Source organism: Cenococcum geophilum (assembly GCF_001692895.1).
Source record: "Cenococcum geophilum 1.58 unplaced genomic scaffold K441scaffold_50, whole genome shotgun sequence".
Classification (NCBI taxonomy): domain Eukaryota; kingdom Fungi; phylum Ascomycota; class Dothideomycetes; order Gloniales; family Gloniaceae; genus Cenococcum; species Cenococcum geophilum.
The window spans coordinates 804990-873919 of NW_027137608.1; the positions used below are offsets into that span (position 1 = coordinate 804990).

The window sequence follows — 68930 nt, forward strand, 5'->3', positions numbered from 1 at the left end:
ACGCCCGATTGCTTTACGCGGTAGAGGAGGAGTTCCCTATATAGACGGCTAATCGACGAAAGGCAGCCAGGAGAGTTATAAGGGAGGAAGACCTTATTACAATAGAGGAACTGGTAAGCGACCTTATAGACGAGAGTCATACTCAACCAGATACCTCCATCGCGATATCCTTAGTCAGCAAGAAGCTAGACGATTAACTAAAACCCAATACAGAAGAATCAGCATCAAAGGAGTTCGAGCACTGCTCACATTGCAATGGCAAGCACCCTAGTGATAAAGAGAGGTGTTTCTACCTTTACCCGGAGCTTTGATATCCGGCGTGGAGGCCTTACAAAAAGCATATTTTATACATAGATCCACCCCAGGATGGGGTAGAGACTATATTAAATTTAAATTATTAAGTTGGAATAATAGGCAGAGGCTCGGCAGAAGGCCTATTTATTAGCAGTATGGCCATAGTTAACGGCTTAGGCAACAGCAATCAGGACAACTAGTTCCTTAATTCCTATTCTAATATTATAATAAGTAATGAATAAAGCCAGTTCATTAAATACACGACTCTATTACCACCTTACGAAATAGGAACGTTAGGGGGGACTATCCACTATGCGATTGGCAAAGGGACGGTATATATACCCCTACTGATGGACGACGGCAACACCTGCATGGTAGCTACTGAGGCCTACTATGCACCCAAATCACCCTACAAGCTCCTATCGGAGTCGTCCCTTGAGAAGCGCAAGAAGCTCTACATTGGGCCTGACAAGGAAACAGGTGGCCGTACGGTTCGACGGTACTCCGACGATTTGGTGGTGGGCAGAGCGACTTGCAAGAACGGCTTATATGTCGTTTGACAGGCTTTAAAGCCTCAATATATTGCGCACGCCTTGACGGCAAAGCGCCAAATCTCTCGACCTACTGCGAAGGAGACAGCACGGCAAACAACTGCCAATTCCCTCCTCGCAGGCAGGGAGAGCATGATACCGACGATCGCCAAGGGCGACGGAGGTCATAACGATCAAGACGACGTCGATTCTGATGACAGCGGCGTCTACCGAATTAACCAACAGCTTGAGGGGGGTGTGGAGACAGAGGCTGCTCAACCAAAGAAGGTCTCTTATACGGCAGTCGCATGCTCGTCTTACGCACATATACAGCCGACCCCTCCGGAGCCTCATCCAAGAGCTCCATACAAGATCAAGATACCGCGAATGTCGAAGGAAGCCCTGCAGTCACCAGAGGCTCCTCACTGGCGGCAGACACTGACTGTTGAGATGACTCAACACAAGAAGGCCAAGACGCATCGATTCGTCAAAAGGCCAAAGAAGCGTTATGCGGATATCAAGCTCCGCAAGCGCAAGGATATTGAACGGGGTAGGATTAAATTACACCATATACCGAGCATGGATCAACCAGCAGACGGCTTGACGAAAGCTCACCAAAGGACGTCTATAAGGCGATCAAAGAAGGTGCCACCAAAGTCACCTGGGCCATCTAGGCCACCTAGGCCACCTAGGCCTGATTAGGAAATCATACTACGACCGGCGGAACCTCGGAATTAACGTCAATCGACTCAGTTCCAATTTTCAAAAAGCTTACTAATACTACTTTTCAGCATGGCAGACGGGCGATCGAGCGTCGTCGATTTTTTGTCTTTGAACCTTTCTTTCTTAATTGTATTTCTTACTACTTGTACTACCCCTACCTATTAACCACAACCTTACGGAGTATGGTATAGTCATCCCGGAGGAGTTTCCTATTCGCTAGAGCTCATAGAGCCTGGGGGGGTGTGTTGGTAGGGGGGGTACTTGGGCAGTCTCTTTGAGCTCAGCGACGTGTCACGTGACAGCGCGCGGGCCATCGTGTAGATATCTTCTCGGGGCCTTCGAGCCCCTGAGCTTCCTCATAGAGCATCATATGTATCATTCCATCAGCCTGCTCAGTGCCCTGACAATTACTAAGGGCCTATATATAAGGACTACTATATATAGGCTAAGCATCTACTAGACCTATAGTAGGACTAGCCGTATAGCTAGCTACTAAATTGGCGGTAGGCTGTACAGCTAGTATTATAGGAGTTACTAATTATACTAGGGCACTATAGGCCGTTCTTATATTGCTTATAGTCTGGATTAGAGGGTTTCTAGCTTTATACTATTTAGCACGTGCTTTAATTTAATAGAGGCCTTAGTTAATAGCTAAGCACTAATCTATAAGTTCCTTTAGCGTCTATATAGTAGTAAAAACTAATAGCATAGCCCGCTGTAGGTCTAGGGTAAGCTTATTAAACAGGTCTAGCCCTAAATCTTCCTAGGGAATTTAGGCCTAGCCTACTAAGCATAAAAAGCGGGTTTAAAAGGCCAAAAAGGTCTCCGTTGTTTTTATATTTAGGCCTTTATAATTAAGGCCAGCATTCTATACCTTAAAGGGGTCCTTATAAATAGAAGATAAGTAGTTAATTATCTTTCTTTAGAGGTAAAAGGGTCTACTAAGTCCTTAGTATATTGTAGGCGTAGGTATATTTAGGCGTCCCTACCAGTACGGCTAAAGACATAGGCTATTTAGGCCTAAGGGGTAGGAAAGTAGTCGGCATTAACTTTAAGCTTATTCTGTAGTTAGAGCTTCTAGTTATTAAATATAAAGTCTATTCTATCTATAAATAATAAGGGGTCCGCAACCTTTATAGACCGCAATAGTACTATATAGGGCTTAGTAGGTCCGCTAAGGCGCTATAATAAAGCCTTAAGGACCGTAGTAAGTCTCTAGGTATTTAATAATTTATTACTAAATATAGAAGTAGGGGTGTCTCTAGCTTTAAGTAGCTCTCGTAATTATTTAATTTTATTATTAGCTACTACTAGCTCTGCCTAAGGGTTTAAAATATTAACTATTTTATTATCTAAGGTATTTAAAGGTCCTACAGCTACTTTACTAGCTACTATGTTTCTTAGTATAGTGGTAAGGGTATTAAATAATTTCGGGTAAATTCTTTAGGGGTTCTAGTCTATACTTGCCCTATTTTTAGAGTTTGTATTTTTATTTTTATTTTTTAGTTTTTGTTCTAGTTCTTGTTCTAGTTCTTATTCTAGTTCTTATTCTTTAAATATATTTAAGTTCTTTCTTAGAAAAAAAGGGTAGATAAGCTTTAGATAATATTAGCGACTTAGTTAATTAAGGCATAAGTACGGTAAGAAGGACGCGTAAGCCTATGTAATTGGATTGTCTATAAACAAAAATCTAAAGCTAAGGAAAAGGAAAGGGGAGGTTAGGTAGTACCGCTTAAAGTTTTATATAACCCTTACGTCACATAACCGCAATCTACGGCAATCTATGGCAATTTGCCTGGCGACTTACCAGTACTATAACATTAGGTAATTTCGGAAGTTTATAGTAGATTTTAAGTAATATATTATTATTATATAATGTTTACAGTATATAAGCCTTATTTTCTTATAGTATATATTATTATCTTTATCTGGAGCCTAAGTATATATCTATAGATTAGAACATCGGGAAAATATTCGCAGGCTGGAATTCATTTGACAGGTAGTTTGAAATCAAACACTGCCAACTAGGCCAATTGCCTGCCAATTGCCTGCAGTTGACGTCGTTGACGTATTTGACGCGCAATCTACGTGCAATTGGCGCACTTGACACCCAACTTGACACCCACTTGACAGATTTTTTTATTTTCCTATTTTCGCTTATTTTCGCTTAGGCTCTAGTAAGCCCCCTAGCAACGCTATAAAAAATCTAATTACGTAATAATTATTTTTTAAAAAAGGGTACTTAAGAAGAGTCTTAATACGTGTATTATACGTGTATATATAATACTATAATACTACTACTTAAAAGACTTTAATATTTTTAAGTAAAATTAGTCGAATTGCAAGTTGCGCAGATTGCGCAGGTTACACGCAGGCTGCGCGCAGGTTGCGTGTCAAATGAACTCGACATAGGCTGGTTCGTCAAGTTGGTCAATGGCCTGTCAACGACGTCAACTGCGCGCCAATTACGCCGACTACTAGCAATTCGGGCCATTGATAGGTGACAATATTTTGCCGATGAAGTCTTTTCTTACTAGCGGTTTAACGACTCTATATTAAGAGAGTCTAATATAAGTATAAAAAGTAATAAGTCTACTTTAGAAGCTATAATATTAAAGTTAAATTTTTTTAAGGGGCGCTAAGAGGATCTGCAAATATTATAAATATAGCCAATACTCGCCAATATTGATTAGTGCCAATATTGATTAATCTGATTGGCCAATATTGAAAATGAAAACCACGCTGCCCTAAGAGCGGAGTACTTCTCGTGCTTTCGATGCAGCTTGGGAGAAATTCAACCGACCGCAAATTAGATTCCGGTAAAAGGAAGTAAAGAATTTCTCTACAGCATTCTCGCTTACTGCGAAAGACATCGCGAGGATATTCTTTACACCTTCTTGGGCAAAGGCTTTGGCGATATTGGCATCGTCGCCGCAATTTGCTCTTGCCGACTCGCAGGCGTTAAGCACGACGATGGGCACTTCATGTCGTTTGAGGATTCTTCCAACTTCGCGCGCTGTTGCAGGGGCTGTGCCATCTGCTATGGTACCATCTAGATTCTGTCTGCTGAGATAGAGGAAGGCGAACTTCGAGTTCTTAAGAGCTCCCTTCGGTGTACCTACTCTCCTATGCATGTCGGAATAGACGATATGAAAATAGTTCTGACCATGTAACACCTCCGCCATCTCTAGACGATCCCCAAGCGATTTCAGGGTCCCCGGTCTGACAACCTCTATGTTGACCTTCACGGCGCTGCCTGACACGGCGAAATTCCGTCGAACTTTGACGAGAATGGAAGATGCGACATAAGGCCGTATGTCACCGTCCTTGGCTGCATTTTTGGCTGTTTTTCGTGCGACGACCAACAAAACATTGATAGATGACACTAACCGGACAGTGCGTGGCCATGACCTGACCCTCCCAAGACCTTTAGGAGAGCTAATTTAGCTCTTCTAAAAAAGACTATTAGAGCCCTAACTTTAGGCTACTATAGACGATCCTATACTCGTAGGGGTAGCTTGTTCTCCTAGAAACGCAGACTATTACAAAAGGGCTGTGCGGTAGTCAAGCAGACACCCACACTATAGGATTACACGTCTAGCGAATTATCACTAGCTGGAGTAGTTCTAGAATGCATCTTAGAGGTTACTCCAAACTTGATTCATGCGAGAGCTTTCATTACAAGCGGGAATATCGCGTATATATGCAAGATGTCTAAAGTGCTTAACACTAACGTAGTTCACGAGCAAGCGGGCCACCCGAGCATGTGGGCCACCTCAAAAATTAAAAAATTCATACTTTAACATCTTAACAACCACTCAATAATATATTCTAATAATTTAGACTTGGACTTTTATACACACTTTACAGCTTCTATTAAAGTTGTATAGTAATTAGTTTAGTAGTTTTTAAGATATTATAATTTAGGGGCCAAAATAAAGCTAAATTACTATATCTTAAAAACCACTAAATTAATTACTATATAATTTTAATAGAGGCTATAGAGTGTATATGAAAGTCCAAATCTAAATTATTAGGGTTTATTATTAGGTGGTTGTTAAGATATTAAAGTATGAATTTTTTAATTTTTGGTGAGTTTTAAAGTGGCCCGCATGCTCGTGAACTACGTTAACGTATTCCACTAGTGAGTTGCGCACCCTAGTAAGCTGCGCAGCAAAAAACACACTAAAATCTAGAAAATTCGAACCTTTATATATTAACAATAATTTAATAATAAATTCTATAAGTTTAATCCTAGCCTTTTATATCTACTTTAAGACTCTAGTTAAAGTTCTAAAGTAATATATTTAGCTATTATTAAGATATTAAGTTATCCCTTAGCACGTTGATTTGGGTCCGTAGGTTATCGATAAGATCTAACTAATAGAATCAGTAAGATCAAGGCTCTGTGACCATACGCGTACTTTTGATTCTAGCGTTTGTACACGGGCCACTTCGTCTACGGACCCTAACGTGCTAAGGGAGCCTCTAATTTTTAACTAAATTACTATTTCTCTAGAATTAGCTAATAGAACTTCTAAACTTTAACTAGAGTCTTAAAGTAGATATAAAAGGCTAGAATTAAATTTATAAAATTTATTATTAGATTATTATTAAGATATAAAGGTTTACATTTTCTAGATTTTGGTGTGTTTTTCGCTGCGCAGCTTACTGGGGTGCGTAGGTCACTAGTGGAACACGTTAGCTATTGTGGCTTTGTCATCTTAGCAGTGATCTAAATTAAGATTATAGATATGCTGATAAGATAAACCTACTAGCGGTGTGGAAAACAGGCTTGCTCCAAACCTCGCACGACACCTTGTACGACACCTCACTCCCCAAGCTTTCATTCATTTTACAGCCCTTTAAACTTTAAATGCTTCCTATCATTTCCAACAAAAAATGGCTTTTCGCATTATGCCGAAGAATTTTCTAGTGCTGGTATGACATGATTCATTTTTGGCGCAGTCATTGTGGTGGCGTCGACGCTTGTGCTGGGATCTGCAGTAGTCAAGATAACCTTGTGCAGACTACACACCAGGGCTATCAAGAAGAACCTGAGCTTATTTAGAGGTGTATTGGCTCCAATACCAAGATCTGACATGCTAAAATGCTCTCGTCCAATCATCTTGGCCCTCCGCATCTCACCAACCTCGCTAAAGTCCTGCAGCTGCGTGGTTTTTGGGCAAATCGCTCATAGACACATGAAAATACCGCGTATGCAGACTGAACACTATCAAGCTAGGATCTTCCCTCGGCCATGATACTGTCTATGGTGTTCTTCATCGTGGTACCATGACTTCGCCATCCTCCTGACCGCTCTTATTTCGGGTCGATTAAGTTTTCCTGCGGTCGGCCTTCACGTACTGAGTTGGATATATATATGCCTTCTTGAAATTCTATGAATCCTTGCTCTTTCCTTTATTACTATCACAACCAATTCTCACTTGCCAATTTGCTTTACTCACTTTCCAGGTCAACAACTGCCTACTAGTGTATCATCCAATAATATCTACTCTTCGCTTGCCATTTCACTGAATTAAAATGCCTTGCCTTCCGTTTACGAGTACCCCCTCCCCTCCTTCTAATGCTCCCAAATCACACCCATCTATCATGCTCCATGCCCCTCCAGGTAATATCCATATCGCCAAGAAACTCCTGTCCATTTTAATCTTGAAATAGAAGACTCGTCATCTTCATCTTCCCTCCTTTCCCAGTCTACAAGCCAAACATCATCAGCCTACCGCAACCGCTACGCGGCATACCTCGCAGCTACCTTCAATATCAGCCTCGAAGCAGCCATGTCTGACATGGATCATCAACTAGCTCCTCGTCGCGCCTCAGAAATTTCCGAAGCAGACGTTTATCGAAGCTGACCCGCAAAGAATGGCTGAGGCGCTGTTTAAATTAGGTGTCTTGGTTGCTGGCCTAGCAGACATTGATTTGTTTTCGGAGGAATAGAGAGTGAAGGAGAGCGCTGGAGTGGCATGGGAGGGAATCTAGACGATGGAAATTTTGATGTCCCTTTTAGATAAGATTTGAACCTTTTGAAGCAATTCATTAACTAATTCGTTTTTTCTGACCTGCTCCCTTGCTTTGGATATTAGTTTGCAACCCAAATTCCTTCTATACAGAGGCCATATTTGTGAAAATATTTCGATTCCCTGGAATGAGCTGGTATTATTTCTCACGATCGACTCTCCAGGATGGTGCCATGATTTACAGAGCATTCTGAATGGCTATGAAAGCAGTGCTTTCATCAAACCGGACCCTTATCGACGGTTGTTTGGTTTGATTGATTTGGTCCAATCGAGGTTTGTTTAATATAGATCAAACCAATTAAACAAACTAATTGGACCAAATCAATCGTCTATTGGTTTAATAAATTGCTAGAACAGCCTTCCTGCCCTTATTATAAGCTAGTTACCTTAGGAACTAATCTCTTAGTGGAAATAAAGCTCTGGCAGGATGGTAGAGAGCCAATAGCCATAGATATCAGAGGTGTTAAAATCCTTCAAGCCTCGTGCCAGTGCTAGGTAGAAGGCGCCCGTTGCTAGGTGGGAGGCGCCCATTGCTAGGTGGGAGGCGCCCGTTGCTAGGTGGGAGGCGCCCGTTGCTAGGTGGGAGGCGCCCGTTGCTAGGTGGGAGGCGCCCGTTGCTAGGTGGGAGGCGCCCGTTGCTAGGTAGAAGGCGCCTATTACTTGGTGCAGAGGTGCCTGCGCTATATAGCGTGGATATTATTATAATCAAACCAATTAATAATAATTAATAATAATAATTATATTATTAATAAAACTTTATTGGATTAATAGGAGCACTACACGAAGGTTTATAGCTATAGGCTTGCAGCTAGAGTAATATAAACAATTAATTGTCAAACTAGATTAATCGAGTTTGGTTTGATTGATAGTTATTAAACCAAATAAACTCAGTTTAATATCAATCAAACGTCTGATAAGATGGTTTGAACCGTTTGGGTTTGGTTTGATGAAAGCACTGTATGAAAGGTGGTTTAGGATATGAAGAAGTTGGGAAGTAATATTGACTCTATGAACGTGAATTGGTGTAAATACATGCCGGATTTCTTCCTACATTTCGTAGCTGAGAACCCCCGTGGGTTTGTGAAAGCTTCTTCAAGCCAACAGAGCAAAAATAAAAGGGCGGTGCTATTTAGACGCCCCCTTTTTAATAGGTAGACACCCCCGCAATTCAGGTTTGGCGCCTGCCTCAATAGGTTAAAGTATCACGTGCGTTTGACTTATCAAAAAGAGGGTGTCCGAAGAGCACCGTCCAAAATAAAATTCTAACCGTCCAAGAACACCGGGCTAACCAATTTGGGTAGCATATACCTAAATAGATAAGCGGTTGAGCACCCCGTAAGCGCAGCCGAGGTTCCACTGTACCAGTTTTGTTATTGCTGCTACGGTGGGTTTAAAATTTTCTTCGTACTTTCATTCTTGATCCAAATTTCTCCCAAATTTCAAGTACGCCCATGTTTTGACGGAATCAGGGGTAGTTACATTATCTTCGAAGGTAACACCTACAGAGACAGAACATGGCAATGGCCTTTCGAAGCCCACCTAGGCCTGTTCCAATGCCAGTGTCGGGTGCTGACCTGATATCTATCTACGAGATTCAGTACAAGGACGCCCTCGAAGCGGGCAAGATAACGCCTCTAACAATTCCCTACCACTTCCTAAACTTCTTTATCCTGGTTGTGTATATCGTCCTGTCACCCTACGAAACAACGCAGAGATTACAGTTCCCTGTTCTTGGATTCATTGTCTGGCATTCAACTTCAATGTTGCTAAGTACTCGGACGCTAAACCACCCGTACGGCTCCATCATCGGCCTCTATTCCATCTGGTGTATCTACTGGTCCGCAACACTCATAATCTTCAACGACACTAAGAGAGATTTAAAAGGTTAGTGTATGGCCCAAATCAGACTTTGGTATGGCAGCATATGCCGACCTCCTTTAAAGACCGTATAGGCTGGGCCGTTGACCTGGCCACCACGCTGCGGGGCATCAACTGGTCCTTCCACTTCAGAGACAAATCGAAAATCCCCAAGCCACTCTCCAATCTCCGGCAAACACGTTCGACAAGCTTCTGCGGATGTCTGCTGCGCTTTCTACTTTCCTGCGCCTGTATTGACGTCCTTAAGCTCATAATGATGACGGATCCGTACTTCTGGGGCTACGCCCGAGCAGCAGCACCTTCCCACCTCCCGCCCTTCTTTCACCACCCGGCGATTCTTTCCGCATACCGCTCCGTTATAACAACGGCTGACATCAAAGTAGCACTGCACTATCAATGCGACCTCAACACCCTGATATCTACACAGCTGCTCGGTCCGGAAATTCTAGGCCCGGTCGGCGAGGCCTGGATGCATCCCCCGATTTGCGGACCCTTTTCTGCGGTTCTGGAAGACGGGCTGAACGGCTTCTGGGGGCAGTACTGGCACCAGATTTTCCGGATCGCATTTACATCTGCCGGACGCTGGGTAGTGCTGCAACTTGGTCTCGAGCCCGGAGCCCGAGGGGCAAGAACTGTGGTGACGCTGGTAGCGTTTTTAATGAGCAGTGTGTTGCATGCGTCGTCGACTTTGACGCTATGGGGCGAGACTAGGCCGTGGTTGGACGTTCGGTTCTTTCCGCCGCAGCCTGTGGGGATTTGGCTGCAGGGTCTGGTCCAAGGTGCCTTAGGGCAGAGGTACAGAGAGAAGTGGGAAGCAAAATGGACGGTGAACGCTGTGACTTCATTGCTGTGGTTCTGGGCTATGATGCCTTTGTTGGCGGAAGACCTTGCGGCTGGTGGCGTTTGGCTCTCCGAGCCGATACCTGTGAGTCCCTTAAGAGGGCTAGGTTTTGGCACGGGTTTTGGAATGCCAAAGAAGTGGTGGTGCTGGAGAGGTCAATGGTTTAGTTGGAATGAGCATGACTAGTGGAAGCGGGGAATTGCGATGTGAGCGGAAACCCGAACACTCTTAGTCGAAAGCTGAGACTATCGTGAAACATCGCTATTAGTTGGATTAGAACTACAGGTATAAATACAGTATCACTACATGCCTATTAGAGCTGAGTTTCGTCCAAGTGGTTGTGGTAGTGCCATATCAGGTATATAACCACAAGCACGTGAGAAGCACGTGCGCCCAGATTTGCCTGAGGATCGTACTCGCGCTTGACGCTGAGTCGACAATGCCTGGAATTCCATGATAGGATGTTAGGATGAAAAGGTTCAGTTGGTGAAGCCACCCGCGAGGTAACTTAGTATATTTCATTATGTTGTGTATGTCAAGATTGACTTTAAGTAGTTATACATTATATGCTTGCGTGACCAGTTCCTTCTACAATTATAGCCCACGTGATCAGGACTTCCCGAAGCATATAACAGCTTTGGCAGGCCACCCTCCCATATAAACCTCCAATGAATTAAGGCTCCAATTTACAGTGAACTTAGAACGTGGCAAATAAGAAGAAACCCCATGGAAAAGAACGAAATGCGTATGCAAGGAAGGAGAAATCTGGAGTGATCTAACTCATCCACCATCACGCGGGCGAGCTGCACCTAATTTGCTCGAAGATAGATCTCCATATGTTGCATGAGTATCAGATAATTCTGCGCTTTGATGTGCCGTCAAAAAATGAACGAGGCGGCCGGGATGGATCTTCGCAGCAGCCTCAATTGCCTGCCATGGTCCGTCTGCAGCTGTCTCGCTCAGCCATCTCTGCATGGGTAGAAAATTCTGTAGGATCGTACTGCGTTGATATCCCTGTGGGAGAACGGGTAGGATGTGTGGCCGTGTTGAAGGCTCTGTGATAGTGGACGAGTTTCTTTTTTGGCGGTTCAAGGTTGCATGCTGTTCAGGTAGGGTTGCCGCATGTCTTAATCGAGATTCATCCGTAGCCAGGCGAATTATAGACGCGGAGAAAGTCTCCGCTGAAACCGAAAAGGGGGATAGACGTAGGCTGTCACACCATGCTCCCATGTGTGAGAGGCATACGGGTGAGTCTTGCAAGGCCGACGGCGTTCGCGATCTTGATGACATTTTCCAAGTAAGAACGTGTGACCAGGGAGTTCGAATTTACGGTAGAATACAAGCGAGAGGAGGCAATAAAGTGATCGGTTGTATCATAAGCGTTAGGAAGGCAACCGAGCAACCCATCCCGAGGTACCTTTATATAAAAGCAAGAAAGTCTGCGTGAGCCAAAATGAACTTCCAAACACCGTTTTGGGAATAGAGCGCGTTGGATTTCGTAGAAGTAAATCCTAGGTAGTACTCCAGGTAGTAGCAACCCATGACTGTGGCGGGTGTGAAATTCCAAACACTGTTTCAGGGTGCGGTCTCTCCTCCCCATCCACGCAGGGCGGACTCACAATCAGAATTTCCAATTGCCCGATTTGGGGTATGGGATTTCGAGCGCCCATGCCGGAGCGGCGATGGAAATCCGAGAGGCGAGCTCACCGTTGGACTAGACAATCAACGGCGCCCTTCCAAGGTCTCGTCAGGCTGAAATGGTTTGTGAGCCCTTAATAATGATGCTTCGACGACAAAGAAAGGCTGACACGGACAAACATTGTTAGGGTTAGGCGAATTTCCAATTTCTACATTGCGTATAGCTCGTGGCACAAGAGGCAGGATTTCAGGCAGGGAGTACGTATCAGGTGTTCTAGACAGTCAGTTCTAGCTGAAAAGCACATCTTGCTGACATACGTTGTTGCGATCGGTTGCCAGATGTACTTGCCCAAGGCTATGGGCTATACCGAATTTGGTGTCTAGTTAGCGTGGTGTGGAGTCTTGGCTTGTCCTTCGTCAGCCTCACTACCTCCAAGCTCCGCCTTGGCGCCACTACCCCTTGGTTATGTGCGGTCTCTTTCCCCAATCTGGTAATTGTAAATCTGCCTTACTGCATTCCAACGTGCCTAGATGCCTGAAAGCTCACAAGCCCGGTTGACGGACTCATAAGGGAGCCTTGTCCAGCATGCTCGTCAAGACATTCATCCTACGACCGGACATCATTAAAGCTCTTTGCACGAAGTAGCTACAGATCCCTTCGAACTAACGGATCCCTTCGAACTACTGAATTCCTTGAAATATGTCATCACTGCAACAGTTTCGATTTAAGGGACAGGCGGCCCCACGTGCTAAGCCACTTCCTCCAGAGAAGTGGGAAGAGCATGAGGCAGAGCTCCGTGACCTATACCGAAAGATGACGCTCGATGACCTCATGGCCATGATGAAAGTCAGGCACAACTTTACACCGTCGTATGTTCCCTGTATGCGCTCTTTTTAACGTCCGTCTCTCGTTGTTGTCGCTTCTTGGGGGACAACGTTGCTGATTGGTTCAGTCGCCGTCAGTACATCTCTCAATTCGAGAAATGGGGTGTCCACAAGTACAATACTCCGAGCAAGGTTCTCGCCCGCCATGCAACCCCAGCGCAGCCTGCATCAGGTGCTAGAGCGAGTCAACTAGCCGAGGCCAATGAAAATACCCATTTGCTAGTGGACGACATCATGGATGACATACGGCTGGCTGGCGATCCTTTCCAAGATCCCGTTATTCCAACAAGCCCTCCAAAGCGGCCAAAAAGCCTACAGAGCCTGCAGAGTGTGGACGGAAGGCCGAAGGTCCCACTTAAGAAACGCCAGAGATTATTCGAATATAATCCATATGCGGATCTTGGGTTAGCGTTTGATGCTCGGGAGTGGTCCTCGTTAAGTTCTCAGAATGTGACTGCAACTCATCCTGACAGGATATCTCTGGGCGTCGTGGATAACGAACCTAACACGGACATTCATACACCCCGGTTTCGGGCAGCTGACAGCAATCGCCCAAACTCTGGTGATACAAGTGATTTAGACATAGCTATGTCAGCGACGAGCAGCATGAAAAGCTTAGAACTAAATGATAACAAGGACAAGGGCAAGGGCAAGGGTAAGTGGGAGCCCGTTCCCAGCCTATCCAGAGCCCTGTTGGCGGATGAGACCGTCAATCTTGAGCAACTACAATTCACTGGCCAGACATCGCAACAAGAGAGGCGATTTGACTGTAGTCGTACTATCGACACGTTCTCTGAAGCAGAAATTCATGACATGAAGCTGGCTGCAGACTTTCTCTACACGATAGGATTTGACGGAGACGCATTCGCGTTATACGTATTACTGTTAAAGCGATACAACCCGTCTTCGTACCCATCATCACGGATGACGATATCAGCCATGATCAAGTGTGCACGCTCTGCTTACTGGCCTTCTCAGGTTGAAATTGCACAGAGTCACTTGGAACAAAAATTCGAACAGCGAGACGAATCTACCGATGTGGAGCATTTCTTATTTCGAATGCTACTTGCAGATACATACGCTCGTCTTGGAGACCAAGAGTTTGCAAACCTCAATGTTGAACACGTCATGGGATGCGAATTCGCCAACGAACGCCTTCTTCTCCAGTTGCCGAACGAAGACCGATCTCTAGATCTTCTCACTTATCAATACCTCACCTATGGTCTTTCCTACAAAGATAATCTTGTAAGAGACGCTATTGCCCGCGATTGTATACCTCACGACTATCCAGTCTTTGAGGTGAGTCAGTTGGCCTTGCGTTTCTTGCAACAAACACCCGGTCCTTTTGCACTCCAGGGCGGTATTATGGGGAATCCTTGCATTCGCTCTTGCCTGCAGTGGTGCGTTGCCATGTTAGAATCCACAGCCATGATGACGGAATCGTGGGAGAGTGTCCGAGTCAATGACCAGAATTCTCCTTGGACAGAGCATTTCCGATTGTTTTGCTGCCTGTGGGAGTGTTGGCAAAGTCGACGAACGTATCAGGAGAGTTCAGAAGCCTTAATGTGGGCAAGTCAAGCTGAGAAGCTTATGGGGATTTCCGCCGCTGAGCTGCTCGGCACGTTATGTTGGATTATCGTGAGAGCTTCTCCCAAAACGGAGAACTCAGACTCCAATCTCATTCTTCTTCAAGCGCATACTAGGGCAGCATCATTGATGATGCGCTCGGATGAAGAACTTGGGTGCCATTTCCTTGACGAGTTTACCTACTTCGACACCTCTACTCGCATGTCACCGGAACAGAAAGCATTTCGAACCACAGCACGTGAATACGCCCGAAAATTCATTGAAAAGAGCCTAGACATCACCCTTCCAGAAGCGCAAGGCTCCTACGCTGAGCCCAACGAACTGACTGACCTATCGGAGATCCCAAGAATGAACATGTCCGCATCAAGGCAAGATCTCGGCATACTCGCTCCTACGCTCGCTCCTTCGCTCGGCTCTTCCACAGGGCTTTCATCCTTCGAACGGTCATTTCGGACAATGCCGCGCCGTATTCGGCAAAACTGTACACTTATGAGGCATAATCCAGCAATGGCATTACCATCAAGCGCATTCGCTAGAAACTCAAACAGCTATCTCACCTCGATGAGTGAATTGTCTCAGGCAATGGCGAGCTCTTTGAGCTTGGAATCACTCCGGACGGCAGGCACATCGGCGATGGAAAGAGCTTCCACCGTGTCAGGTAGGGTGAGGGAGAGAGTTGCGGAGTTTGAAGGAGGTCCGTTGAGTAATGCACACCATGCAATGCAGAGGATCATTAATGTGTGACCACAATTACTCTTTATCAAAAGTTGAGGCCGTTTATAACAACCTTAGTGATAAAAGAAGGTACGCATACAATTATCGGGGATCTATATGCCTCTAAGAGCTGAGTCTCTTACAGTACTTATTAATTAGAAGCACGTGGGAATCATGTCGGCCTAAATTCATTTAAGGGCATCCTTGGCTTAAACTTGACACTCTAGGGCCAAGTTACGATATTTCCGCATTATACTTGATAAAAACCTAATAAGTGTTAAATGGAGGAATATGGAATACTTTCCCGTGAGGCTGTGTATTTGAACCACCCCCGCTTACACATGATGTGTCAAAACTTGCTTTTCTTAGCCTTCTCTTAGACTCTACCATTGGCTTAAGCTCTAGGATTACATAGTTGTTGTCCTGATAGTGGAGATTCTTTTGGTATTAATACGTACACCCGCCTCACCAAACTGGTCTCGAGCCAGTCCGACCTGCTTTGCTACGACGGGTACGGAGGACGACGGAGGCCGGAATTAAAGACATCAAACAGAGAATTTCCCTCGTGTGTGAGGAACAAGACCAAGCTGCTCACAAGCTCATAGTTAGAAAAAGCGTACACAATGGCGCCTCGAAACACTCTCAGGATTCTAATAGTGTCGACGAGCCGCCACTAGATCCGGCACGCGCTCTCGCGGCTCTCCTGCTTTGCTTTCCGCTCGCCGCCTCTGCCGCCTCTGCCGCCTCTCTCTAGCAGGTCACGGGCTTTGGGACCAACCCCACATCTATCTCCTCGACAAACGCGTACACGGGAACCAGTACGCGACGCTAGCGAACACATACAGTTACATAGCCATCTACCCGGACTCGCCCAACACGTCGGACAAGTGCTGGGACGCCAGCTCGGCCCAGTCCGCTGCCGCACAACGGCGGCGGCGACGCCCAGGGCATCGTGTCGGTGGTGAAGTACGCGCCGCCGAAGTACAACGGGGACGCAGGCCGCGTCTTCGTCACTGGCACCTCCTCCAGCGCCATGATGACGACCGTGCTGTACGGGTCGTACCCGGACGTCTTCGCGGCTAGTGCAGGCTTTGCGGGCTTTGCGGGTGTCGCGTTCGGCTGCTTCGCCGGCAATAGGTACGGCGTGTGGAGCGACGCGTGCGCGAAGGAGAACGCTGTCAAGACGGGTGCTGAGTGGGCGGCGCTGGTGACGGCCGCGTACCCGGGCTACTCGGGCTTTGGGCCCAAGATGCAGGTGCTCCACGGCACCGCGGACACGACGCTGTATCCGCAGAACCTGCAGGAGAAGATCAAGCAGTGGACGGCCGTGCTGGAGCTCAGCGCGACGGCGAGCAACACGACGAGCAATACGCCGGTAGGTGGACGCGGTATCGGTATGGGTTTACTTTTGAGGTGCACTCGGCACAGAGCGTCACGCATAGTATCCCGATTCAAGAGAGCACGGGATGGCGTGATTTGGCCTGACGTGCACGAGCGAAAGCTGCTATTCGAGGTCAAATAGCGGGAGTAGTGGGAGTACGGGAGCTCAAGGGGTTCGGCAACGACGGCACTGACGACGGTTGTTATGGCAGCGGCGGGATCGACGGCGACAGCAGGGTCAGGGGGCACAACCGGCGCAGCACTTTATGGGCAGTGGCGAGTTGAATTTGATATCCTGAGCTAAGAAGTGTGCTGGTATTTTGTAGCGGCGGTATTGGATGGACTGGAGCGACGACTTGTGTGGAGGGCACCTGTAAGGTCCTCAGTGACTACTATTCGCAGATAAGCAACCAGGGCTTTCTAGCCTTTTTCATGGGAGCACGAGCTAACTAAGAATCATTTTCAAACAATGCACTTAAGAGACATTAGGAGTAATTCTAAAATAACGTCCAATCTCATGCCTCCCCCCAATACCATATCATTTCTCATATCACAATAAAAGTACATGTACAAGCCAACAGCGCCCTTTCCGAACTCCCAACCCCAACCCAACCCGCTCAAAAGAACACCTACGAAAGCACTCCATGGAAAAACCTCCTCTCACCCTTACCTCCATATATGCAAACAGGTCACAATCGCCGCCAGCGTCCCCGGCAACCCAATCCCAATCCCACACCCCAACGCAATCTTCTGATCCAGTGTGAGCCCCCCTCCCGTCCCCGTCCCCGTCCCCGTCGGGATAGGCGCCGCACTAGTCCGCGTCGCCCCATCCACTGTCGAACTACTCGGCGCCTCCACCGTACTCGTGACGAACCCGCTCGACGTCGGCGCTAACGTCGACGATGCCACCGCACCATTGCCAGCAGCGACGAACTGGGCTTTGGACATGGCGAACGAGGCCTCGGAGGCAGCGCAGTCGGCGAGGAAGACGTCGGCGGAGGCGGCGAGGCCCGCGGCGTTGCAGCTGAGCCCGATGCAGTGCGCGATGGTGTTCAGGTAGGGGATGTTGGCGCAGATGCAGCTGTCGTCGGTCTGGAGGCAGCTGGTGGGGTAGACGTCGTAGGCGCAGGTCTGGGCGCAGACGGGGAAGTGGTAGACGTTTAGGTTTTGGGCGAGGGCGAGGGGGAGGAGGAGGAGGAGGTGGAGGTGGTAATAGTGGTGGTGGAGGAGAGGGAGAAGGAGGGTGGAGGGGAGGAAGGTGGAGGAGTTGCGGCGGGGAGGCATCGCGGGAGCGGTGGAGCGGCGGAGAGGACTGCGGGGGTTCGTGGTATCGTGGTTCTTGTTGTGATAGTCCTTGTCGCTGTGGCCCTCGTCGAGGACGGCACTCTCTTGATGAGCATAGTACTGGGGCCTGCGACGTGACGCTCCTATAAAGACCGCCTGGAGCCTCCGGGGCTGATTGCGGACGTTTCTACAGCTCAGCCCGGTTGCGTTTTTGGGGCTCAGCCATGCCATGGTGGCCGCTTACCGACAAACTCAAGAAATAGAGTTGCTTTGAGCGCCACGGCGTTTCTCGGTACTGCTTTCACTGGCCCGAACCTCGTTACGTTGTGCATGGTGGAGTTTTGAAGCCAGGCTGTGAGTTTCTTGGCACCCCTTTTCTAATCAAGACGTCAGCCACTTTTGGCTTGACGAGGCAGCAGTTCAGGAAGCGCAGAGATTGGTTAGTATCTATGATTCGGTACTGGCAATTGGGCAGTGTCTGAAGTGGAGAGCCTAGGGGTGGAAGGCGTTGACGGTAATAGCCCCTGACTAACAGCAAATAGCGGTAAAGTTATTTAAGAAACTGGGAATTTAAGGGAAGTGACGATCCGGCTGCCTCTCCGAAATCCAAACTAATCGCAACAAGCATAACACAATTTTGAAAATTAAGTCACCTTGAGTTTATCGACCCCAGTACGAAGCACTTCTTCCATTTCGGGTTCAGATATACATGCACCTCCCTCGCGAGGCTGAGCCGAGTGTGTCCCGAACGGTGAGTAGACCTTATTCCTTTTTCCAGTTACCAATCCTAGCCACGCCTTCCAACCCAGCCCTCATCTCCGCGTCTTGCCGGGTCAGGACACGGATTTTGCCACTTGCAATACCAAAGCGACGTTTCAAAGCCTTCCAGGACTCCACTAGCGCTACATATATGAGCACGCAGCTAACAACGATGCCCCATTCCCATGTAATGCTCGAGTGTTTGAAGACCTGTCGGTTTACCACTGGGATATAAACGACAGGAAAGGTGATAGCGAAGCCAGCCACTACCGCCCAGAATAGGAAGCGATTGCGCCACACAGTGGGGAAGATTGAGGAAGGTCCAGAATGCTTTGATGTAGGATCGAGATTAAAGAGCGACCGAGAGAAATGCTTCACTTCCCAGGCTGTCGCGAGGAGAAGGAAGGACAGAGTTGAATACGTGGTCGACCGGGCCCGGAAAACTATGTCGCAGCTTGGATTCCAACCCTCGTTGCAGCCAGATCCAAGATCTCCGTTGCCCAAGCCGTATGCGATGGAGGCGAATGCGACGAGACATAGAGAACCCATGAAGATTCCATAAATGAATTTGTCGGTGATGAGTTCGCGGGTAAACACGCCAACGCGGAGGTCGTGCGGTGGGCGGAACATGATGTCCGCCTGAGGTTCTTCCAGTCCGAGGCCGAGCGCTAGAAATGATGAGGTTATCAGGTTGACCCAGAGAATCTCGAGTGGAGAGAGAGGGAAGACGGAATGGTTGTCATCGTCTTTGAAAGCCAGAGCAATCAAGAGAAGGATGACTTGAGCGATATTGGAAATAAGAAGATGCATTAAGAACTATGTTACTGTTAGCAGGTCTAGTAGCACATTAGTGACTAGCTTTGGTGAGGAAAGTCACAGGACAATAAATGGTAGTACAATATTACGTATGGAAGATATTGGCTTACCTTCTGGATATTGTCAAACAATCGTCTTCCTTCCTCGACAGCTTTCACGATAGACGCGAAATTGTCGTCCGTAAGGACCATATCGGCGGCTTCTTTGGCCACATCACTTCCATTCAAACCCATTGCAATACCGACATCAGCGTGCTTTAACGCAGGTGAATCGTTCACACCATCGCCTGTCATGACGCAAAATGCTTTCTTTCTATGCATGGCTTCGACAACCCTAACTTTCGTTGTGGGGCTACACCGGGCTAGCACCAAGGGGAGGGTATCAATGGCGTCAACATCCGCATCTGATAATTTATCGAATTCTTCAGCGGACATAATTGCCATCCCTCGACTGGCATTTGCTGCAGTTGTATTGAGGATGCCGACTTGGCGCGCTATGGTAGTTGCAGTTCGGATATGATCTCCAGTAAGCATATGCACTGTGATCCCGGCAAGCTGACAACGACGGACAGCCTCAGTTGTTTCAAGGCGAGGTGGATCGTACAAGCCTACAAGTCCAGCGAATTGAAGGTTTCGCTCAACAAGATGGCGTTCTGATAAGTCCTCTTCAGCAGAAATGGCTTTATGGGCCACGCAAAGCACTCGGAGTCCTTCACCGGCCATATTTTCTGCGATGGAGCAAATCTGGTCTCTCTCTTGATCGGAGTTCGACAATAATGGAAGGACAACCTCTGTAGCTCCTTTCATGAACACTTCAACAATACCAGTCCTGGCATTCCGGTAAATAACTGTCATCCTCTTCTTAGCCGAATTGAATGGAAATTCAGCCTCCTGTTGCATATCTCCACTTTCGAGCAACATGGACTTTCCCATATTAAATCGCAGTGCCAGCACATGAAGAGCAATTTCCGTAGGTTCTCCAACAGCTGTCCATTCTTCTGGGGAGTTCGTAGAAGATGACACAGACTTGTCATGGGTTCTATACACTGAGGAGAGATTACAGAAAGCAATCGCCCTCATGAATGTGGCTACCGCTAGCGGATGGTCATCCCTGCCACTCTCGATATAGTCGTCATTGAGTTTGAGGTGACCACTGGCCGGATCAAATGGGTTTGTCGTTTCATGAACTGTAAGGTTACCGATTCCAGGGATCCACGCTTTGTGGGCAATCATTTTCCCTTGGGTAAGGGTTCCAGTTTTATCAGAGCAGATGTTGGTAACTCCGCCTACTGCCTCTAGAGCTTGCATCTTTCTTACAATAACATTTCCTTTGCTCATTTCTTTGGTTCCCATCGCAACAGTGATAGTCAGGACGGCAATGAGGGATTCGGGGATCACCGCCACGGCCACACATATACCGTAAATAAGGACTTCACCGCTTACATTCCATTTGTTGGTAGAGAAAACGATGATGGCCAGTAGGATCGCCAGGCTGAAAAGGAGAAGAGCGAATTTGCTTAGCTTGACTTGGAGAGGTGTACCCACTAGACCGAGGATGTTTTTGATACTATTTTGGAATGATTTCAAAGCTCGAAGGAGCTTGTTCGAGCTCTCAGATTCAGTGGAATTTTGGCGAAGTAGCCCGGCAATCTTTCCTACTTCCGTTCGCATTCCGGTGGATATAACTATACCCGTTGCTCTTCCTGCCGTCATGGTACTAGCTGAGAAGGCCATGTTTGAGCGATCACCTAATGGTAGGGACTTTTCAGCAAATGTAATGAACGGATTTTTGGAGGCCGGCATGGATTCGCCGGTAAGCAGAGCCTCGTCGGTCGATGCATTCATTCCATCAATAAGCCTCAAATCTGCAGGCACGACATCCCCAACTGCAAGTTGAACAACATCACCAACGACAAGCATCTCTGCTTTAATGGTGATTATTTTGCCTTTGCGGATAACTTTTGACGTGGGTGCAGAAAGCGCGTAGAGAGACATTATTGTCTTCTCAGCATGGCAGTCTTGTAGGAACCTGGAAATCATTCATCAGCGCGTGCGATTCAAGATTCCACAATTACACCATACCCTACAACTACATTTAGGAGGATTACCGCAGTAATGACACCACCTTCAATATAGTCGTTGATTCCAAAAGACAAGCCCATTGTCATAGCGAGTACCTGTTCAATGGGTAAGCATGTCCGCACTTTCTTATTTTGTACTAACCCGCAACCATGAAAGTACATGGCACGTACCAATGTGAGGCTATTCGACACCTGCCTTAACAGAATTTTCCACAAGGATAACCCTTCAGCTCCCTCAACCTTGTTAGGTCCATTTTGCTGAAGGCGAGACTCTGCTTCAATGTTACTGAGCCCATCTCTGTCGCGGAATTAGCTGAAGGAAAAAAAAATACAAGTTGCGTGGGAACGTACCGTGGATCAACACCTAGCACTTGGGCAACTTGAGAACCAGTGAGCGTATGAGCAGTCTTGTATAATTCAGGCCAATTCTCATAACAAATATTGGTAGTAATATCAGGGTTGGTTGATAGTGTATCGATTTGGAAGGGCAACGGAAGTGCTTCTCGAAGTGAGAGGTTCTCTTTATTGCTTACGCCAGAGGTCCGTACGGAGACCTCAGCTGGTGTTTGGGGTGCCGGCAGAGCCGGAACAATACTATATTTCCCGGAACCACATATGGGATGCTCGGATGGCTCCTCGACAGAAGGCTTGGGGTTCTCTTCACCCATTCAAGAGGAGTAATGAACGGCAGGGTGAAAAGTGCGATAACGCAAAAGAGGAAAAGATATATGCAGAGGTAAGGCGATAGGCGCTTTTCAATGTTTTGGGGGCGGGGTAACATGGCAGCTAAGGGATAAGTGGTTGGTTGTTCCAAGACTGACAGCTGTTTCCCCAACTCTTGGTATGACCGAGTGTACCTTGGCTTTGTCATTGACTCTCATCTCGCTCGGCCGGGTGGAGCATGAACCCAAGCTCAACCCCGCTGCCGAGACTTTGGGGTGGAAATAATTCTTTAGGAGCTTGCATGGCTGACTTGGATCAGGGAGTGTCGTGACAGTAGAGTGGAGGGGAAAGTTGACGCAAATGCCCAGCACCCCATGCAATTCCGCCAGTCTGGTAGTTTGGCGAGTACGCGTCTCGTAGTCTCTAACTTGGATTTCATCATGGCTTGCAAGAGATCAGAAACTGATGGCAAAATACTACTGAACGTGGAGTAAACGGTCAAGTCTGAGTTGCAAGCGGAACGTGGTCGGCCCGTTTGAGGGACGAACGTGGACAGGGTTAGCACCACAGCAGGGTAGTATTTGCTAGGCCGATATGAACTTCGCTCTGGCTGAGCCCCCATTTAAACATTAAACAGCCTATCCATGCACTTCGTGGCTAGTGATAGCCAGGGTAAATTACCTCTACAAAGCTACAGCTGAATGGAGCAACAAATCCAAAAGCCTTAAAATATGTACCTGCCACGCTCGAAAAGCCCCTTGCACTCTACGAAATGCACGAACATGCCGTATACATCTCTGCCACTTACATATCATAGACCTAATGAACGTACCAAAGCACCGGTTCCTTACTACAACCCTTCCCATCATATTCATGCTCCGATCAATGTGGGCGAGGTCGAGGTCGGAGTAGCGGGTTTTGCAGGAGGGCAGGTTAGAGGTGGGGTGAGAGGGGAGTTGGGCGAGGGAGGGGTAGTTGATTTAGGTTAGGAGGGTAGTGGAGTTGGTGGATTTTTTTGCGAGGTGGGGGTGGGAGGTCATGAAAGGGAGTGAGTGAGAAGTAGGGGAGGATGGAATTTAAGTGTGTGGGTTCGTAAGGGGGGGATGTGTAAATATTTAGAGTTTTATGTTTAGAGAGATGCAAAAAGGATGACGGCTAAGATTTATGAAGGTGCTCGCTGGATTTCATGTCCAAGAATCAAAAATGGTAAGAAAGAGATCTTTGACTGTTATATCGTGTTCGTGGGTAGGATTTAGCATGCGGTTTGACGGAAAGCTAGAAATGAAGCATGAAACTTCGTCTTTAAACAGCTGATCCCTAAAGTAATACACTGTTCTATAGTTTACTCTTACCAACGTCCCACACCTCAGCGCCAGGGATGTTAGTATTCTTTCCTACTGTACTACTTGCGCTTGCAGGGACTTGGCCCTCCTCAACAACCAGCGAGGTTGACTTTTGGAGAGTCTCAATTGCTTCCCGTTCGATACGAGAAATGAGCTCAGCACATGACGGGACGTCGTGGATGAGACCAATAACTTGCCCTGCTGTCCACACCTAAGAAGGATATTAGCTTTGACTTCTACTCTGCTCTCGAAAGGATTGGTAGTTTGGACGATACCCCATGGGAATCGAAGGAGCATAACACCAAAGCGAAAGAAACAAACTTACTCCAAAATCCTTGTCACCATTCAAGAACACCTGCCGACCCCTCTTCCCGCTCACATACGGCGCCACCTCCTCAAACTTACCCGTCGTGCTCTCCTTCTCAACCTTCACCGCCTCTTTCGCGACCTTATTCGCAAACAGCCGCGATGTGTTCCGCCACCGTCTAAGAACAAGCTCCGTATCCGTCTCCTGCGCCCGCACAATCGCCTCCTTAATCTTCTGATGAATCGGCGCCTCGACCGTGCACATAAACCTCGTCCCCATATTAATGCCCTCAGCGCCCAGACTCAGCGCTGCCGCCAGCCCTTGCCCGTCCGCAAAGCCACCCGACGCAATGAACGGCACGTCAAGAGACTGGCGCGCGCGGCTCAGCAGGATGAAGTTGGTGATGTCGCTCTCGCCGACATGGCCGGCGCACTCGAACCCGTCGATGGACAGGAAATCCACGCCGAGCTTAACGGCCGACTGCGCGTGCCGGATGCTAGTGCACTTGTGCAGGATGATGCAGCTGGCGGCTTTCAGCTGCTTGATCACGGGGCCCGGGCTGTTGCCCGCGGTCTCGACGATGTTGATCCCTTCTTCGATTATCACGCGGGCGTAGGCGCCGTAGTCCGGGGGAACGAGCGCGGGGAGGAGGGTCAGGTTCACGCCGAAGGGGTTCTTGGTCATGGTGCGGCAGCGGCGGATCTCTTTTCGCAGGTCTTCGGGGGTGGGTTGGGTCAGGGCGGTTAGCTGGAAGGGGTGGCATTGTTAGTAGGTCTTTCGGAGCTCGGGGGTCGAGGTAGAGGCATACTATTCCCAGTCCTCCAGCGTTGCTAACGGCGCTCGCGAGCTCAGCGTAGCCAACCCATTGCATGCCACCTTGGACAACAGGGACTACGTAGATGATCAGTCTCCTGTAACAGTAAAGCCAGAGGTAGTGTACACACCTTTGATGCCTAGCTTGCGGGTCAGGGCGGTATTGAATGGCATCTTGAAAGACGGTGACGAGATTTCTGAGGTAAAGGATGACAAGCTCTAGACAAAGTAGCGAAAAAGGAGAGCAAGCAACAAGTGCAGTATTAGGAGCTTCGGAACTAGAGCAGTGTAAAAGTACAGAGAATTTATCAGGACGGCTCGGTATTACATGGTTGCGGGAAGGTTGGAGTTCTCCACAGCACGGGGGATACTGAAGCGATCAAGTACCGAGGCAAGTTAATCCGCGGTCCCCTCGTGATGTTGCTAGTGGAGCTCAGCTAGAGCATGAGTAATCAGGTATTCTTGTAGACTCAGTAGAGTAGAGCCATCACATGTATAGAGGATGGTCTATCTAAGATTCGTGTATAAGCGACATGAGACTACTGTATACCTTGTCGTGCTTGTTTATCTTCCAACATGTGAAAAGCGAGGACCAAAATGCCAAGATTTCATATCCGGGGTAAACCTTAGGTAAGCATCTCCTAACATGGTGCACCATAGGATGGTGTCAACCTATAAAATACATCCTATTTGGCTTCGCCAAAAGGACAGGTCTTTTTGGGCCAATTGGGCGTCGACAGATGGCCGTGCTATTTTGAAGCAATATAGTAGAATGTAGTAGAAACATCCAGGGCATACTACATCAATCCTTTAGGGGACCCATCGAGGCCTTCATATAGAAGTTAGTAGCAAGCTAATCGCAAATTGATACGAGGTCAGTTTGTTTAGTCTACGTACGCCTCCGCCAAGACCTTCCCCATCAAAATATCAATCACAAAACGTGAAGCTTTTTATATAGAACTTTGAGGGCTTGATTGCAAGGCTATTTGTATGCTATATACCCAATCATCCATGGAAGTTGTTTCTTCCTTCGCTCTCGTAGACCTTTTGTTGAACGGACGATCAGGAATGAGAACCCTGTCTATTAAATGTGGCTCTAGGGCCTCTGTGTATACATGAGGTTGTTGTATGCAACTGAGACAGGTGGTAAGACTTATGAGGGTAAGCAGCTGAGTGGTGAGATATACGAAAGTAAGTAGCTGAAAATAGTAAGCAAGTCCTATTTGGGTCGACACCTTTTAATACGTGCTGGTAACCCTGAAATACACTCATTTACGTCCTCTAGACTTAACTCGTCCCATACAGTAAGTATACCAGGCAGCTTTTGGAGCGTTCAAAGAGGTGTAGATCTTGTTGTCTTTGTAGATCCGTTGCTTCAAAAAGCTCATTTTGGTGGTGTATTTTGGTAAGGGAGGCCTTTGATTACCCCTTTGGCGACGCTCGGCATTTCGGTATTCGTCGGTAAATTTACGTTTAGCTTTACAGACCATTTGTGTCATTTGTGTCATTTTGATAACCACCATTAGCCAGAACCTTACCTAGTCACCATTACCAGATCGACCTCCCACTTAAAGCATCTACCAACCATTACACAAATAGCCCCCAATAGTGTCTGAGATTTTGTGAAGTTCACTCTTCTAGTACCCGACCTTGCCACTCAATGGCGGCTTGGAGTAGCTGCTATTTTCAATGAGTGGGGGCTGATGCACTACTGTCGATCGGTAGTCCGTGCACCGATGAGTAAGTAAAGAATAAGGACTCTGTCTATTCAACTATAAAGAAAAAGAGCTATTTATACATAAGGTAGGTGTCTAAAATAGGAAAGGGAGGGGGGGTATATAACTAAAACGAGGGTAGTAGTACACCCGGAATAAGAACAAGGATAGGGTAATAGGCTAAATTCAACCTGAATCGACAACTACCCAGCCGTGACTTAATTGGGGCCGACAGCCTCAATGTACCATGTGCCGCATATAGATATAGCGCTAAACTCACCGGAAGGTCCCGATCCTCTGAGTAGATCATCTCTTAAGAGCAGGTATGACCCTTGCTGTCCACATGGCATACGCTAGATGCCGTAATGGTTGTCTTGAGAGTGCCCACACCATACCGGCGACTTCGTGACCAGGACGAAATCGAGCTTGAAGAGACTGCTAGGTAAGTGGTTCGGCATTTTTGACTCTTGCTAACATGATATTCTTCCACAATTGCAAAAAAGAGCGTCTTGCTAACTGAAGACCGACAGACAAAGGGCATCCTCCGCGTTCGACTTCGATTCCATCCTCGCGAGGGTAAAAGCGGGACCATCAGTGAACCCGCCACCTGGAGTGCCTACATCTCGTCCAACGTCGATAGGTAGGCAACGCACTGTCCGGCAACGGTTCTTCTCAGGCTGGCGTTGCGGTGCCGCCGCGGCTTCAGCTACAGCGTCCGCTGTCTGCTTATTCAATATCATAATTACAATATGGGTGTGGAAAACCCCAGAACATCGCGTCGAAGGAGGCATAGGAACATTGTACGAAGGCAGCTGCCAGAAAACAAAATCAGCAGATCGATGGGTGCACCTTGCTATCAACACTTTAAGTACAATCTTACTCGCGTCGAGCAATTACTGTATGCAAATTCTGAGCTCGCCAAACCGCGATGAGCTGGTAAATGCACACGCGAAGCGATATTGGCTGCACATCGGCGTTCCAAATATTCGTAATCTCTTGCGAATAGGCAGGGACAGAAGTAGTCTTTGGCTTTTGCTGTTCCTTAGCTCTGTACCGCTCCACCTACTGTAGGAAGTTCTATCAAAGATCCACGACGGTGGGTATTGAAGCGAGTAGAACCAGCCTTACTTACACTTCTCCAGGTTTAACTCGGCAGTATTTCCTACTTTACAGGCCAACCAATACTCTATTCTCCCAGCAACTGATGATTTTCTCCGTGGGTCAGCATGGAATACGTCTGGTCTCATCGACGTGCCGAGCAGAACCTCCAATGCAATTATCAGAACTGCGGAGGAATTCAGAATAAGCTTCAACAAGCCTTTTGCGTACAGGAACATGAGTACGACAGATTGTTTCAACGCCTTTTCCAACCAATACATTTCCGAAAGAGGAAACGCCTTACTAATTCAGGATGAGGTTGTTGCTTGGCGCTCCCCACTAGAATGGAGGCCTATCTGGGCAAACGGTACCAGAAATTACACCTGGGTGCGTATGAATGCGTCAATTGGCGCCAACACAGCCTGGCTAAACGTAGACGACAACCTTCCGTTCACCAGTTCACCTTCAGACTACCCCTCAAACGGCTGGCGGTGTCCTTCACGCAGCCTGACGAACTGCACGACTAGCAATGCATTAGAGGTACCTTCTCCAGATAACTGGGCTCCCTACGGTAGCCCAGTAAAATACTGTCTTGTAAAAGATATCGATGAGCACTGTCAACTACAGTTCAGTTTTGGCATCGCGATCGCGGTTATCATCTGCAACACTATTAAAGCCACCTGCATGGGATTGACATTATGGAAGCATCGAAAGCCCAACATAGTTACTCTCGGAGATGCCATAGCATCCTTCTTAGACGATCCAGACCCCGAGACCGAAGGACGATGCCTCCATTCCAAAGAGCTCTTCCAAGCGGAGTGGAGATGGGAACGCCATCAGGACCGGGACGAGATCACGATCGACCCGGAGGCATTCTTACCTCAGCGCGAATGGTGGGCCAAAGCATCCAGCAAAAGACGCTGGTTCGCGACCTATACACTGTAAGCCCATCCTTCCATCCCCAGGTCCAACGGCAAGCGTCCTCCTAACCAGCACAGATACATAATCGTCCTCATCATTGCCAGCGTCTCCATCCAAAGAACCCTTCAGGGTATTCCTACAGACCCCAAAGCGCTCTGGGCAACCGGCTTCGGCACCATCAACGGCAATAACCTGCTCTCACTCAGTACATCGCTCCTGGGCGGCGTGGTCCTCGCCAATACCCCGCAAGTGCTGCTCTCGTACCTCTATCTCTGCTTCAACGCCCTCTACACCTGTATGCTCGTCGCTAGTGAATGGGCCGAGTACTTCTACCACCGCAAACCCCTCCGCGTCACCTCCCCAACAGGCCAGCAGCGCAGCAGCTACTGGCTGCAACTGCCGTTCACGTACGCCATCCCGCTAACCGTCGCCTCCGGGCTGCTGCACTGGCTCGCGTCGCAGAGCATCTTCATGGTGCAGATCAAGGTCATTAACGAAGCCGGGGATGTTGATCCGGACCTCTCCATCTCGACCTGTGGGTACTCGCCCGTGGCCATCATTCTGACGACTATCGTTGGGAGTTGCATTGTGTTGGGCGGCGTCGCGACTGCGCTGAGGAAGTTCCCAGCCGGAATGCCGCTCGCGAGTAGTTGCAGCGCCGCGATATCCGCTGCGTGCCATCCGCCGAGCGAAGATATTGATGCTGCGGTGTTGCCCGTGCAATGGGGTGCCGTTGGCGTAGTGGGGAAAGGGAAGGTGGGGCATTGTACGTTTACTAGTATGAGGGTCACCGAGCCGGTGCCAGGGAAGCTGTATGCATGAGAATTATAAATCCTTCTATGCTGACGTTTTTCACGTGTGGTGACTCTGGCCCTTTACCAGTGTCCTGACTGAACATATATTTTCCCCTCCGAACTGATCCATTACAATAACCCTACTCACTTCGCAATTAGAAAATTTGGTATCAGATACGCTCTTCGAACAACTACGCAATCCCAACTCCAAAACCCCTTCGACGCCAAAACAAAAGTCTGAAATCCTTCTCATCCCAAAAATTGCCAACCCCCCCTGGTCTTCCCCCTCTACTGATACGGATTCTTTCCCAACTTAACAACCCCCTGCGCTCTCCCCACCCTATAATCCCTCCCCTTCCACCAATGCACGAACAAGCTCGGAATCGCAATATCAAAAACAACCCCGACACCACCCCAGCGCGTAATAGGCATAAGCTGCGTATCCGTTTGATTCTGCACGAAGCGCATATCACGCAGCTCCGCAATCCTGCGCCCCAGCTCCACCCTCGACAGTGACACACCCTCGTCACGCGGCGGCGCCGGCGAGAGCGGCTGTTCCGGAGTGGGTAGAGGCAGCGGGGCGGGCGTCTGCAGCTGCAGCTGCAGCCCGTACTCATACGCGAGCAAGTCATTGCGCAGGTTGTGCATGAGGACCGGGACCGCGTCGTAGACGTCAAGGACGCAGTTCTTCGAGTAGCTCGCGCAGTCGCCGACCGCGTACATGCGCTCGCCGACGCCGGGCCCGTACACGCGCAGGTCCTCCGGGTCCGCGACGACGTACCCCGCCTCGTCCAGCATCGCGGCCGGCAGGTAGCTCGTGTTGGGGTACACGCCCGTGGCGGCGATGAGCACGTCGGCCGTGATGGTCATGTCGTTGTTCAGGTGGCAGTTTGTGCTGCCGTCGGGGTTCTCGCTCGACCCGACTTGCCGGATGCTGTGCACGACGTGCACGCCGAGGTTTTTCAGCTTTTTGGACGCTTTGTGCCCGATGCTTGGGGGGTGTTTGGGGAGGAGGCGCTCCGAGCCGGAGAGGATGGTTATGGTTTTATGCGTGCGGGGAGCGGGCGTAGAAGGCGTGATTTCGACAGTCAGTAAAGCGGTTGTGTCGGAGGCTCGCGATTTACGCGTCAGGCACAAGAGACTGTGACGAACGCCGGATCTTTTGGATTCAGATGGAGGCTTTCCTTGGGCTGGTTTGCGATTGAAGGGCCACCGAGACCGGCGGTTGAAGTAAGTTGCGAGTTGACCGGCGGTTTCGACGCTAGATGGACCGCCGCCGACGATGAGTACGCTCCGCGCGGTCTCGAGACGCGTATGGAAACTGCGCAGTTCGGCGATTGTCTTCTCGTACGCGCCATGGAGTGAGTAGAGTGGTGAATAAGCGGAACTGCCAGTGGCAAGTATAAGAGCGTGATATGGAAGAGTCTGGAGAGTGCTATCTCGGGAAGCAGTTGAGGAGCGGTAATCAGTAGCCTGCGTACGAACACGAGTTTGGATGCCGGCACTGCGCGAGATATCGCTGGAACCCGCAGAATAACGCTGGGTAGTCGCTTCGGAGGCGAGCACAACTGCTACGGTTCGCGCACTGGTATCGATCGCTGTTGCTGCCCCTTGCATGTACGTGAATTCATTAAAGGGATGTCGGCTGAATCCCGGCTCAATGGGAACAAATGCAGATTCAACTGGTATCAACCCTGCTGATACCAGTGCCCTCGGTGCGCAAATATTCCAATATAGGTGAGTTGATGGACTCACAAGGACGACTCGATATCTGGGTGCGCTTTCGAAGGTGCGGAGTTGTTGAATAACATGGTCTAGGAAGTGGTGCGCTGCGGACAACCCAGCGAAAGAGCCGCCTAGTACAACGATATTCAGCGGTTCTCGCGACATTGCGGCGGAATGGGACTTTAAAAAAGCCTCTCAGACAGCGATATAACGGAGGGAGTGAAGTTGAAGTCAGTCTACCTTGTGGCCAGAGGTGTGCTATGCCGACGGAACAAGGAAAGTTGGAGAATTTGGTGGCGATTTTGCCGTACACAGCAAACAGTAACATATGGAAGACTGCATGTTAAGGGCAAGACTTGTCGCTTGATGGATTGTGTAGATGAGAAGAAAAGGACAAAGTGAGCGATTAAAAGGGCTGCAGTGTTGCAAGTGCATTCCTTGCTTATCGCATGGAACGACGAAACATTCGAGCAAAACAACTCAACATGCCAAAAGAAAAGACCTGGAACGCCAGAAGACAAGTTCGCAATTTCGAACCGTAGCCCAATCTAAGTCTACCACCTGTTACACCAAAATGTATAATTAATGACGAGAATGTCGATCGAAGAGAATCGACTGTATAAAGAGAGGAAAATGGAATATGCTTGCGCTCTGGTTCTCTAATCCTCGCTGCAATCTAAGAATCAACGCCCATAACGGCCAAAAAATCCACGGTGAAACCACTCTAGAACCATGTGAAGAGCCACAAACGTTTTTAAAACTAAGTGTCATCCAAGCACGCGCGGCAAAGCCAAGGAAAATGCACTTCGAAAGGATGAAGCGCTACAAGAGCCGGAGGACACGATGCCGAACACCACTCCGAATATCAGTTCTGAATTGACAAGCTCGAAAGTAAGAAGCGGTGATCGAGTCTTGAACTTGTCAGCGCGGCTGGGTAGAAGGGGTGGGCTATGGTGGCAGACTGTCGTCTCAGCTCTGGTGGTACCGCAGATGCTAGTACCATCCTGGGAGGGATATCTAAATCGGAATCAGTCCTTGCCATTAAAGAGCCATTAAATCATCCAACGAGGCAGGTCTTATATACCACATCCACATCATCTATCGAGGCCAGCCCCATGCTCCATCCCGTTGGGCTTGGCGGAGGCTGCGGAGGAGGGGATGGAGGATCGCCCCTAGACTTCTGACGGAAGGTGGGAACACCGTCCAACCGAAGACTTTCTTTCTGGTCTTCAGAAGTCAATGGAGCTTGTCCAAGGCTAGCTGTGGCAAAGCGGTCTTCGCAATATGATGACAGGAGTGACTCTGCTAGGAAAACCATGATGGGAAAAGGTTCGAAGGATGCACAAAGGGATGAAGATTTTTGGTTGAACAAGGTCTAGAAGCCCGAGTAGTTAGGGTCAAGGTACAGAAGGCTCATTCGGTGAGCTACTGAGGTGTGTCTCTAAAAGTGATTGCAAGAACGGTCGTTGGTGGACGTTAAGTAGCCAGTTGAACGAATGGATTAGGCAACACGATTCACCTGGCAAACATAGCATGTGCTTGCTACAGCAAATCTCGACCATCGTAACGGCCCGAGCGGGAAGACGGGAAGCATCACTATGTGAACGTGCGAGATAGGCAAGAATCGATTGCTGATGCGTAGTCGCGGCGTACAAGCCCGCGGCGAGCTCGTAATTCCAAAGACTTGGAAACGTCGAGCTGGCCATGGCATGGGTTTCCAGATGCTTCAAACAACGTAATGGTGCATATATTCGGGGCTTTGGAGGCTGACAGGCGCAGAATAGGCAGATACCAACTTGCCTTTCATTCGTTGGGGGGCATCTGTTAGAGATCCGGAGCGGAGGGCATATCCGCCAGCGCTGCATTCCTCCATCCGAAAACAGGCAAAAAGCGGTCAGATAGTGGAGAATTATGCGCGGTTGGCAGACCACCCTTGATGACTTGTTGTAGGAGCTCAATCATGGTGCCACGATAACAGGAGCGGCGTCTTCCTGTATTCCAGTCATCCTGCTGTATCTAGTGAGCTAATGCACCGAAGCTCCAACTTAGTGCTGGTTTGTCAGAACTTCGAGAACTACCCAGGAATGTTGTTTGCCGGGTAGCTCTCGAGCCTGAGGCAGCATGTACTGTCATTTAGCAAACCTGCCAGGCATGTTCAAGTAAATGAGACCATTTTGACTGCAGCTCTCCGGCCCGCTGTTGAGGCACTTGAACGAGAGTTGGGAAAGGAAGCGTGGAGAGGTTGTGCACCAGTCGAAGGACGACGGAGCCTTGCCAAGCCTTCACCACAGCTTCCATCTTGACCCTCGTCCGACAGTTTCTTCCGCATCTTCCACCGTTGAGGAGAATAATCACCGCTAGCCAACCCCGGCCCGTGCCTCCGTACTCACGCCAACCGAGCCGCACTAGCCTGTCACGTCTTCGAGCATCACTTCATTCCTTCCAAATAGCAGGCGTGGTGGAATTCTCTCATGCAAGGAACCGGAATGTCGTTTGCACCCTGCGCATAGGGCTGGTCTCCTCCGCTCCTACACTACCAGTTCGGTGATACACGCGCGGCTATTTGACACGCTTTTGTGCCACATAGACCTTTGAGACCGAGCTACCACGCGCAGAACGACCCACAAGACACAGACAGTGCCAACATGTCAGTTTGGAACCCGGACAACATCAGGGATGTCGCCGAATCAGTGGGCATCGCCTCACTTGGTGACAATGTGGTAGACGAGCTTGCACGAGATGTGGACTTTCGGATAGGCCTGGTGCTGGAAGAAGCACTCAAATTCATGAGGCACGGAAAGCGGACGACGTTGGGCACCCAGGATATATCGAATGCGCTAAGGGTTCTCAACGTGGAGCCATTGTACGGCTACGAATCAACAAGACCACTGCGATTTGGAGAGGCATCTATTGGGCCCGGCCAACCGCTTTACTATATAGAAGATGAGGAAGTGGACTTTGAGAAGCTGATCAACTCAGCTCTCCCAAAAGTGCCACGGGAGATAACTTTCACAGGTATGGGATACTAATTCACATTACTTCAATTTCTCAGCAAGCCCACCTCCAATACTGAGCAAAATTAACCGTATTTCAGCGCACTGGCTAGCCGTCGAAGGCGTCCAACCCTCAATTCCCCAAAACCCCACCAGCTCCGACTCACGTCACCAAGAGCTCCTCCCCAAGGGCATCGGCGCAAATCCCCACCTCGCTGCCGTCAACGGCCATGACAATATTGCCATCAAACCCCTTGTAAAACACGTCCTCTCTAAAGAATCCATCGAACTATACTCCAAACTCTCCTCCGCCCTCATCGATGAAACCAACGAAGAATGGCGCAACGCCGCCCTCGCCTCTCTCCACACCGACCCCAGCATCCACCAACTCACCACATACCTCGTCGGCTTCTTCAATGAAAAAGTAACCCACAACCTCAAAAACCTCTTTGTGCTAAGCCAAATGATGCACGCGACCGCCGCGCTCCTTTCCAACCCAACCATCTACCTAGACCCCTACATCGCGTCCATAGTCCCTCCTGTCCTCACCTGCCTTGTAGGCAAGCACCTTGGCCCCTCTCACGTCTCCGACGCCATCAACGGAAACGGCAACGGCAACGGCCACATCCAGAACCCGCTCGCGCACTTTCCACTACGCGACCTCGCCGCATCTATCCTCGTAAACATAGCGAAGCGCTACGCCAACACCTCCACGACGCTGAAACCGCGCATCGCGCGCACCTGTCTGAAGTACTTTCTCGACCCCGGGAAGCCCTTCGGGACCCACTACGGCGCCATCACCGGCCTAACTGGCATTACCGGGCCGGAAGGCGTGCGGCTGCTGATTCTGCCGAATCTGAAGCTCTATGATGCTATCCTGCGAGAGGGTTTGGCGGACGAGAGCCGCAAGATGGAGGCTGAGATGGTGATTGGGGCCATCATGCGAGGTTTAGAGTCACTAGAGCGGACGGCTGTAGGACGGGATGAGAGGATGGTGAACGGGACTGGCGATGCAGAAGGTGCTAGGGACAAACTTATGGAGAAGGTTGGAGAGGTAATGGCGGATAGGATCGTTGCGAGCGGAAGAGCGAAGCTGGTTAGCGCGGTTCTGGAAAACGATGTGAGTTTATAAAGAGTCTTAGGTCATAGATTCACGGATACCAGGTGTGTAATGAATTTCGATTGGAAAGGGGTGACGGCGTTTGGAGTGTGAGGTTGTAAGATACCATTCCTGACAATATTTACGGAAGCTTGGGCATGAATGGCTTGGAATAGCCAGGCGGCTGCAGCACCCGATATTGAGATCTAAATAGCAAAATGCGTAACTTGAGATAATAGCCTCGCTTGGCCTTCGGAATAGTGAAGAAGGGAATCAACAAATGTATTGAGCAACCTATAAATTTCTGATAGACAAACAAAGTTCCTCCGCTCTACTCATGCCGTAGGAAATAAAAGACCAGAATCTCGAAAGCATCAGTAAAAAAAGTACAAATGCAATCTCCCCCCACTCCAACCCATCCATCGCAAAAGGTCTACAAGGAGCGAAGTCATGTTGTCAATCATGTCGTGAAGTGCTGCCAAACGCCCGCAAACCTGCAGCTCCGTTTGCCAGCCATGCTACCCAAGCGCCCCACTACCGTTCGTCCCCGGTCTCCGCGCGCAGCGATGCGCTAGACGTATTGGCTGAGCCATCGAATGCCCTCGCCGTATCCTGCATTGACGTCAGTATGCGTTTGTTTCGAAACGCTTCTCCATTATCCGGGCCGGAAGCTCCCAATGTAGCCTGCTGGAATCCCAATGCCGGCACATACCTTGTCGCATCACCACACTGCACATGAATACCTCAATAGGCCTGATGCCCTCGAGCGGCACCTTGCCCTTGCCCGTTGTCTGGTACAAGCCCAAGCTAGCCCGTAGCTGGTCCTCGCTCACCGCCTCCGGGTGGTCGATCTTGTTCCCCAGCACCACGAACGGCGTGTTGCTAAGTTCCTCCATCGAGAGTAGGGCGTCGAGCTCGGCCTTTGCTTCCGGGAGCCGCTCGTGGTCTTTCGCGTCTACGAGGAACACGATGCCGCTAACCTCGGGGAAGTAGTCACGCCATAGACGGCGAGCTTGGGCGTGTCCACCGAGATCGAAAGTCGTGAATTTAACGTTACCGATGGAGAGTTCCTCTGATGCTATTATGGAAGAGATCGGTTAGCAGATGCGAAACGGGGTTACTTAGGAACCGGAGTTGATTGGATGCGAATATAGAAGGCCAGATATGTTGGATGGAGGTGGAGACGTACTTGGATGTAGAGCTACCAATCCATAGTCATTAGCACGAGCTCACAGAATACTACTGCGCATAACGGGGAGGAGAGGGGAGACCACTGACTAGGCTGTAAAACTGCCACTCTGTCATTCTTCAACATATGAAGCAACGTTGTCTTTCCTGCATTGTCCAAACCCAGGAACAGCAGCTTTGCGTGCTTATTCAGCAGTCCCAGCGATGCCAAAACATCGTAAACTATCCATGAACATATCAGCTTCATTTCGTCGATCCCCCAATAAAACATCACAGAATGTCAAGGAATGCCAGGAACTGTGCACGACGCCAGAGGAGCTGCTTACACCTGTCGAGGTGTTAGTGGAGAGCAATATATGGGAGTATGAAATCGGTGAGGTCGTACCAGTTGATTATCCACATGGTTTCGGGAGTGAGTGTATGTGGAGGTGCGGTGGTGGTGTCGTGTGAGAGAGTACTACCGGGACCTTGGAAGTTTGTTGAAGCTTAGTTAGTGGGAGAAAGGTGATGCCTGAACTCCGCGTACGCTAAACTCTTTTTGGTGACTACTTGATTCGGAAACAAAGTTTAACGTAGCTGACCGGGAAGCGAGCCACCCCAGGTAGCGAGCCACATACGGGTGATATTTGATCAATTTATAATAAAATCAACAACGAGCTTATATATATTTCAAATAGGCCAAATTGAAGCTTTTATATTTCTATTTTGATCGTGATATTGCTTGAATTAATTTAACTACGTTATGGTGGTGATATAGACCCGCGCGCCGACCAATTGTATGGGCGACTATTACATTCCTGCGACATCCTCTTCCAGATCAACGACCTGTTAACCCACTCATTTGTAGGCTATAGGTTGCACCTAAATATATAAGAGATATAAGCCCAATCCTAATTATACCCACCGGGCCTTAGAACGGCTCTACTTAATATTAGCAACGCTAAGCTCCGGTGGAGTCGTTCCTTCCTTATACTTCCTTTGAGTTAACTGTATTTAATTCCTCTATATCCTGGCTTTTAGAAGGCTCTATATAGGTAAGAGTCTTTAAGACAGCAGTAGGATTATAAGGTAGAAGACCTGTAGCCTTTTAGGTGCTGTAGATTGTATTAGGGGTGAATGCCTGCATGCGCACCTTTAGGTAGAGCTTTAAAAAATTCCTTATTGATGCCTAAGTGGCTATATCGATAAAATCCATCTACCTGCTTCCTGTGGGAGTAAAATAGTGATCCAAAATAACCTATATCTAGTGGTTGAAGCCTATAAGTCGAATAAGGTTGTAGAGCTACCAGGACGATCTTACGCGAGCGTATACTTAACGAATTGCCAGGTAAGGTAGCTTAAGTAATTATCTATTAAAAGTATATAATATTGCTATATTCTACCGTCGGAATTTTCTATAAGGTGTCTCGTATGCTTATTGTAATGTTTAATATAATGTAGGTATAGGGAGTTATTTGTCCACCTACTAGGGGAGGTATATAATTACAGCACCTGGTGACGAACGCGTATTTACGCGTTCGGTGCACCAACCACCTACATGCTGACTAATTAGGGGGGAGGCGCGTCAGTATATAGACCACGTAGTCTACCTTAATAGAATTGACAGTCACCATCATCCAAAAGAGCATATGATACTACACGTATTTCGTGCCCCTGGATCTAACTTAATTGTATTATTAAATTAATACAAACACTGATCAGTAAGCGCGCACAGATTAGCAATCACTTAATACCTCCCCTAAGCGATACATAATAGTGACCACCCGTTTAGACTCCTAGTACGACCTACTAGAAGGTCAGAAGCCGGGGATTACGGAACTATTACCAACTCTGTATACTTATTTAAGTCTTAGTATAGTTTACCGGAAGTTTATAGACGCGAATATAGACCCTTACAGAACCTCCTATCCTTAACCCCCTTAAACCTTAAACCTCTTCGGACCTTACGGAAACCCCCTACCCTTCTATAAACTGTTACGGACCCGTTAATCGCCTTTATAGACTATTATAAGACCTATTACGGACCCGTTAATTAATTTTACGGACCATTATAAGACCTCCCCCACCCGTTATAAGCTACTACCACCCGCTATATACTATACTATATAGTATAGCAGACATAAGTAAGTAGATTAATGAAGGTTAAGAGAAATAGAGATAAGGAGTTAACCTTACGTCCATAACTAATGTTAATAACTATATTAAGTACAAAATCCTTAAATACGGATATTTTAAGCTTATAAATAACGACTTGTAGGAGCAATATAAGGAAGACTTTACGGACTTTATGGAAGATATTCTTAAAGCTTATAACCCTACTACCATCTATAACCTATAAACCCTTTTATGTTACTAAGGTGTATGGGTTAAAAAGGATAAATAAGTTACTATTATATGGTCCTTATATAATATAATATAGAAGAAGGACTAAACGGAATAGACTAAAGAGGAAATCCTAGACTAGGTTAAAGTTACTAATAAACTCTTTACTTCTCTTAAACTTAATAGTATTGCTAGCCTTATACCTAACCTACTTAACTAAATTTGTTTTATAAACCTAAGTAATTTCGGAATTAATTTTATAGGCTAAAGTATACCTAGTACTTAAGTTACGGACTGTAATACCCCCGTAAACCAAAATATGGACTAAAACCCTCCTATTACCTAAGCCATAGATCCACAGCCTACTTAAGTTATAAATCCGTAACCTATTTAAGTAAAGACCTATAGTAAGGAGCTAGCTAACTTAGCTAAGCTCTATACTAACAAATCTAAGTATAGCGGTAAAAACGATAACTTTAACTTTAAACTTATTATCTTTATAGACCTTTGTTGGAAGGCTGATATTCCTAAATAGGAATTTAGCTAAGTTTATTCCACTATGCTGCGCGGCCTAGCCCTTAACTACTACTACACTAACCTTAAAAGTAACCCCTTTAGTGTTTCCTTTAATAAGCTATATAAAGCTATATATAATAATAATAATTCATTGCTTAACGTCCGATTTAGATCCCTATTAGGCCCACGCGGACTACTCCTTATTTACATATGGGGAGAAAACTCTATTTAAGAAAAATGAGAAAACCCGTAGAGACCCTCTAGTACTAGCGTAGATTACCTATATATAAGGGGGAGGTAATTAAAAACCTAAAACTATTGAGTATACTATAGTAGAGCTATATATACTTTTAGTACGAGTATACCTATAAAATGTATATTAGCTATACCCTTCTCTCTACTAGCTTCTAGAAGTACACTACTATATAATAGTTACTGTAACCGACTACTAGTACCATACTAAGACACTAGGATACTACCTAGAAGGCAGCATCAGCACTACCCTCGTATACCTCGTATACCTTATTACCCTATTTCGACTACGTATTAGTCTCCCCTTTTATCCTATTGCCTATACCTTTCTTATATATATATACCACTTAATTTCTATAGATTTATAATTAAGTTGCTTGTTCAATTCCTACATACTATAAAGCTTATAGTTACTTTAACCTCTATAGCCTCTAGCCTGCTAGATATATATAAGGAGGAAATTAATATCTTCTCTAATAAGCTAGCAAGCATACTACTATAGAACTCTAAGTATAACCATATAATCGACTTAGAAGAAGGCAAAACGCCACTATAAATGCCCCTCTATAACCTCTTATAAAAAGAGTTATAGATTTTATAAGAGTACCTAGACAGTACTCTTAAAAAGGGCTAGATTAGGCCTAGTAAGTCGCCTACTAGAGCGCCTATCCTCTTTATACTAAAAGCAGATGGTATAATATGGCTATATGTTAACTATAGATGCCTAAATAAGATTACGATTAAGAATTAGTACCCCCTACTACTAGTTAGCGAACTCTTTAATAGGCTTAGCTATGCGAAGATATTTATAAAGCTAAATCTTTGTAATGCGTACTATAGGATTTATATTAAAAAGGGAGACAAATGGAAGACGGCATTTAAGATATACTATAGTTACTTTAAGTACCTAGTAATGCCCTTTAGTTTTACTAACACCCCTATAACTTTCTAAAGCTATATTTATAAAGCTCTAGAAACCCTAGTAGATACTATCTATATAGTTTACCTAGATAATATTCTTATTTACTTAAATAATAAGGATAAGTACGTTAAGCACGTTAAGCAGGTACTGCGATAGCTCCGCGCTTAGGGCTTATACGCTAAACTATTAAAATATATCTTTTATACTAAGAACGTTAAGTTCTTAGGCTTTATTATTACCCCTAGGGTTATTATAATAGACCCTAACTGCGTAAAAGCTATTAAGGAATGGCCTAAGCCTAAGTCCTATAGGGATATCTAGGTCTTCTTTAGCTTTACTAACTTCTATTGGCGATTTATCTAGAACTACTTAGATACTGTATACCCCCTATATATATATCTTATATAGGCATACTATAACCTAATATTAGATAGGGAGAAGAAGTAAAAGCGTAACTTAAAAGGGTTTACTAAATAGTATTAACCTTAGTCCTGGCCTAATAATATATAGTAGGCGTTTCGTAAGCTACGCGCTACGTTTATATAAGCTCCTCTACTTCGCCACTTTAATCCTAATCTACCCTTAATAGTAATTACTAACGCTTCTAATTATGCCTATAGCGGTATACTTCTATAGCCTTTAGGGTAAAAAGATTAACTTCACTAGTACCTAATCGCTTATTATAGTTAGAAGCTTATTAGCCTAGAAGTATAGTATAATATATATAATAAAGAACTACTCGCTATAGTATAATACTTTAAAATATAGCGCTATTACCTTAAATACGCCACGTATGTAACGCGCGTACTCTATAATTATAATAATTTTAGGTACTTTATAACTACTAAAAGCTTATTTACTTACTAGGCCTAATACGTTAAGGAACTAGCTAAGTTTAATTTTAAGATTAAATATAAGCTAGGTAAAGTAAATCCCGCTAATATACTATCCTAGCGCCTAGATTATACTAAAGGCTTTAAAGATAGTAGTAAAAGGACAATTCTTAATGCTATACTACCTATATTATAGCAAAAGTTGTAAGTTATAGGCCTTATAGGCGGCCTTAGTGCTATTATACTAAACTAGTAAGTAGTATACGTGTAGTATATAAGCGACCCTTATAAACTTAGCGCCGGCGGATAAGAGCGTCCTACTATTCTCTTTAAGACCACTTTAACTAACCTAATAGCGCTTAACCCTAGGGAAGACCCCTTAGCCTAGGCTATAGTCCCCTATAATAACCTAATAAGTTACCTATATATTATATATTACCTTACTAGCACTAACTTTACGCAGAGTCTTGTACTATAGTAAAAGGTAGTAATAGCTGCTTTAGCTAAAACGGCGTTTATAGAATAACCCCCTAAGTTACTAGTTAAATTTATTTATAGAGTATAAAAAAGGGACGCCTTTATACGCTCTATATATAATTAGTTAACCTAAAAATAAGTTCCTGCCGGTAATAAGGACTATACCCTTAATAATTAAGGACTCCTAAGGTAAAATAATAAGGTTTAGGTGCTAAATTATATACTACTATAATAGGAGATCCTTAAGCGGAATTATAACGATCCTATAGGCGGCCACTATAGTTTTAACTATACCTTTAAGGTAATTGTGTAGAAGTATACTTAGAACAGCCTTATCTAGGACCTTCGTAAATACCTAGATAATTATAATACCTACTAACGCTCTAAATCGCGCCGTTATAAACCCTATAGTAAGCTATAGCCTCTTTAGGTCCCCACCTAAGCCTAATAACATTATTTACTTAACTTTATTACGGATTTTTTAAAGTCTAAAACTCCTAATAGCGTAGAGTATAACTCCGTCCTTATCCTTATAGACCGTTTTATAAAGCTAGTACGCTATTTTTTTATTTTTTAATCCGTTATATTATACTATATACAATACTACACATGCAGCCTCTAGGCTATAGCGCTATAGTTCTATATACATAAATCCTTCCTAGGCAGCTTAATATGTACTAGTAGCTAAGTGGACACTCTAGCCCGTTTTTAAAATGCTAGGGGAGCTCTAGCGACTAGTGTTTTTTCATTCTAGTATTTTGCTCACTATAGTCCAGTTTACACTAAGAAAAGAAAATCCTGGCTCTTTTATCTATTTCTACCGTATTCTACCGTTCCTAGAGTAAAAAAAGCGCTCTAAAAGATAGATTTTAATTTTAATAAAATAGTTTTATATATAAGAATAAGAGAAACCTAATAGCTTGCTAGCTTAGAAGCAGCTACTAATTACCCCTATACAACTTTTTTTTAGAATTCTATACCCTATTTCTTCTCCTTGCTTAAGAAAAGGGTAGGGAATTAGTAATTAGTAGGTACTCTCCCTAAAAGTAACCTACTAATAGTATTTTATAAGGGCGAACCTCATTACATAAACCCACTCCTATAGGAAAATTTTTATAAGGTTGTCTATATAGGGTATAAATACCAATTCGTCCATACACCTTATATTTTACGTGCTAAAGTAACACGGGCCGGCCCCCTTCCCCCCCTACTATAGCTACCCTATCTGCGCATCTGCGGTGCGCCTATAGTGCGGTGTTGTGTGGTATATTATAGCGGTGGTGGTGGTGGTAGTTGTGGCGGTTGTGGTAGAGGTCGTCTGCAGCGCGGTGGCTGTAGACAGGTTGTGGAGGTCGTCTGCAGCGCGATGGCTGTAGACAGGTTGTGGAGGTCGTCTGCAGCGTGATGGCTGNAGACAGGTTGTAGAGGTCGTCTGCAGCGCGATGGCTGTAGACAGATGGCAGAGGTCGTCTGCAGCGTGATGGCTGTAGACAGGTTGCGGAGGTTGTGATGTGTCTGGTATTTGACGTCCGGTGACGTGTCCTTAGGGGCTATTGTTCTTGCCGAAATATCGTGAACTCGCGCCGGAGTAAAGCCGGTCATCGCGCACCACCCAATTTCACATGGAAATCGATGCAATTGATTATTTTTGCTTGCACACGCCATTATAATGGGCCGTCGTCTTCTAATTAAGGTTATAAACTAAATCAAGCTTCGTTTAGATCTTGATGAGTACATACCTAATATAGCGGTCGCTTTAGGGCTGTTAAAAACAACCGTTTATAAGCTTTAATTGAACTAGGACCTTTAGGGCCGACCGTATTTACTACCTAGTGTAAAACTAGGTAGACCGGGCCTTNTTTTGGAGTATTAAAAGCAGGTTAGTATTCTTNGCATAGTATTAAGTTTTTTATTAATATTCCTGCCCACTTATAGCAACTGCTTAAGTACCTTAAAGACAGGCCTACTGCGTATCTTAACAAGATATAAGACTTCCTCTTTAACAAATTCGACATCTAAGCCTCTATTACCACTATTTGCCGTATTCTTAAGGCAGCTTAGTAGTTTTAAAAGGTAGTCTCTAAGCGTGCCGCTCAGCAAAGCTTATCGCTCCGTTATACATGATAGAGTAGGTAAAAANAATAGCTTGCTAACTAGCTTATCTTTCTTAATAAGTTAGCTTTAAATAAGAGAACTGGTAATAGAAAATAAGGCTAGGCGCTAGTTAGTACAGACTATAAGGTGTTAACGCTATATAAAAAATCTAAACAGTAGAGCATCTTACCGGCGTTAACGCTTAAAGGCTATATAGACTATATTATCTTTTAAGGAGCTTTTATAAGTAAGCTTTTTAAGGCTTTTATAGAGTATAAAGTTTTACCTAATTATACACCGTACCTAGGGCCGCGATTAATTATTATACTAGATAACGCATCTATTTATAAATTAAAGCGGCTTTAAGAGCTTTATAACTAGGCGGGTGTTATTCTTAAATTCCTACTACTATATTCGCCAGATTTTAATCCAATTAAGGCAACTTTTAAAGATCTAAAGGCTTAGATAAAAAAAACTATATACTAGCGGTTAACTTTAAGAGCTTTAATAGATTTCTAGAGTTTATAATTAGTTAAGCTTANAAAGTTTACGCCGAAGGCTATTTTAAAAGGGCTGGCTATATAGTAGAATAAGACTCTTTATAGAGACTCTCTATAATCTACTCTCTACTTATAGTATACTACTCTCTGCCGTTTAAACTCTTCTGTTTTCTCTCTTATCCGCGGTAGCGTGCTAATTAGAAAGCTATAATCCTTCTAGATTTTAATCGTTATCTCTTTTAGAGATCTTATTCTATTAATATCCTAATTATTCTTTACTAACGTATACCTAATTAACTCTAGAATCTGCCTTTAACGCTTATTAGAATAGCTTAGCTAAGCTATTAGCTAGTTAAAGAACTATAAGAGGATCTTATAATAATCCGTTTCTAACTATACTAAGCTTAACTAAGTAGGCGGCTTAACACTAGAGAGAGGTAGGGGTTAAGTATACTATTGCTAATCTAGACACCTTATTAAGTTTAACCCCTAAATGGTAATTAGCTAAATAAGGTCCCTAACTTACTTAAATAGTAAGCCTTCTACTACTCTTAGCTCTTAACTCTTTAGTAGCTACTATTTTATTTTTTAAGCTAATAGCTAACAGACTATATTTTATAACAGCTCCTTAACCGTTAATATATCTAATTAGATCTTTTTACTCCACCTTTAAAGGATATAAGCATTAATAGGATAGTGGTGCTTAACTTAATTAGCTTTATTTCCACGTCTATTTTACTAGCAGGTAGCTCCTTTATTAGAATAGTAGCTATTAATATAAGGCTACCTACTTACTAGAGCCGGAATCCTATTATTAGTAGCTTCCTCTACGGCAATAATATTAGGGAGATTGGCTTTTTAGATTTGGGTAGTAGTTTTTTTACTAAATCTTACTGCTTAGCTAGAGGGAGGTGTTAATAACGGTGCTAGTATCTCTTAGGGCTTCTCCTTAATTATATATAAGGTAAGATCTAAGTATAATAACTTAGTAGAATTCTGCTTATAAAGATCCTTAAGCAGCTTAGTTACCTTATATAAATTACAACAATTACCAATCTTATAGCAGAAGTAATTAGTCTTTAATTACTTCTTATAGAAGGCAGCGGCTTTAAGGCGGTTAACGGTAGAGATCTGCGGTAGGCGTTTGGTAATAATGCTATCTTGCTAGCGCTTNGTTAGGTAGTAAAAGAGGTTAGTAGTATTATATTTTAAAGATACCGTACTAGGTAAGGCCTCTCTCTTATATACTNCCTTTTACCGACTTATAATGCTAATAGGAAGCTCCTCCAACTCCTCCTCTAGCTCCTCCTCTNGCTGCTCCTCTAGCTCCTCCGGCTACTCCTCTAGCTCCTCTTCCTCCTCCTCTTCCTTCTCCTCCTTATCTAGCTCCTCCTCCGGCTCCTCCTCATCCTCCTCCTCCTTATCTAGCTGCTCTGGCCGCNGTGGCGAAGACTCTANAAATATTAGTAATGGTAGTTACTGCGGTGGTTCCGTACGACGCCTTGCTTAATAATTTAAAGCTTTCTTTAAAATAAGCTTTAAATGACGCTTTAGAGTCCTTTTAGAAGCCTATATTGGCGAGGTAGTAAATAATACACGCTTGCGATTTTGGCCCTTATTAGCGCGACCAAATATATATGTAGGCGGCTCCATGGTTAACACCAGCAATTCTATACAATTGGCTTAATGCAGCTAGACCAAAGTATGATTTTATGCCGTAATTGTTGGGGGTGGAAGGTGTAGGCAAGCAAAAATAATCAATGGCATCGATTTCTATGTGAAATTGGGTGGTGCGCGATGACCGGCTTTACTCCGGCGCGAGTTCACGATATTTCGGCAAGAACAATATATAGCCAGCGGCGCCATAGCGACGACGACGACGGAGGAGCGAAGGGGGAGACGACGACTAGTGCGCTATTATTTAGTGCGTAAGATAATTAATGCTACGCAACTCGCGGAACTCTTATTTAGAGTCTTTACGCAAATAGGGCCTTTAGATAATGTTATCTCTAATAGGGGTAGTGTATTTACGAGCGAGTACTAAAGTACTATATACTACTATCTCCGCGTTTAACGTAAACTTAGCACTATATTCTATTTATAGATAAATAGTTAAACAGAGTGTTAGAACTAGGAGTTTAAAATATACCTATATATATTTATAAACTAGGAAGAGTCTAATTAGGCCTCCCTACTTAAAGAAGTAGCCTTTACCTATAACTTTAAGGTCTATACTATAATAAAGCGTTCCCTTATTAAGCTCGTCTATAGCTAGCTACTAAATATCCTAAATAGAGTCTTAGATAATATCTAAGACGCCTAATAAGGTAGGGAGGGGTCTAAGTTAACAAATGTCTACGTCAGGAAAACGGGAGGGTGGTAGGGGCTAGCTAGGGGCTAGCCCGGGGCTGGCCCGGGGTCATTTCAGCTGGATCCGCTGATCTGCTTATGTACACTTATTTACGCTAGCCCGGGGCTAGCCCGGGGCCATATTAGCAACATTAGCAACATTAATATGTTTTATACGTTTTATGCGTTTTGTACGTTTTATACATTTTATACATTTTATACATTTTATACATTTTATACATTTTATATAATATTTCCTATAGCTGCAATATTTATAATTATAAAATAAATAATAAAATTCAAAATTTAAAATTAATGGTAGCTATAAGGGATATCTCTCGCAGACTCCAAATCGTCAATTGGCGGCGTTCCCGATGATCCGCCGGCTATGTACTGATTTCCTAACTAGGCCTAGTGCCTGCGTGCCCTGCGTGCCTGCCCTTGCCTGCCCTGCCTGCCCTACCTGCCCTGCCTGTCCTGCCTGTCCTGCCTGTCCTGCCTGTCCTGCCTGTGTCCTGCCTGTCTGACTGTCCTACTTGTTCGTGCCTACCTGTCTGTGCCTGGCCTGTCGTCGCCTACTTGTCTATACCTACCTGTCTGTATCCTGTAATAATTCGGGATAGAGGTCGGCCCGATCGAAGCGCTCTGCTTGATTCGATTGCGATGAAATTGTAATAATTCGAATTCGTTCTCTATGGGCGTTCGCTGGCTGTACGTTTGAACGGTGGTCCGTCCTGTGGGTCCCTCCCCTATAAGAGAGCTCTGCCGAGATATCGTCTGATTCGATTCCGAATTTGGTATAAAACTGGGGTGATTCATCGAGGCTCTGATACTTCAATATCCGATCGAACCCGGACGGTTCGAAATTATAACGGTGGTCGTTCACTGGCTGCCGCCCTAAGACGCCCTCAAAACGATTCATTCGATTCTGGTAATTGGGTGACGCGAGGCTTTGGTTAACTATCGACCGACGTAATTAACGTGGTGGTCACTGGCTTCGATCAAACTGTCCTGCCTCGGCACGGTCATACCTGCCGACGGTCTACCCCTATACCTAATCTACCTACTCTACCTACCTACCTACCTGCCTGCCTGCCTGCCCCTGCCTGCCTGCCTGACTGCCCTGCCTGCCATGCCATGTCAGTTACCTGAATTTAATTTAGAGGAAGGGATCGGCCCGATTTGAAGGCTCTAATTGATTCGAATCGTTCTCTACAGGCGTTCGCCGGCTGTACATTCGAACGGTGGTTATCTGGGGTGCCTCCTTAGGAGGCCTTGATTCGATTTCGATTTGGTGTACGGGTTGATATCGAGGCTCTAGTTCGATTCGATCGATCGATCGAATCGATCGTGGTGTTCGCTGGCTGGTCGTTCGAATGGTCGTCGTCTGGTTCTACCGTCGTCTGGTTCTGACGACCGTCGTCTGGTTCTGACGACCGTCGTCTGGTTCTGACGACCGTCGTCTGGTTCTGACGACCGTCGTCTGGTTCTGACGACCGTCGTCTGGTTCTGACGACCGTCGTCTGGTTCTGACGACCGTCGTCTGATTCTGGTCACAGTCCTCTGCTAGCTGCCGTTCTGGTGCCTCCCTAGGTAGGAGAGGGTGAAGAAAGGTTAAAAATAAGGTGCATTTAGGTGTACAAGGGGTATGCAAAGGCACGTATAGAGGCTGTCGGGAATAGAATGGGGACCCGATGGTACTGTTATGTAGGACGATTTAAATAATTAGGAAATCAAAGTCCTGCTAAGAGCCTGCTAAAAAGCCTGCTAGGAGCCTACAGGAGGCCTTTAGAATTTTAATACCCTAATAGCAATAAATGCAATAATAGTAATAAATATTTATTTTATAGCCAGAAGCTGGCGTATAGCCCTAGGGTTTAGCTAATATGGCGAAAAGCCAGCGTATAGCCCCAGGGTTTGGCTAATATGGCGAAAAGCCAGCGTATAGCCCTAGGGTTTAGCTAATATGGCAAAAAGCCAGCGTACAGCCCTAGGGTTTGGCTAATATGGCGAAAAGCTAGCGTACAGCCCTAGGGTTTGGCTAATATGGCGGAAAGCTAGCCCTGGGCCCTAAAAGTACTTTTAGCGAAACCAAATTTCCTGCGCCACTCCCCGTTTTCCTGACGTAACTCGTAGAGACGTATCTATAACGCCTATTACAGTGCTGCAATAAAGTAAATTAAATAACTACGTTATAGTATAAAGAGGGAAAGAAGGTAGAAAGGGGGTATTATATATAAATAGTAGGGCCGGCCGCTAAGTCACTAGTAGTGGGCTAGCTAATAGTAGGAAATAGTATAAAATAGTATAAAACAGTATACGTTAGGTTGGTGCTGTAATAATACTCCTCTCCCTTAGATGGTTTAGTCCCTAAACTAAATAGATAACTTAAAAATAGGCAGTATATAGGGTTACCTATTTTTTACTATAAAGATATTAGTTTTGCTTATTGCCCTTAACCAAGCTAATAGCGATTTTCTATACTGGGCATAGAAAATCCTAATTAGTTAGTTTAGTAAGTAAGGTTAGTAAAACTCTATACCACCACCTAAATTAATCCGCGTGGCGTTTTTTTAGTAAGAATTTAGCTAATTAGACAACTTTAACCGCTAGTTAAAGTTTTATAATATCTTAACCACCATAAATTTTAATACGGTGGTTAGCCGCGACCTTAGTATAACTTTTCTTTATCTTATACCTAGTCTAGGGGTCCTAGCTTCTTAAGGTGTTGCTTATAAAAGCGCTATATAGCTTATTTATAACCCTTTAGGTCTTCCTCTAGCTGCTAGGTTATATCCTTATAATATTTCCATTTAATCTTATAAGTTAGGCCTTAGGGGTCTTTATTATATATATATTAAGGATTTTCTTAAACTCCTATTTATCTTCTATATTGCCATTATTATCTCTCTCTACTACTCGTCCTTATACATTACGGCGCTCTATAGTATTAATATTTGCTTAGCTAGAGATCTCTTTAGCAGCCTAGAGGCGGACCTTAGATATATTAAAGGATTTATTTACTTAAATATAGTCTAGGAGGTCTACTATAACTACCCCTTAGTATACTATAAGTATAGGGTATAGGCCATCCTATATATCGTCCTATTTCTTCTTAAGTCTATTTATCTTTATATTTTCTAAGCTAATTATAACTATATTGCCTTCGTAGAATAACACGCTTTCATCCCTATAGGTATTAGTATTATCTTTATAGCATTACTATAAAATCTAGGCTAGGGCCTTAAGCTATATTAATATCCGCTTAAAGCGGTTAGCCATAAAGTCTGCGTAGAAGAACTCCTTCTTTACTTATACTAATAGTGTTAGTAGGTAGAAGCCAGTAGGCTTAATTCCGAGGTAAGGGTTAAAGCTATAGTTTATAAAAAATGGGGAGATGCCTATGCTCTTATTAACTTAGTTATGTATAGTAAATTTAATAAGTAGTAGGTAGTTAACCTAGTTGTCCTATATAAAGCTAATAAAAGCGTAAAGGTATTTATTTACGGCAGCGTTAATAATTTCGGTTTAGCCGTCTATTTTTAGGTACTAGGCTAAGCTTAGTTATAAGATTATTTTAAGGCGTTTACTTAGTTATTGCTAGAAGTTGCTAATAAATTATATACCGTAATTAGAGATAATTATACTTAGTACACCGTAGAGCTTATATACGTTATTAATAAAGCCATTAACTAGCTCCTCTATTAAGAGTCCTATTACTAAAATAAGGTATTATATTTTAGTTAGGCGGTCTATAATAATAAGGATATATTTATATACCTTACTATAGCGTTAGTATACCAGCAGCGTTATAATATAGTTAATTAAGATATCGGTTTATAGGCAGGCGGGTAATTTTAGTGGCTTTAAAAAACCGGGTAAGGTAAAATAGGGGGTCTTAGTATAAAAGTATAGGGCATAGTCTTTAATAAAGGTAGCTATAAACTAGGAGATTCCTAGCCACTAGTATATTTGGGTTAAGAGGTTAAAAGTCTTAACCTAGCTAGGGTAACTAGCGGGGCTACTGCTATAAAAGCAATAGGTAACTTTTAGGTAAAGGTCTAAGGCGTTAGGGACGAAGAAATATTAGCGGAAGTAGATCTGTCCGTTAATAATACTATATTCTAACTTATTGTAATAGAGTAATTTCTTAATCTTCTTTAGTTAACGGCAAGCTTTCCGATTATATAGGGCCGCTATTATATCTCTTATAAGTTCGTTCTCCTAGTATCCTAGCTAAATTAACTTATTTAGTAACTTATTAGCTATTTTAGGGTCTAAAGCGGCTATAAACTCCGCGTTATTAAAGTTACGGGACTTATATAGTAATTCTTTTAAGATTATAGGGTTAACTTTCTAGGGCGGTATAACGACTTAGGCTCGGTAGCGGAGGCGTTTATTATCGGCGTCCTTAGGCCTTATTCCTGGTAGCTAGCTTAGGGCGTTAAAGAGCATAGCTTTACTACTAGGTCTGTATATAATTACAAAGTTAAACTATAAAAGGAACTCTGCCTACTAGACTTAGCGCTAATTTAGCTATTTAGTAGTTATAAACGTCTATAGGTTCTTATAGTTAGTAATAATTTTAAACGGCTCCTTAGTCCCTTATAGCTTAGGACGCTATTCCTCTAAAGCCTTAATAATAGCTAAGAGTTCTTTATTATAGATCTTATAGTTATACTCTAGCGTAAAGTGCTTTACGAAGAAGAATACAACCAGTTTTAATTTTCCGTTATTATTATATTAAGAAAGGACTCCGCTAAAAGCCTAATTTAATACGTCTATCTCTACTACTATTTTCTTTATATAGTTATAGTATACTAGTACTAGTGCTGAAGTAAAGGCTCCCTTAAGGGCTTTAAATAATTTGGCTTATTCTAGTCCCTATAGCCATCCAATATTTTTCTTTAGGAGTTTTATTATAGGTATAGCGATAGCAGAGTAGCCTTAGATAAATCGTTAGTAGAAGTTCGTAAAGCTAAGAAATTATTATAGTTCTTTAATTAATATTGGGTCCTTTTATTCTTATAAGGCCTATACCTTCTTAGGGTCTATAGTTATACTATTAGTTAAGATAATTAAGCCGAGGTATTTTATTTGAGTAGAGTAAAACTTAGACTTATTAATATTAATCTAAAGTCTAGCATTACTAAGTCTTTAGGTGACTTTATTTATATACTTAGTGTGCTTAGCGCGTATTTTAGAAAAGACAAGGACGTTATTAAGATAGGCAGTGCAGTAGTTATTAAGGGCGTTATATAGAATATAGTTAATATAGTTTTAAAATATAGCGGGTGCGTTATAGAGGCTAAATAGTATAACTAGTATTTTATAGAGTCTAAACCGGGTAATAAATATTATAAGCTACTTATGGCCCTTTACAATCCAGATTTAGTTAAACGCAGCAATTATATTAAGTTTAGTAAAGTAATTAGCACTATAAAGTGCGTTAAGTGTCTTATGGATTAGTAGCAGTGGGTACCAATTCTTAATAGTAACTGTATTTAAGCCTTAGTAGTTATAGTAGATTTATATACTGCCGCCAGGCTTAGTAGTAAGGAGGAGTAGTACGGTAGCTAGTAAGGTTAATTTGCGGATAAAACCCCTATCTAGTATCTTATTAATCCACTTTTTTATATACCTAAGTTTAATAGATAAGAGTGGTCTATTTTTATAGTATAGGGCCTAGTTTCCGGGGATAATCTTAATTTTATAGTCCTATAGTTAGTAAGGGGGTAGCTTATCTGTATTTTTAGGGAGAAAGTACTTAATATATTTACGAAACTCCTTTAATAGGCGTTGTAGAATATCTTCGCAGGTTAATCCTAGTTTGCCTTTTAGGAATTTTTTAATATTAGTATTAACTATCTTCTAATATAAAAACTTAGGTTTAGTTTTTAGATTTATCTTAAGAAAGTTATAGAAATAGGGGGGAGCACTTTATAGGCTTTCTTTATTATATAGTTACCTTCTACTAATTAGTAAAAAGACCTTTCTAATAGGTTTGATACTTCTATTAGGCCTATAAGTAGCTCTTTAAGCAGCTATTAGTGCTTATTTTATTTAACTAGTTCTACTAGCTCCGCCATATAGATCCTTATTACCTTTACGTCTTTTTATTTATAAAACTAGGTGAAATTAATAGTATAAGTGTATTTAATATCGTCTAAGTTAGGGCGTATTTGGTTCTCTAATACTATAGCTAGGCTAATATAGCTTAGTTAGCCTAGGGGGGCGGAAACGAGGTGGCGGCCCTATATAGTACGCGCGGGAGACGGGTGTAAGGTTAGGCGTTACGGTGGTACATCAGGAAATTTTTTTTGGGCACGTTGTCGCAAGCGAAAATCGGGGTCTGCAAAACCTGCGTAAGTCGCGATTTGCGGCGATTTGCGGCGATTTGCTACAAACTCGCAGCTACTTATAAGTAGCTTGTGCAAATTGCTACAAACACGCAGCTACTTATAAGTAGCCTGTGCAAATTGCTACAAACACGCAGCTACTTATAAGTAGCCTATGCAAATTGCTATAAACACGCAGCTACTTATAAGTAGCCTGTGCGAATTGCTGCAAATTACCGTAAATTGCTAAAATCGTGACTTAAGCCAGTTAAGCAGACCTTAATTTTTAGCTGTAATAAAAATACTATAAAATTGCATAAAGCTCTATATAAAGCTCTATATAAAGCTCTATACGAAGCTTTATATAAAGCTTTATACAAAGTATTACGGCACTAGCAGAACTTGGCAGAACTTCGCGGTCACGTAACTAGAGGACTGTATAAAAGAACCCTACTTCAACCGGCGCTGCTCTTCTTCTCCTTTCCTTTCTCTAGCTTTAGATCCTCGTTTATAGACTACTAATCGTATAGGCTTACGCGTCCCTCTTACTGTACTTGTGCCTTAATTAACTAAGTTGCTAACATTATTTAAAGCTTAACTACCCTTTCTTTCTAAGAAGGAACTTAAATATATTTATAGACCACGAACTAGAATAGAATATAGAATTAAACCTAAAGAATATTACTAGAACTAGAAGAATAGAAAAGAATAATAAGACTTATAGAATATATATAGACCAGAACCCCTACAGAATCCTACTAAAGGTTACCCTAATAACTATACTACGATGCTAAGAAATATAGTAGCCGGTAAAGCAGCTATAGGACCCTTAAATACCTCTAATAGTAAAACAGCAACTGACTTAAACTCCTAAGTAGAGCTTATAGCAGCTAATGCTAAAATTAAACGACTTTAAGAGCTGCTTAAAGCTAGAGAACCCCCTACACCTAGTAAGGAATTATTAGACACCTAAAGACTTGCTATAGTCCTTAAGGCTCTAGCCTAACGTATAGTATTAGTATTATTATAGTCTATAAAGGTTGCGGACCCCCTATTGCTTATAAACGGAACTGACCCTATATTTAATAATTAGAAGCTTTAATTATAGGATAAGCTTAAAGTTAATGCGGACTACTTCCCTACCACTTAGGCTAAAATAGCCTACGTCTTTGGCCGTACCGGCGGGGACGTATAGACGCATCTACGTCCATAGTACGTACAGGACTCGGCAAAGCCCTTCCTCTCTAAAGAAGAGATAATTGTTTACCTATCTTCTATTTATAAGGACCCCTTTAAAGTATAAAACGCCTAACTTAATTATAAAAGCCTAAATATAAAAACGATAGAGATTTTCTTAGCCTTTTAGACCTACTTTTTATACCTAGCCGGCTAGGCTTAAATTCCCTAGGAAGATCTAATGCTAGACCTATTTAATAAGCTTACCCTAGATCTACAGCAAGCTATACTACTAGTTTTTACTACTATATAGACGCTAAAGGAACTTATAGACTAGTGCTTAGCTATTAACTAAGGCCTTTGCTAAATTAAGGTATGTGCTAAACGGTATAAAGCTAAAAACCCTTTAAATTAGACCATAAGCAATATAAGAACGGCCCGCAATACCCTAGTATAATTGGCAACCCCTATAGTACCACCTATATAGCCTACTACCAATTTAGCAGCTAGCTATACGGCTAGCCCTATTATAGGTCCGGCAAATACTTAGCCTATATATAGCAACCCCTATATATAGGCCCTTAGTAATTAAGGAGCTTACTTCTCTTATAGATAGAAAGGTTACTGTATAAAGGATTGCCTAATAAACGCGAAAGCGGATAAGGTTCTATTAATCTAGAAGGATAGCATAGAGTTAAAAAAAGAGGAACCTTAGAGGAAGACTCCTCTCTAAGGTTAAAAGGGATTAATATATTAGATGTTAATCTAGGTTAGCTAATTAATAGAAGAAGCTATACTATCCCTTATACTTTATTCCATAATAAATACTAAGTTTTAACCTCTACTTTAGCTAACTCTAAAGTAAATACCTTTACCTTAATAGACACCCAGTATACCGTAAAGCTAGCTAACTTTTTAAATATATTTATTAAAGAACTACCTAAACTAATTCCTATCCGCGGGTATAATAGGCGGATAGGACCACCTATTATAACTATCTTATAGATTTACCTCCGTGTTAACGGACAAAGGTAGTATAACGCCCCCTTCCTTATTACGGACCTAGGTAGCTATAATATAATCTTAAGGCGAAAATAGCTAGCCTATTTAGGCTTACAGCTTAATATATAAAGTAGACGGCTTACCTAGCCTAAAATTCTACCCCTAACCCCTTCCTTTATAAAAGAAATTAGCATTATAATAGAAAACCTTATACGGCCCTAAATTAATATTATTTACTAGGCCAATACTATACGTAGGGACTAGGCCTTTAAGAAAGATATATAGCTTAATTCGCAACGGATCTGTATACTATATTACCCCTAGATTACCTATATCACGCCACCCGCATTAAAGACCTAGGAAGTTAATAGTAACCTAGAAAAGCCCCCTATAGAGAGCTTAGGCCCTATATAGCCACAAAGAATAGTAAGGGATATTAGATATCACACTAAACTAATAAATTAGAGGGATAACCTACGGAAGATAGAATAGGAGCTAAGAAAGATTATAAACCCTAAACCGCAAAATATAGTCCGGAAAACGGCTATAAGGAAACTAGCGGACCTCCTACTAGTTAATATCTGCTATATTAGTGCCGTAGGATTCTACTAGAACTTAGTTTAGCCTAATACTATTACCTTTATAACAAGCTTATACGAAATTAATTAAATAATTAAGGAAAAGGGAATAAGCTTAGCAGATAAGAAAGCGAGCTTATAAATAAGGAACTAGTAGAATAAAAGCTGCCCTATTAATACTAGAAATTTAAGGATATATTCTCTAAAGTAGTATCTAATATACTTCCACCTCACCAACCATATAACTACAAGATTGAGATTAAGTAGGGTAAAGAAAACACCCTTAGCTTTAGCCCCCTTTATAAGCAGTCTATTACCAAATTATAGGCTATAAAGTAGTATCTTATTAATAACCTAAATAAGGGCTTTATTAAACCTAGCTAAGCCCCTTTTACCTTGCCTATTCTTTTTATTAAAAAGCTAAATAGAGGACTCCGCTTCTGCATTAACTACTATAAGCTAAACAATATAACCCACAAGGATCGCTATCCACTACCCCTACTTAATAAGACTCTAGCCTAAATAAGTAGAGCTAAGGTCTTTATAAAGCTTAATATCCGCCAAGCCTTTTACCGAATTAGGATAGACCCTAGGTCTAAAGATCTTACTATATTTTAGACCTATTACGGAACGTATAAATATAAAGTGCTCCCTTTTAGACTAACTAACGGACTAGCTACGTACTAGCAGTATATAAACGATATACTCTTTAACTACCTTAACAATTTCTATACAGCCTATTTAAATAATATTATAATCTACTTTAAGAATAAGCTAGAATACAAGGAGCACGTCTATAAAGTCCTATAACGGCTCTATAAGGCTAGCCTCTAGGTTAATATTAAGAAGTTAGAGTTTAGTGTTAAGTATATAAAGTACCTAGGTTTTATTATTAGTATAAACGGAATTAAAACCAACCTAAAGAAAACGGCTGTAATTAACTAGTAGGCACCCCTACGGACTATAAAGGGGGTATAATCCTTTTTAGGGTTTTATAACTTCTACCGACGCTTTATTAAGAACTATAGTAGGATTACCTAGCCTCTTAACCGTCTAACTAGAAAAGACCAGCCCTTCTACTTTAACGCTATATATAGGCAGGCCTTTAATAAGCTTAAGAAACGGCTGGTATTAGCTCCCCTACTTGCCTATTTTAACCTAAAACGGCCCTTAATACTAAAAACTAATGCCTTAAATAGCGTAATTACTAATGTTTTTCCCCAGAAGCAACTAGATGGAGAGTAGTACCCTATTATATACTATTTAAAGACTATAATAGATACTAAGCTAAATTACCATATCCATAATAAAGAAATGCTGGCTATTATCTCTAGCTTTTAGCACTGGCGTATATAGCTAGAGGGGACCCCTAAGCTAATTAAGGTAGTTTTAGATTATAAGGCCCTAGAATACTTTATAATAACTAAGGCCCTTACGGCCCGGTAGGCACGCTAGGCGGATACCCTATCTTAGTTTAACTTCTTAATTATATATAGACTAGGCGCTATAAACTATATAGACGCTTTTATAAGGCGTAAGTAAGACCTAAATAACCGGACGGCTATAAAGATCTCACTATAGACTTAGATACTACTATAACTAGAACACCTTAACCCTTAAATATAGGCAGAACTAAGCACGGACTCTTTAGGCGCCAAGATATATCCTATTAACTCCTCTAAACTTAACCTTATTAATAAACTACTATAGGCCAACTAAACGACCCCCTCTCTATAGGAATACCATAAAAAGGTAAAGAACGTTACTAGCCTATAGTCCCTTAAAAACAGACTACTTAAGCACTAGGAACGGCTAGTAGTAGTTAAGGAATAGAACTTATGGACCTAGCTTATTGCTAAAGCTTATGCCTAGGTCTCTACGGCCTACCCTAGAAAAAATAAGACCCATAAGATTATTAGTGACTGCTACTACTAGCCCGGAATAGTTATAGATATTAACCATTATATACGGAACTGCGATAGCTGCCGTAGATCTATAATTCCATAAGATAAGACCCTAGGACTATTAAAACCTCTCCTAATACCTAACCGCCCCTAGCAGTATATCTCTATAGACTTTTATAAGCTACTAATAGACCGCGACGGATATAATATAGTTATAATTCTAGTTAACCGCTTTAGTAAGCGCCCGTTTTTAATTCCCTGTTATAAAAATATTAATGCTAAGGAGGCGGCCTAACTATATATCTACTACGTCTACCGCATTTATAGACTACCAAATACTATTATATCTGATCGCGGCCTATAATTTATATTAGCCTTCTAGAACGAGTTTACCTAAATCTTAGGTATTAGGCTAAAGCTCTCTATAGTATACTACCCCTAGACAAGGATAAAAAACTTTTACCGCATATGCAACCCTACCAAAAGGTGGCGCCGCACTTCAAAACTTACGCATACCCATCTTCCTATCAAAAACAATCGATTTTCAGACTCTCAAGACCTAATTCCTACTGCCTAACAAGCTAGAGGCGGATTTATTTGCCTTTTTACCCCCTTTTTACCCAAGAGAAAATTCTCTTAAGGGTGGTCCTAGCTTGTAAGCAAGGCAGGGGTAGGAACACCAAAATATCAAAACATAGACTTTTCCTAGGTTTTTCTTCTATAAAAAGTAAAAGCCTAATAAAATAGGGGGTGTAGGTACTTTTCTATATCTCCTTTAGTCAGATTTTCCTTAGTAAGAGAAGGATTGCCTTTCGGGCTTTTCTGCTAGTAAAAGCCTAACAAGTCTTTTTTCTAGTAGTTTTTTTCTACTTCTAATAGAGAAGAAAATAACTACTATAGTCTTTTTACCCAGTTTTTCTACTACCTTTTAGTCTAATTTCCCCAGAAGCTCTCTAGTAGAGTTAGTAAGGAAAAAGATATAGAAGGATAGTAAAACTAGGAAGGCTTTTTACCTAGTTTTTCACCCTCTGTGCTAGGAGAATAAGAGACCTAAGGAGGTTATTATCTACTGCAAAAACTAGAAACCCCCCTATAAGCTATAAGCTATAAGCTATAAGCTATAAGATACGAAATGCCAAAGGCAAAGGCTACTAAGCCTAAAATAAGCCTCCTATAGAGATAAGCGATGACGAATTCTCATCTACCTCTTCTACTTGTTCTTCTCTATCTTCCCCATACCCATCTAGGAAAGATAAGAAGTAGAAAAAATAATAAGCGTCTCCAGCTTATACAGGAACCAAAGAAAAAAAACCACCCCCATCGTCTCCTAAAAATAGCCAAAATCCAAAAAGAAACCTAGGCAAATAAGGTCCTCTAGGGCTAGTTTTATACTCCCCCCTCCTTCTTCCAAACAATTCCTACAAAAGCCCTAGAAAACTAACCCAGGCTAACTAAAGGCTAGAAGGAGGAAAGCAAGGAGCAAGTTAAATATATTAAGGACGACGTACAAAGAATATAGTAGGAGAAATCCTTCTATAAAGACAAACAGAAAGGAAAACAAGAGACAAAATATCCTAAAAGACTAGTAGAAGAAGTAATGAGCCCTCCGCAAGGGAGGTAGCCCCTAAAACTATGCAGAAAAGTTAAAGAAGGGCCTCTCTTCTTCTACTTACTCCTCTTCATCGTCGTCTCCTCTTTCCTCTACTACCTTTCTTCTTCTTCTTTACCCTACCTCCTCAATTCCCCCTACTAGTAAGGTAACTAGTAGCACTACCAGTTCTACAAGCCCTACCTCTACCAGAGAGAAAAAGAAGCAGCTACAAGAAAGAAGGCTAGTCCTAGTTACAGACAAAAGGACCAGCCTCTAGATATCTTCTCTATACGAAATACAATCAATCAACGATTTATGTCCAAATTGCAAATAGAGAAGCCAGTTATAGCTTCTATAGCTAGAACTAGAGAAAAGCAGAATATTCTCCTTACAACAACGGAGGAATACAATGCAGATTTTCTAGTTAAATACAAAGAAGTCTGGTCTAGCTGCTTCTCCTTTAANAGAGAACAAAAACTAGAGCCCTGGGCTCAAATAGTAGCCCATGGCGTCCCTATCCCCCCCTTCCTAGGAGAAAAAGGCTCTAAACTTCTAAAGAAAGAAATAGAGACCTTTAATCCTATTAAGATACAGGGACAACCTAGATAGATCTCTTCTAGGGAAAAGAGATATAATCCACAAACTAGGTTCGGCTCTATAGTTTTTGCTATAAAAAACGAGGAGAAAAGATAGGAAATCCTTAAGCAGAAGGAAATCCTAATTGCAGGGGTAGCTNCTAAGGTAGTTAAATACCTAAAAGTCTCTCCTACTACACAGTGTACAAGTTGCCAAAAATTTGGCCATATAGGAGATAGATGCTCTACCAAGGCCTGTCAATTCTATACAGCGGCACATCTATCTAAAGACCACTCCTGTCCTATTTGCAATATAATAGGTAAACCTTGCGAGCATACTACCCCTCTTTNCAGCAATTGTAAAGAAAAACACTTTGCTAATAGCAAAGACTGCGAGTCTCTTAAAGCTGCTAAACTAGTACATGAATGAGTACAAGCTTAGAAGGTTCTATACAGGAAGAAGAAGAGATCTCTCTAGCTTCTAAAGCTAGAGGAGAAATCTCCTTTATACAACACAACGTAGGAAAAAGACAAGAAGTACAGCAAACCCTACTAGAAATAGGATTTAGGAGAAAAACAGATATTATCCTAGTACAAGAACCTAGTACCTGGAAAGACAGACAAAAAGAATCCTACTTCTCTATTCCACATCCTGCATTTAACCTTATCCTCCCTAGTAATCTAGCTATTCAACCTAGAGTAGCTATCTATATAAGGAAAACTAGTTCTAGTATTCTACAATATAGAAATAGGGAGGATATCTACAAAGATACAGATATTATAGCATTAGAAATCTATGGCCAATTTAAAAGATTTCTACTGTTTAATGTCTACAATGAGAAACAACTAGACGAAAACTCTAGAACCCAAAGAAGTAGTACAACTACTATCTCTAGGACCATTCTAGAACTAGAAATAGACCTCCCTTTTATACTAATAGGAGACTATAACCTACACCACAAACGGTAGAACGCGCTAGCTAGGAACCCAACTAGGGAGGCTAAAGAACTAGTAAACTGGCTAGACAAATACAACTGCCAACTACTAAATTCAGACNAACAGCAAGGGACCTTTTATAGATCCAATATAAGGGAAAAGTCTATTATAGACCTAGCCTTCTACTCAGGAAACTTTCAAGAAAATACCTGGGATAATTGGACTATAATAGAAGAAACAGGATCCGATCATAAGACTATAGCATTCTCTTTATTTACTAGAGAGACGCAAAGATACCTAAACCCTCTTCAAGAAACTCCTTTCTCTATAAAAAAGGCAAACTGGGAACTTTTCTCTACCTCCTTAAAAGAACAAGTTCTAGAGCTAGAACTAGAAGCAAAGCTTTCAGTTTTAGAAGAACTAGTTAGAGAAAACCCCTATATAGAGATAGGAGAAAAAGGTCCCCTAGCCTCCCTAGAAGATTCGCATAGACTTAAGGATAGAAGCTTAAGTACACTAGTAGATAATCTAGCAATAGATCTTACTAGCTGTATAAAGCTAGCAGCAGAGAAAGCTATCCCTAGATCTAGAACCTGNGAATTCTCTAAACNATNGTNGAATAAAGAGCTTCTAAAGAAAAGACAAAATATGGCAAAACTAGGAAGACTTCATGAGGAACAACCTNATAGAAGTTCTAGACTAGAAGCCTATAAAGAAGCTAAAAATCAATACTTTCACGCAATAAGAGAAGCTAAGACTAGCTGCTGGAATAGCTTTCTAGAAAAAGCANAAGGAAAAGAGGTCTTTACTGCCCTAAAATACACAAAGGAAAGAACACTGCGAATAATCCCTAGTCTACAGTATAGTAAGGACGGGACTACTAGACTAGTAGAAAGCTTCNATNACCAATNCAAAGCTTTTATAACTACTCTATTCCCAAAACCCCCTTCTACTAGCCCTATGGAGTGGAAGGACTATACTATAGACAGTAAATNGGAATGGCCAGAACTAGAGAGAATAGAAGTCAAACAAGCACTTCTCTCTAGCTCTAATAAAAAAGCTCCAGGGCCAGATGGTATATCCTTCGCAATTCTACAAAAGGCCTACCCTACTATAGAAGATCTTCTATACAGGATCTATAGGATCTTATTTATCTTAGGCTATCAGCCAAAGGTATGGAGAGAAGCTCGAGGAGTTATTCTTCCTAAAGCAAATAAGGAGGACTATTCTCTACCAAAGTCCTATAGACCTATCTCCCTATTAAACTNCCTAGGAAAGACTTTAGAGAAGATCTTCNCTACTAGATTAGGATATCTAGCTAGTACTACTAGCTTACTTCAAGATTCACAACTAGGAGGAAGAAGACAGCGGTCCGCAATANACGCAGTTCTACTACTTCTAAACAATATCCAATCTAAAAATAGTAGGAAAAAAGCTAGACAAAGGATAGCTACTACGTTATTCCTAGACGTAAAGGGGGCTTTTGACCATNTCTCTAAAAACCAGCTTCTATCTATCTNNAAGGAACTAGGACTACCTATAGCGTTTACTCAATGGGTGGCTACTTTCCTAAGCAATAGAAAGATACAGCTCTCCTTTAACGGGCAAATACAAGAAAAAGTAGAATTAGAAACAGGGATACCACAGGGATCGCCTATATCCCCTATCTTATTTCTACTATATCTACGCAATATCTATAGGCTAGAGACAGAAGAAGCCTATTCCCTTAGCTATATAGACGATTTTGCAATTACAGTTACGTCAAACTCTGCTAAATCTAACTNTAAAAAGCTAGAGAGGATTGCGCGAGAGCTAATGTCTAAAGCTAAGGAAGCCGCTATTAGCTTTNATATTGGCAAAACAGAGCTTATACACTTCTATAATAAGCGTACTACTATAGAGGAAGGGCTAAAGCTAGGAGACGTGGAAATATCCCCTAAGCCCCTAGTTAGGTNGTTAGGAGTATTCCTAGACTCTAAGCTTACTTTTAAACAACATATAGAAATAAAAATCTCTAAAGCAAAAGCAGCCTTCTATTTAATTAGAAGACTAGGCAATACANAAAGAGGTCTATCCCTACAAGCCCTTCAACAGCTCTATATAGCCTGCGTTACTACTATAGCAGACTACGGAGTACAATGCTGGTGGAAAAGCAAATCTAGAGACTACCTACTAGCTAGGTACCAGTCTCTANAAAATNAGGCCCTAAAACTAGTTCTAGGAGCGTTTAGAGGATCTCCAAGCCAAGCTATAGAGATCAAAGCTTCTACTCCTCCCCCTAGAATTAGATTTAAAAAGCTTTACAATAACTACGCATTAAGAATCCTAAAATTTAAGGAAAATCACGCAATCAAAAAGGCCTATATAGAAGAGGTTAATAAAGATAGGGACGAACTAGCAGCTAGTTCTAGCTCTAATTCTAGCCCTAAAAACTCTACTATAAAGCACCTCTTACAGCCAAAAACACAGCTACTATCTCTAACCACTAGAGTTTAGAAGCTAATCCAAAATTGGAATATAGAGAGAGTCTCTCTAGACTGGCAAAAACCGTAGTCTCCTCCTATTCCCGCTTTCTTTTCTATCTCTAAGGGTAGTAAAGAAGAAGCTGCACAAGAACATCTAAGACTAGTAGAAAATCTACAAGAATCCCTAAAGTGGGACCTAGTAGATATATACTATACAGATGGCTCTAAAGACAATAAATCAAATACAGCAGCCGTATGCAAAATAGGAGAGAGAAATAGGATTAAATATGCAATATGCGAAATTATGGAGTAGAGCTTTATGCAGTCTATAGGCCCCTAGAACACCTAAAACACAAAGAACTAGAAGAAAATAGGTTTATATCTTTATAGATAGCCAAAGCGGCTATTAAGAAATTACAGCTTAATCTCTTACAGGAGGGCAAGAACCTAGTCTTTAAAATTACCAAAGCTGTTCCTATCTAGTAATAAGCGAATATCCTATTAACTTCTATTGGGTCCCTACCACCTAAGAAATCTACGGAAAATAAAAAGCAGATAAACTAGTAAAAAGGGCTCTCTAGAAGAAAAATAAAATCTCTATTCTTCTCTAGCCTACCTAGGGAAACGAGACAGAGAAAAGACACTAGATAGTGGAAAAATAAATTGGGCAACAGAACAAAAGCAAAGGAAAACACTATACTAGAATCTGTACAAAGGAAACTACCTTTCTCATTTGTAAAGCTACTAAGATAAATATCCTAAAAGCTACAATCAGCTTTCTTTTTAACTAAAACTAAGAAGGCTTCTTTAAATCCTTCTCTAAAAAAATAGGGAAGGATAAAGAAGGTAGATGCTTTAAGGACTGTACCAGGGTACAAACCCCTACGCACCTCTTACTAAATGCAGACTACATTGGGAAGATAGAAAGAAATGCAAGACAAATAGGCTCTTCTCTCTCCTTAGAGAAGCTTTTTTTGTACAAAGAAAGGAAGAAGGGCGCTTTTCTATTCTTAAGTAGGACAAAAATAGCTACTGGGAGTGGCTAAGAGCAGAAGGATCTCTAGAAGGAGGCAACTCCTACTAAAAGTCCTAGTAGAATAGACCATAGAAAGCAAAAGGACAGAAATAAACTATAAAAAGGACAGGGACAGGCGTTAGGATTATTTAGGATTTTATTCCAATTTTTTCTATTATTTTCCTATCGTTTTCTCACTACCTAATAGTTATTAGCAACCTAGTATCTTACGAGGAAGCGGTAAATCCCTAGTTTAGGGATTTATAAACTACTAGGACATAGCTACTAGTACATGTTAAGCTGCCTAGAAAGGATTCATGTATATAGAACTATAGCGCCATAGCCTAAAGGCTGCATGCGCAGTATTGTACGTAGTATAATACAACGGATATAAAAAAAAAAAAAAAACTACCCCTAGACAGACGGCCAGACAGAGATTGTAAATTAATATTTAGATTAGAGACTCCGGCCTTTTATTAACTACTTTTAAAACAACTAGGGTAAACTGCTACCCCTAATAAACTACGCCTAGGCGACCCTACCCTATAACTTTATAGGATTTGCACCTATCTAACTAAAAATAGGGTATTTACCCTAAATAAGCTTTAACTAGGATAGACTAGAAGAACTATAGACTATACGCAAGAAACTATCTTATAAGGAAGCCTAGTAGTACGCCAAGCGCTTAGAGGAAGCCTAGACGGTAGCCTGTATAAATCTAAAAAAGGCCTAGAAATTAATAGAATAGTAGGCAAATAAGTATAGGCGCGAACCCGACTTTACTATAGGCGATATAGTTTAGGTTATAATAAAGAACTAGAAGACGGAACGGCCTAGCTATAAGCTAAACTATTAAATAGCGGGACCGTATAAGGTCCTTAAGAAGATAGGTAACTCGTATAAAGTAAATGTCACGGCACTAACCTAACGTATACTGTTTCATACTGTCTCGTACTGTTCCCTACTATTAGCTGGCCCACCACTAGCGACTTGGCGGCCGGCCCTACTATTTATATACAATACCCCCTTTCTACCTTCTTCCCCTCTTTATACTACAACGTAGTTATTTAGTCTACTTTATTGCAGCACTATAACAGTGTGTAGTATCTTTAATTTACGCCCCGTCGCGATTACTGATTCCCTATACCCTAGCCAATTAACCTCTGCCCTAGAGTAATTATAACCTATATACGCCTCTGCTGAAACTAATACGTCCCTAGTATAGTCCTAGAACAATCCTTAGTTTTTACCTAGCGCCTAGATGGGCGACACTAATGACGCCAAAATAGCCGAAACCTAGAACCCCCGCGACGTTTTCACAGACCTATTTATAGAAATATACCCTAATATCGCGTGGACAATCCGCCGCTTCCTACCGTACCCTAAGACCTTTAAGCCTAGCAAAGCTTACTTTACCTTTATTAACTATACTAATAAGTTCCTTAATAATATTAAAGTAGGACTATAGTATATATATAATATAAACACCGCCAATAAGAAAGCTAACGAAAACCTTAGTGCCCTTATTACTTCTTAGATAGGAACTATTAACTCCCAGGCAGAGACTATTACCGTTCTAAAATAATTAACCCCTATAATAACGGTAGTAACCTAGTAGAAAAAACGGAGATCTAAAGACCTACCAATATTTAGCGGAAAAGGCACCCCGCTAGAATAATAAGCTAATTTTAAGACCTAGCATATTAAGATTAAGGGAGTCTTTAACCGGGACTGGGACTACTTTAATACAGTTCAGTCCTAGATCCTTTATATCTCGGATATGCTAGAGGATAAGGCCTATAAGTTTATTAAGCAGGGCCTAGAGCTTATATATAAGAACCCAAATAATACATCTACGTGGAAATGGCCTACTAAGGAAGATATGCTTAAAGACCTTACTGCCCACTATAAGGTCCTTAATATAACCCAGGTCGCAAAGAATAAGCTTAACCATTTTCCCCAAGGCAAGCGTAATTACTGGTCCTAGAAGGGAGAGCTTAATAAGTTAATAGTCCGCGCTAAGAAGACAGATAAATAGAAGGTGGACCTACTCTAAAAGTTTATCTCTCCAAAGATGGAAGAGCTAGTACTTGGACTAGCCTATAAAATTAATAATAGCGACTATACAGATTAGAGCAAGTAGATGGATATATTTACTAAGAACCTCGCGAACTATGCATACTAAGCCAACCTTAAGAAGAACGCTAACCACCGCCTACCTGCCTAAGCCCCTGCCCCTATATTAACCCCGACCCTAGCAGTAACTAGAGAACCTATAGACCTTAATAGAATCTTAGATATAGAGCGTAAGCGCCGCGTTAATAATAGACTATGCCTTACCTGTGGCCTACCCGGCCACTAGAAGGATGCCTATAACCCCGCCAAAATAGTAAACCTAGTCCCAATACTATCCCGTTAAACAACGCGAATAAATAACCGCGGATATAGCGACTGTAGAGTCCATTATGGACGCGGCGACCGCAAAGCCTATTATAGCCGCGGTAGATAACCCCCCCCATTTAACCCTACGGCTTAGTTACTCCAAACCATGCCCTATATAGGAGCCCAACCCGTTAATAATGCCTAGTATTAGCGACTTCGCGCTAGCGAATACGAACACGGCCATATTGTTAGCAAGGTATTGTCTTCCTATACCCTAACTAAAATAGAGATAGATACCACTAGCTAGACGGACACTAGACCGCCCCGCTAAGACAGCCCTATACCCTAGTTGTTAAAAGGTAGACCCTTGGACTAAGTCGCGCTTAAGGGTCTAAACTATATAAGGAGGAAGACGAGAAGATTAGGTCCCTATTACTAGATTAATTAATCCTTTCTATTAGTAAACTGCTACTTAATCTTAGATTAGCAAACAGTAATAAGAAATTAATCCTTATTTAAACCCAACTCTCCTTATTACGTAACCTATACCCCTAAGTTTATATCAATATAGTAAGCCTAGTGGACTCCGGTAGTACTGCAATGGTATTTACTAATATAGAGTCTATTATAAGAAAGTATAACGTTATAACTAAGAAGCTGCTGGCACCTAGGCTACTGCGCCTTATAAACGGCATCCCAACTTCGCTTATTACGGACTACTTTACCGCCCAAATGTTAATTGGCCTCTATACTAAAGCCATGCTCTTTTTCGTTACTAAACTCTCGCCTACTACCCTAATTATCCTAGGTATACCCTAGCTTCAGAAGCACGAGCCCCGTCCTAGCTTTAGGAAACTCAAGATCCGCTTCAACTTAGACTACTACTCTAGGCACTACCTCCCGTAGGGGATAGCCGACGTTAGTAGGGACGCCCTATATAGACACTCAGCACTACTAAGCCTAGTGCCTAGGACTATATATAAAGCCCTAATAGTAGAAGACGTTCCTAATAAAGGGGAGCCTATATAGCTGTAAAGAAATAAGATAGTGGAAGACTAGACTAACCTAGCACTTAAGACTAAAACAACGGGCTAGCCAGCCCTACCGAGACCAAGGAAGAAGGTCCGCTTTATGCCGCCACTATTAAGAAACCAACCCCAACCCAGGCACTATTTAAACCCTAGCCGCCTAGCCTAACACCCAGAACTAAGCCATATGCTATATACGCACACTACAGCTCGCGTTATAGTAAGGACTAGCTATAGAACTACTAAGACCCAGATAATAGAAACCGCGCCACCGCAACGCCTAACCTTACACCTGTCTCCCGCGCGTACCGTATAGGGCCACCGCCTCATTTCCGCCCCCCTAGGCCGACTAAGCTATGCTAGCCCAGCCGTAGCACCGGAGAGCCAGATACGCCCCAACCTAGACAATATTAAATACACCTATGCTATTAATTTTACCCAGTTCTATAAGTAAAAAGACGTAAAGATAATAAGGATCTATATAGCGGAGCTAGTAGAACTAGTTAAACAAGATAAGCACTAATAGCTGCTTAAAGAGCTGCCTATAGGCCTAATAGAAGTACCGAACCTATTAGAAAGGTCTTTCCGCCGGCTAGTAGAAGGCGACTATATAATAAAGGAAGCCTATAAAGCGCTCCCCCCCTATTTCTATAACTTCCTTAAGATAAATCTAAAAACTAAACCTAAGCTTTTATATTGGAAGATAGTTAACACCAATGTTAAAAAATTTCTAAAAGGCAAACTAGGATTAACCCGCAAAGATATTCTATAACGCCTACCAAAGGAGTTTAGTAAATATATTAAGCACTTCCTCCCTAAGAACGCAGATAAGCTGCCCCCTTACTAACCATAGGACTATAAAATTGAGATCACCCCCAGAAACTAGGCCCTATACTATAAAAATAGACCACTCTTACCTGCTAAACTTAGGTATGTAAAGAAGTGGATTAATAAGATGCTAGATAAGGGTTTTATCTATAAATTAACCTTACTAGCTGCCGTACCACTCCTCCTCACTATTAAGCCCGGCGGCGGTGTATAAATCTACTATAACTACTAAGGCCTAAACACAGTTACTATTAAGAATCGATACCTACTGTTACTAATCCGCGAGACACTTGACGCACTTTGTGGCGCTAAGTACTTTACTAAACTTAATATAATTGCTACGTTTAACCGGATCCGGATTACGGAGGGCCATAAGTGGCTTATAGCATTTATTACCCGGTTCGGACTCTATAAGATACTAATTATACCATTCGGCCTCTATAACGCACCCACTATATTCCAGAACTATATTAACTATATTCTATATAACGCCCTTAATAACTACTACACTGCCTACCTTAATAACGTCCTTATCTTTTCTAAAACACGCGCCGAGCATATTAAGTATATAAATGAAGTTATCTAAAGACTTAGTAATGCTGGACTTTAGATTAATATTAATAAGTCTAAGTTCTACTCTACTAAAATAAAATACCTCGGCTTAATTATCTCAACTAATGGCATAACTATAGACCCTAAGAAGATACAGGCCTTATAGGAATAGAAGGACCCAACATT

The 68930-nt window shown here is 43.4% G+C and overlaps 14 protein-coding genes across 14 annotated transcripts; 6 read left to right on the forward strand and 8 right to left on the reverse strand.

Annotated features, from left to right (window-relative positions):
• Positions 1–4294: 4294 nt before the first annotated feature.
• Positions 4295–4955, reverse strand: K441DRAFT_680623 (uncharacterized protein; the record flags this gene model as incomplete). Its single annotated transcript, XM_067651385.1, has 2 exons — positions 4295–4873; positions 4938–4955. 2 exons carry the CDS (start codon positions 4953–4955, stop codon positions 4295–4297), a joined length of 597 nt encoding a protein of 198 aa, XP_067499574.1.
• Positions 4956–6974: 2019 nt separating this feature from the next.
• K441DRAFT_666749 (uncharacterized protein) lies at positions 6975–7597 on the forward strand. Its single transcript, XM_067649704.1, has 2 exons — positions 6975–7179; positions 7230–7597. Exons 1-2 carry the CDS (start codon positions 7092–7094, stop codon positions 7421–7423), a joined length of 282 nt encoding a protein of 93 aa, XP_067499575.1. The 5' UTR covers positions 6975–7091; the 3' UTR covers positions 7424–7597.
• A 1114-nt stretch (positions 7598–8711) lies between these two features.
• Positions 8712–10551, forward strand: K441DRAFT_262297 (uncharacterized protein). The gene is made up of 3 exons (XM_067640822.1): positions 8712–8739; positions 8890–9472; positions 9532–10551. The coding sequence occupies exons 2-3, from the start codon at positions 9103–9105 to the stop codon at positions 10491–10493; spliced, it is 1332 nt and encodes a 443-aa protein (XP_067499576.1). The 5' UTR covers positions 8712–8739; positions 8890–9102; the 3' UTR covers positions 10494–10551.
• A 238-nt stretch (positions 10552–10789) lies between these two features.
• K441DRAFT_262307 (uncharacterized protein) lies at positions 10790–11722 on the reverse strand. The gene has a single exon (XM_067640823.1). The coding sequence runs from the start codon at positions 11595–11597 to the stop codon at positions 11088–11090; it is 510 nt and encodes a 169-aa protein (XP_067499577.1). The 5' UTR covers positions 11598–11722; the 3' UTR covers positions 10790–11087.
• Positions 11723–12565: 843 nt separating this feature from the next.
• On the forward strand, positions 12566–15483 carry K441DRAFT_262326 (uncharacterized protein). Its single transcript, XM_067640824.1, has 2 exons — positions 12566–12815; positions 12899–15483. Exons 1-2 carry the CDS (start codon positions 12646–12648, stop codon positions 15159–15161), a joined length of 2433 nt encoding a protein of 810 aa, XP_067499578.1. The 5' UTR covers positions 12566–12645; the 3' UTR covers positions 15162–15483.
• A 1901-nt stretch (positions 15484–17384) lies between these two features.
• Positions 17385–17657, reverse strand: K441DRAFT_503076 (uncharacterized protein; the record flags this gene model as incomplete). The annotated part of the gene is made up of 1 exon (XM_067642030.1): positions 17385–17657. A coding segment is annotated over one exon (273 nt), but the record flags the coding sequence as incomplete, so codon positions are not given.
• Positions 17658–18557: 900 nt separating this feature from the next.
• On the reverse strand, positions 18558–22118 carry K441DRAFT_680627 (sodium transport ATPase; the record flags this gene model as incomplete). The annotated part of the gene is made up of 5 exons (XM_067651386.1): positions 18558–19370; positions 19481–21398; positions 21452–21546; positions 21622–21748; positions 21802–22118. 5 exons carry the CDS (start codon positions 22116–22118, stop codon positions 18558–18560), a joined length of 3270 nt encoding a protein of 1089 aa, XP_067499580.1.
• A 1102-nt stretch (positions 22119–23220) lies between these two features.
• K441DRAFT_643867 (inosine monophosphate dehydrogenase) lies at positions 23221–25078 on the reverse strand. Its single transcript, XM_067646739.1, has 4 exons — positions 24708–25078; positions 24572–24654; positions 23782–24510; positions 23221–23667 (listed from the first exon to the last, which is right to left on the reverse strand). Exons 1-4 carry the CDS (start codon positions 24748–24750, stop codon positions 23449–23451), a joined length of 1074 nt encoding a protein of 357 aa, XP_067499581.1. The 5' UTR covers positions 24751–25078; the 3' UTR covers positions 23221–23448.
• Positions 25079–26522: 1444 nt separating this feature from the next.
• On the forward strand, positions 26523–29132 carry K441DRAFT_699392 (uncharacterized protein; the record flags this gene model as incomplete). The annotated part of the gene is made up of 4 exons (XM_067653151.1): positions 26523–26733; positions 26822–27358; positions 27434–28330; positions 28388–29132. The coding sequence occupies exons 1-4, from the start codon at positions 26657–26659 to the stop codon at positions 29130–29132; spliced, it is 2256 nt and encodes a 751-aa protein (XP_067499582.1). The 5' UTR covers positions 26523–26656.
• Positions 29133–29392: 260 nt separating this feature from the next.
• K441DRAFT_581105 (FAD/NAD(P)-binding domain-containing protein) lies at positions 29393–31012 on the reverse strand (the record flags this gene model as incomplete). Its single annotated transcript, XM_067644402.1, has 4 exons — positions 29393–29609; positions 29718–30121; positions 30257–30543; positions 30643–31012. Coding segments are annotated over 4 exons (1278 nt in total), but the record flags the coding sequence as incomplete, so codon positions are not given.
• A 677-nt stretch (positions 31013–31689) lies between these two features.
• Positions 31690–32397, reverse strand: K441DRAFT_666759 (uncharacterized protein). Its single transcript, XM_067649705.1, has 3 exons — positions 31914–32397; positions 31792–31846; positions 31690–31740 (listed from the first exon to the last, which is right to left on the reverse strand). The coding sequence occupies exons 1-2, from the start codon at positions 32145–32147 to the stop codon at positions 31823–31825; spliced, it is 258 nt and encodes an 85-aa protein (XP_067499584.1). The 5' UTR covers positions 32148–32397; the 3' UTR covers positions 31690–31740; positions 31792–31822.
• Positions 32398–33474: 1077 nt separating this feature from the next.
• Positions 33475–34954, forward strand: K441DRAFT_618499 (TATA box binding protein associated factor-containing protein; the record flags this gene model as incomplete). Its single annotated transcript, XM_067645838.1, has 2 exons — positions 33475–33844; positions 33924–34954. 2 exons carry the CDS (start codon positions 33475–33477, stop codon positions 34952–34954), a joined length of 1401 nt encoding a protein of 466 aa, XP_067499585.1.
• Positions 34955–35492: 538 nt separating this feature from the next.
• On the reverse strand, positions 35493–36511 carry K441DRAFT_689672 (GTP-binding protein-like protein; the record flags this gene model as incomplete). Its single annotated transcript, XM_067652324.1, has 5 exons — positions 35493–35533; positions 35634–35999; positions 36200–36331; positions 36436–36437; positions 36495–36511. 5 exons carry the CDS (start codon positions 36509–36511, stop codon positions 35493–35495), a joined length of 558 nt encoding a protein of 185 aa, XP_067499586.1.
• An 8747-nt stretch (positions 36512–45258) lies between these two features.
• K441DRAFT_666761 (uncharacterized protein) lies at positions 45259–45602 on the forward strand. The gene has a single exon (XM_067649706.1). The coding sequence runs from the start codon at positions 45293–45295 to the stop codon at positions 45533–45535; it is 243 nt and encodes an 80-aa protein (XP_067499587.1). The 5' UTR covers positions 45259–45292; the 3' UTR covers positions 45536–45602.
• Positions 45603–68930: the final 23328 nt, after the last annotated feature.

Excerpts from the sequence above, each read along its gene's own strand:
- K441DRAFT_666749 (XM_067649704.1), top strand. The coding sequence starts at position 7,092 with ATGCCTTGCCTTCCGTTTACGAGTACCCCCTCCCCTCCTTCTAATGCT. Across the intron at positions 7,180-7,229 it reads CATGCTCCATGCCCCTCCAG|AAGACTCGTCATCTTCATCT; the intron begins GTAATATCCATA and ends ATCTTGAAATAG.
- K441DRAFT_262297 (XM_067640822.1), top strand. The coding sequence starts at position 9,103 with ATGGCAATGGCCTTTCGAAGCCCACCTAGGCCTGTTCCAATGCCAGTG. Across the intron at positions 9,473-9,531 it reads CACTAAGAGAGATTTAAAAG|ACCGTATAGGCTGGGCCGTT; the intron begins GTTAGTGTATGG and ends CCTCCTTTAAAG.
- K441DRAFT_262307 (XM_067640823.1), bottom strand. The coding sequence starts at position 11,597 with ATGTCATCAAGATCGCGAACGCCGTCGGCCTTGCAAGACTCACCCGTA.
- K441DRAFT_262326 (XM_067640824.1), top strand. The coding sequence starts at position 12,646 with ATGTCATCACTGCAACAGTTTCGATTTAAGGGACAGGCGGCCCCACGT. Across the intron at positions 12,816-12,898 it reads AGGCACAACTTTACACCGTC|TCGCCGTCAGTACATCTCTC; the intron begins GTATGTTCCCTG and ends TGATTGGTTCAG.
- K441DRAFT_643867 (XM_067646739.1), bottom strand. The coding sequence starts at position 24,750 with ATGCCATTCAATACCGCCCTGACCCGCAAGCTAGGCATCAAAG. Across the intron at positions 24,511-24,571 it reads ACGCTGGAGGACTGGGAATA|CTAACCGCCCTGACCCAACC; the intron begins GTATGCCTCTAC and ends CACCCCTTCCAG. Across the intron at positions 23,668-23,781 it reads ATGGTGACAAGGATTTTGGA|GTGTGGACAGCAGGGCAAGT; the intron begins GTAAGTTTGTTT and ends TATCCTTCTTAG.
- K441DRAFT_666759 (XM_067649705.1), bottom strand. The coding sequence starts at position 32,147 with ATGGTTTTCCTAGCAGAGTCACTCCTGTCATCATATTGCGAAGACCGC. Across the intron at positions 31,847-31,913 it reads CGATAGATGATGTGGATGTG|ATATCCCTCCCAGGATGGTA; the intron begins GTATATAAGACC and ends ATTCCGATTTAG.